Consider the following 72,089-nt stretch of genomic DNA (forward strand, 5'->3'; position numbering starts at 1 on the left):
TATAAATACTCCTTAAACCTCCCTAAAACCCTAAAATCTCTCATTCTTATCCATAAGCCTCCTTACACACTCAAAACACACACAAACACTCCCCAAAATCACGATCGAGATCCAAGATCCGAACCAAGCTTAGATCTTACTAGATATTTGATTATCAAGCTAGAAACTTGTCCATAGCTATACGAGAAGCTAACCCGCAGCTTAAAATACGTCAAGAGGTACGTTTTATGTATAAAGGTTTAGCTTTTAAGAACAGTTTGCCTTAAGACTTGGTACTAAGACAAATATGGTATTTTTATACCATAAAAATGTAACCTTGATGTTAAAAGAGGACTCAATGAACTTGTTGGTGTGTATGGCTCACTTAGAAACCCTAGATCTAGCTAAAATGAGCTTCAAATCAATAAAGGTTTAAACTTTATTGCTAAACAAGCTAGATCTTGGTCAAGGATAGAAATGAACATGTTTAAAAGATGATAGAATACTAAAATATGAGAATGGATGTTAATATGGATAGTGATAGTGATAATAAAGGTGTTAATACCCCTACAACGGGTGTATTCGAATGAAAAACAGGTGTTCGAATAAAAAGTATTCGAATAGAAAGCATTCAATTAGAAAAGAAAGAAAGAAAAGAAAGAAAGGAAAGAAAGAAGGATGATTCTAATGAAGGATCTATTGATGTGTTGTAAAACACACGTATTTTTCGCATCATTTATCATTGTTTTAGTCATTTATATATATAATATTTAGTGTTTCTTAACTTATTTTAGTAGGATCTTACAAAGTTATTTATCTTTCGTAGGTTGCGGGTTTTAAAGAGGAAAAGAACCGAGTTGTTGCAAGACTTAAAAAGCCTTTTTGACCAATGTTTAAATAACCAAGTTAAAAGCCCGACCCAAGCCTATTTGTGGAAAGCCTTACATGTTATTAACATTGTAACATAAGAATGAAAAGAAAAAATAAAAAACCCTAAGACCTCACCATTTTTTCGTGCGACAGAAGTATAAGAGAGGAAAAAAAAGAATAAAAAAACTTCAATTATTGAATTGTGTTTGTTAATTGGTTGAACGGCCAGGAGAGCAAAAGAAAGAAACACAAATAATTTAATTAAAGCTGGGTCAACGTGTGGACCGCAGGAGAATAACAAAAAATATATATAACACAAAACCCACCATCATTCCGATCGGCACCAAGAAGAACAAAATATTATTTTTAAAGAGGAGTGCAGCCAAGAAGTATTGGTCAAAGAGTTTTGGTGCATTGTTTGGTTAGTTATCCGGTTTTAAGTTTTAGACATTGTTTTCTTCATTCAAGAATTGTTAGAGATGAGTTTTGCTACTATTTATTTTGATTCTATTATTATTATTATGAGTAGCTAAACTATTTGTACTACCTAGGTTTTGATGATTATTGACATTGTTTAGTGGTTTATTTGGTTTTAATTAATCACATGACGTATTACTATTGAAAAACTTTATTTAATTTAATCTTTGATGTGTTAAAATATTGTTTTTATATAATTATTGCTTGTGATTCCGCGTATGACTTTGATTGATTGATTTCGTGTCGTTCGGTTAGCGTCGAGAGAATCTATTCGGGCAGGGGAGTTCGGGTCAGGAAATTTCAGAACAAGTAGGGAGAGAGGAGAAGAAAGCCTCACTGGAGGAGATGATGGCTGAGCTACTGAAGCGAGATGAGAGGAACTGAGTGACAAATGAGGCGAAATTTGTGGAACACGATGCTTTGCTGAAGTACCAGCCACATCTCTAGCTAATCTTGAGCGTCACGTCGGAGAGATTGCCAGCCAGTTATCCGAGAGAGCACCAGGTTCACTACCAAGTAATACTGAGAAAAATCCTAGAGGGTTCGCCAAAGCGGTAACTACTAGAAGCGGTACAAGAAGAGAAAGAAAGGCTAATCCTTCGAGTGTTGTCACACCTGCGGTCGATGAAGATGAGCAGGTGGACAAGGAGATCCAGATGGAGCCTCCTCCGGCCGAGGCACATCAGCAAACTATCCCAGCGAGTACGAAGCCTGCCGATAAACCTTCATCATCATCAAATCCACCTCTGAGAGTCTACAAACCCAAACTGACTTATGCTGGGAGACTCCGATCAGATAGAGACGAGGAGCAAAACTCCAAGTTCCTTGAACTTCTCAAACAGCTTCACTTAAACATTACTTTCCTTGAGGCGCTCACTCAGATGCCCAAATATGCCAAATTCCTCAAGGACATTCTTTCCAATAAGGAGAAGCTAGCTGAGGTCTCTTCTATTCCGTTGAGTGCTGGGTGCTCTGCAACGTTGCAGAGCAAGTTGCTTGAAAAGATGGCCGATCCTGGGAGTTTTACAATTCCCTGCATCTTAGGCGACAATACGGTTCGACATGCTTTGGCCGACCTTGGGGCCATCATCAATCTCATGCCGTATTCTGTCTTCAGTAAGTTGGGTCTTGGCGAACCGAGGCCAACCCGAATGAGTATTCAACTTGCTGATCGTTCTATGAAATACCCGTGAGGGGTGGTCGAGAACATGCTTGTTCGTATCGACAAGTTCATCTTCCCGATGGACTTTGTTATTCTAGATATGAATGAGGATGATAGTATCCCTCTCATTTTAGGCCGACCATTCCTTGCCACCGCACAGGCGTTGATTGACGTCCGTGAGGGCAAACTGATTCTGAGAGTTGTGGATGATAACGTCACCTTTGACGTAAGACAGTCACTTAAGCACCCCAAGTCGGCGGACGACTCCCTGCATTTCGTTGACACCATCGTATCGCATGTGTGGGAGTTTTTCACTGACATCTGTGGAGGACCTACCTTGGACCCACAGATCCTCGATAGGGAGATTTCAGAGGTCGAGATGGTTTCCATACCACTCAACCATTGATGGATGACACTGTGTCACCACTCCCTAGATTCAGAGTCAGCTGTTGATATCGTGCGAGACGATCCGAGGGACCGACCTTCTATTGAGAGCCCTCCTCCTTCCTTAGAACTTAAGGACCTACCCAATCATCTGGAGTATGCATTTCTGGAAGAGGAGAAGAAGCTACCCGTCATCATCGCGTCTGCCTTGACGGAGGTCAAGAAGTTAAAGTTGTTGAAGGTGCTGAAAGCGCATAAGGAGGCGATAGCATGGAAGATTATAGGTATCAAAGGGATTAATCCCTCGTTCTGCACTCATAAAATCCTCATGGAGGATAATTTCAAATCTGTCGTTCAGCCTCAACGGAGGTTTAATCCGAAAATACTAGAGGTCGTTAAGAAAGAAATCATTAAACTCCTTGATGCGGGAATCATTTTCCCCATCTCTGATAGCACTTGGGTGAGTCCGGTCCAAGTGGTTCTGAAGAAGGATGGCATGACTGTTGTCACCAATGAAAGGAACGAGCTAATTCCCACTACGACCATGACTGGTTGGAGAGTCTACATCGACTACCGCAGACTGAACGATGCCACTAGGAGATGTCATTTTCCTCTACCCTTCATTGATCAGATGCTTGAGCGTTTGGCAGGCTAGAAGTACTACTGCTTTCTGGATGGTCTCTTCGGGTATTTCCAAATCCCGATCTCTCCCGATGATCAGGAGAAAACCACATTCACCTGCCCCTATGGCACGTTTGCCTCTAAACGCATGCCCTTTTGACTTTGTAACGCTCCAGCTACTTTCCAACGATGTATGGTGGCAATCTTTCACGACATGATCGAGGATTCCATGGAGGTCTTCATGGGCGATTTTTCTGTCTTCGGGAGTTCTTTCGATCATTGTCTCTCCAACCTTGATAAGATGATGGCTTATTGCGTCGACACCAACCGAGTCCTCAACTGGGAGAAGTGTCACTTCATGGTACGTGAGGGCATCGTTCTAGGACATAGGATCTCTAGTGCAAGGATCGAGGTCGATCGAGCTAAAATTGAATCCATTTCTAATCTTCCCCCGCCCACTTCTGTAAGATCCATCTGTAGTTTCTTAGGTCATGCAGGTTTCTATCGCCGGTTCATTAAAGATTTCTCGAAAATTGCGAGATCGATGACCAAGCTAATAGAGAAAGATGCTCCATTTGTCTTCTCTGAATAGTGTATCGAGGCGTTTGATCTTCTAAAAGACAAACTCGTTAACACCCCGATCATGATTGCTCCTGACTAGTCTATGCCATTCGAATTGATGTGCGACACGAGCGACTATGCCGTTGGAGCAGTGCTTGGACAGCGGAAGGAGAAGCACTTTCACCCGATCTACTATGCTAGCCGGACCTTGAACAGTGCTCAGGAGAATTACACCACCACCGAGACAGAGCTGTTAGCTGTAGTGTTTGCATTTGATAAGTTTAGGTCATATCTTTTTCTGTCCAAAACAGTCGTCTACACTGATCATGCTTCCATTCGTTATATTTTCATCAAGAAGGGCGCTAAGCCTCATCTTATCCGATGGATCAAGCTGCTTCAAGAGTTTGATATAGAAATCTGTGATAAAAAGGGGGTCGAGAATGTGGCGGCCGATCACTTGTCACGTCTTGAGATAGCCGAAATTGGAGATGTTGGGGTCATTATCAATGACCATTTCCCGATAGAGAATCTTATGTTTGTCAAAGCCCAGGATGACGGCTACCCGTGGTTTGCCGATATCGAAAACTTCCTCGTCGATGGTTCCCTCCCTATGAGGATGTCCCACTAGCAAAAGAAGAAATTCTTTGCTGACGTAAAGTTCTACATCTAGGACGATCATTTTCTTTTTCGTATAGGTGCTGATCAGCTGGTGAGGAGATGCGTGGATGTTGAAGAGGGGTGGCAGATTCTGAGCCACTGTCATGAGGGACCGACAGGAGGTCACCATGGCGCTATTCTTACTGCTAAAAAGGTCTTCGATTCAGGATTCTATTGGCCTTCGATTTTCAAATATGCTCATGCGTTCGTTAAAAGTTGTGACCAATGCCAGTGTGTTGGTAACATCTCATCCTAAAATGAGATGCCCCAAAATGCTATTCAGGTTTGTGAGGTTTTTGACATTTGGGGTATTGATTTTATGGGCCCGTTCCCATCTTCTAGAGGGAACAAGTACATACTCGTGGCAGTTGATTATGTCTCCAAGTGGGTCGAGGCCAAAGCCTTGCCCACTAACGACGCCCGAGTTGTAGTGAGATTTTTGAAAAGTCTTTTCTCTCGGTTTGGTGTACCAAAAGCCTTGATCAGCGATCGAGGTACTCACTTCTGCAAAGCGCAGGTGGAGAAGGCGTTGCAACGCTATGGGGTCACCCATCGGCTTGCGACTGCCTATCACCCACAGACCAGTGGACAGGTAGAGGTGGATAATAAGGGCATTAAACACATTCTTGAGAAGACGGTTGGGCTAAACCGAAAGGATTGGTCCGACAAATTAGATGATGCTTTGTGGGCTTTCCGTACAGTGTACAAAACTCAGACTGGTTCCACACCATTTCGGATGATTTATGGGAAAGCCTGCCATCTGCTTGTCGAGTTGGAGCACCGTGCTTCTTGGGCGCTTCAAACAGTTAACCTCGATCTTTCATCCGCGGGCGAGAATCGTTTCCATCAGTTGCATGAGTTGGAGGAACTGCGGGATCATGCATATGCGCACTCATATAGTTATAAGCTGAAGAGCAAAGAGCTGCATGATAGGAAGTTGAGAGGTGATAAACAGTTCAAGTGTGGGGATCGGGTTTTGCTATTTAATTCCCAATTACGATTATTTCCGGGAAAGCTGAATTCCCGATGGTCAGGCCCGTTCACCATTACTGAGGTAATCCGGTATGGCACAATTGAGATTGAAGACGAAAGTGGGAAGTTTAAGGTGAACGGTCAGAGGTTGAAACACTACATAGGCGAGCCAGTAGCTGATCAGACAGTCGAGGTGTTCTACCTTGACTCACTCATCGAGGCGTAGACGTGTTGGATGAATCACTCGGGAAATGGCCCAATTTGTAGAGTGTGTATTATGATTTTCATTATTATTTGTTTTATATATTTTATTATTATAAAAAAAATTTAAAAAATTAAAAAAATCAAAAACACAAAAATATGTCTATTTCTTATGTTTTTGCTTTCTGTTTTGTACGCCGCTACATGCGAGCGAGTTTTAATTATTGCAGGTATTATTATGCGCATGGTAGTTCTGATGGCGTTTTGGAACTGGTTCTCCCGAGGTTGCGGTCACGAATGAAATGCTATACGGTCGTTAGATTCATACACAGCTGATGAAGATTCTGCATATAAACCAGGGGAGTAACCCGTTCTCTGTTTAACTTTTGAATATTTTAAGTTTTATTTTTAATTTTATTTTATTTATTTTCCTTGTTCTCATCGAGGACGATTTCGTTCTAAGTGTAGGGATGAGAATTTATTTTACTTAGTTGTAGAAAAAAAATATTTTAAAAACAAAATAAAAAAATAAAAGTTAAAAAAAGAAAAAAAAAAGTTAAAAAAAAAACAGGTTCCTTGAAAATTGTTTTTGTTCTTCATTAAGCAGGAAATGATATTATTACCGTTGTGTTTACGAACTCTCGGAACTTTTAAAATATATAATATAATAATAAAAGAAGAGATGGTTTGCATATCTGATTTGGGATGTGTCGGTAGGCCCAACTAGCCTTAATAGTCCTCTTTAGCAGATTATATATATATATATATATATATATATATATATATATAATTTGAAAAATGGTGAAACTGAATTTCGATACTTAGCGAGGATTACCATAATCTCAAAACTTTGAGATAGTAAGACTTAGATGCACTCAAACCAGCACACCACCACATGTCCATCTTTTTACGAGCTTATAAATAGTTATATACTTTAGGGTGATATAAAAAAAAGAAAAAAAAAGAGAAAAAAAAAGTATGTATGTTTTGAAAGTGTATTATGAAAAGTTATTCTAATAAGCAAATGATTGTGAGAAAGTTATGTATTGTAAAATGCCAAAGAAGCATTCTCAAAGTTAGTAAAAGAGGCCAAAGATGCACATACTAGACGGGACTTAGAGTTTACGTGTTACCAAGGGGATAGTGACTCTAAGGATACACTATTGGGGCTCGAAGGTTCTTAGTCAATAAATATCAAATTAGGAATTTATAGGACAAAGTCCAATAATATTTAGGAATAGCTCGTACAACCTCCACATGACCATTCATCCATCAAATTCCACTGAGTGCATCTAATTAGTACCATCAACGAGTCCTTGGCTTATGGTGATTTGTCGAACCAGTTTGCTTCGACTTTGGTTTTTCTAGCTCTCTTTGTCTGAGATGGGGTAGGTGTAGCCTTGATTTTTGGACATAAAAAACTTATTGCAATTGGGGGCTTGATTGGTTAGAGGCTGGTGTTAAGTGGACAACAATATCGGCAATCGCGGTCAATATGTCGAGCTGTTTCTTGTGCTTAAATAATGATAAATAATCTGGGAGTTTGTTGTTTTTCACTTGGTTATGATCCTGTGTAGATTTCTTTTCCAGGGACGAAAAAGTCTTAAGTGTGGGGATGTTTAATGTGTTGTAAAACACACGTATTTTCCGCACCATTTATCATTGTTTTAGTCATTTATATATATAATATTTAATGTTTCTTAACTTGTTTTAGTACGATCTTACAAAGTTATTTATCTTTCGTAGGTTGCGGGTTTTAAAGAGGAAAAGAACCGAGTTGTTGCAAGACTTAAAAGGCCTTTTTGACTAATGTTTAAATAACCAAGTTAAAAGCCTGACCCAAGCCTATTTGTGGAAAGCCTTACATGTTATTAACATTATAACATAAGAATGAAAAGAAAAAATAAAAAACCCTAAAACCTCACCATTCTTTTCGTGCGACAGAAGTATAAGAGAGGAAAAAAAAGAATAAAAAAACTTCAATTATTGAATTGTGTTTGTTAATTTGTTTAACGGCCAGGAGAGCAAAAGAAAGAAACACAAATATTTTAATTAAAGCTGGGTCAACATGTGGACAGCAGGAGAATAACAAAAAATATATATAACACAAAACCCACCATCATTCCAATCGGCACCAAGAAGAACAGAATATTATTTTTAAAGTGGAGGGCAGCCAAGAAGTATTGGTCAAAGAGTTTTGGTGCACTGTTTGGTTAGTTATTTATCCGGTTTTAAGCTTTAGACATTGTTTTCTTTATTTAAGAATTGTTAGAGATGAGTTTTGCTACTATTTATTTTGATTCTATTATTATTATTATTATTATTATTATTATTATTATGAGTAGCTAAACTATTTGTACTACCTAAGTTTTGATGATTATTGACATTGTTTAGTGGTTTATTTGGTTTTAATTAATCACATGACGTATTACTATTGAAAAACTTTATTTAATTTAATCTTTGATGTGTTAAAATATTGTTTTTATATAATTATTGCTTGTGATTCTGCGTATGACTTTGATTGATTGATTGCGTGTCGTTCGGTTAGGTTCTACGTTTAGGTCTTAGACTTGGTGTTTTTGATCTGTTTGTGGTTAGCGCGACCATAGGAATCTTGAGTGCGATTAATTATTAAAATTCAATAGATTCACCTTCCTTGCGACCGAGAGGTAATAGGGAGTCGGTTTGTCACGCATCTTTATTCGGTTAGGATATAATTGCGCGAGAGCGAGTTTTGGTCTTATCCGGTTTAGTTTTGCATGCAAATAAGTATCTTAGATCGGGTTAGATTTTGTTACACCTTTATCCCTATAATTGCTAGTACCGATTTTTAGCGGGTTTTGTTTCGTTGAGTCCGAGAGGAGATACGTCATTAGGGTACCTTAGTAATCTTTTTCCCGGTGCATTTATTCAATCTTCTTAGATTTGTGAGGGTTAGTTGGTGAGACCGAGAGGTTATCTAGCGAACTTTAATGAGCCTTAGTTGATTATTTTAAGATCCCGGTGTCGTGTGATTAGTTAATTTCGTTAACCGTTGAACTGTCAATAGGATTCTTGCCTAGGTAGTCGTTTCTACATATTCGTTAAGAGTTCCGTTAGTGCCATTATGTTTTCTTGTTAGTTTCATTAAGTTAAGTAAGTTAGTTTTAATTAATTAAAATAAAAATCATAAAATCAATTAGAAATATTATTAGGGTAGGACTTGGATTAGAGTTTACTATTTGAGCCGTTCTCACGTGTCTTCGAGTTCGATATCCGGACTTTCCTTATCTTTGCTATACGCGACCGGTACACTTGCCGTTTGTGTGAACTATGATAGATTATTTTGTTTTTAAAGCTTAGTTGCGATTCGTGTTTTATTTATATATATATATATATATATATATTTTCGCACATCATCCATTCGAATAGAAATTTGATTCGAATAAGAGATTGATTCAAATGGAAGATCCATTAGAATAGAAGTTGATTCGAATAGAAGGATGATTAGAATAGAGGACCCATTCGAATAGAAATTTGTTTCGAATAGGAGATTGATTCGAATGGAGGATCCATTTGAATAGAATTTGACTTGAATAGAAGGATTATTCGAATGGAGGATCCATTAGAATAGAAATTTGATTCGAATAGAAGGATGATTCGAATGGAGGATTCATTCTAATAGAAATTTGATTCGAATAGGAGATTGATTCGAATGGAGGATCTATTCGAATAGAAGTTGATTCGAATTTCAAATAGAAGGATGATTCGAATGAAGGATCCATTCGAATAGAAATTTGATTCGAATATGAGATTGATTCGAATGGAGGACCCATTTGAATAGAAGTTGATTCGAATAGAAGGATGATTCGAATAGAGGATCCATTCGAATATAAATTTGATTCGAATAGAAGGTTGATTCGAATGGAAGATCCATTCGAATAGAAGGTTTGATTCGAATGGAGGGCCCATTCGAATAGAAGCTGAGCCATTCGATTCGATTAGAATTTTCTGATAAACCTTTTAGTAAAGGACAGTTAATAGAAATAAAAATTTTCCAAACTGACCTGGCAGCTCGACCCCAGCCAGGGGCTTTGCCTCTTAGACCCTGCTATGGGATGCTGCCCCTAGACCCCGCTACCAAGGGCGCTGCCCCGGACCCCCATAGCTAGGGGTTACAATAGTATGTAAAGAAGAGTATGTATGGAATGTGTATGTATAGAAAAGTATGTAAGATTGTATAGACAGAAGGGACCATACCCTAATAATAATATCTGAGATAAAAGGGACAAGACCCTAATGATATATGATACAGAAGGGACCATACCCTAATAATATCTGAGACAGAAGGAACCAGTCCCTTATAAATCTGAGACATAATAGATGGTATGAAAGTATGAAAGTGTGATGATGTGAGAGAATGTGTGTAAAAATGTATGTATGAATGTAAGAAAGAAAGGTAACAGGTAAAGTATTGGAATATGATCTTCGGATATGTATATATATGTAAGTATGTGAATGTATTGTATGTTGCCTGATTAACTTGAACTCACTCAACGTAAATTTTCTGATAAACCTTTTAGTAAAGGACAGTTAATAGAAATAAAAATTTTCCAAGCTGACCTGGCAGCTCGACCCCAGCCAGGGGCTTTGCCTCTTAGACCCTGCTATGGGATGCTGCCCCTAGACCCCGCTACCAGGGGCGCTTCCCCCGGACCCCCGTAGCTAGGGGTTACAATAACCTAGATGTATGATGTAGTTAGAAATGGTTAATTGATACTTGTAATTATTATACAGTTAGCTGTGCACAGCTAAGGAGGGGTATTATTATAAACTCAGAAAGAAACAGGATCCAGGTGAGTTTCTTGCCCCATTCCTTGTTATGTTTTTGAGGCTGTGTGCATACTCAAAGTGAATGTTAATACACTTACCATAAGTGGTAAGTGTATGCCATAATGATAGATGCGATAGTTATATTTATTGATGTATGAATGATTGCTTGTCGGCACGTGAACGATCTTCGGATATTGCACGTATTGTCAAGTAAGGTAATGTGCAGTATGTATGGAATGAGTATGTAAAGAAAAGTATGTATGGAATGTGTATGTATAGAAAAGTATGTAAGATTGTATAGACAGAAGGGACCATACCTTAATAATAATATCTGAGATAAAAGGGACCAGACCCTAATAATATATGATACAGAAGGGACCATACCCTAATAATATCTGAGACAGAAGGAACCAGGCCCTTATAAATCTGAGACATAATAGATGGTATGAAAGTATGAAAGTGTGATGATGTGAGAGAATGTGTGTAAAAATGTATGTATGAATGTAAGAAAGAAAGGTAACAGGTAAAGCATTGGAATATGATCTTCGGATATGTATATATATGTAAGTATGTAAATGTATTGTATGTTGTCTGATTAACTTGAACTCACTCAACGTAGATGACTTTTAGTATGCACCCAGGTGAATAGGTTGAGGCAACTTGCTTGATATGGACATATGGCATTGGAACGTAGATACTAGCATCTTAAGAAAAATGTTATGGTGTTTATTTAACTATGTTTTATTTTGAAAGACAAATTTGAAAGATGATAAGGCAAGATTTTAAATATTAGAACTGTGTTTATGAGTAAATCCAACGTCCAAAGTAAGGAACTGGAATGGGGCCTTACAGTTTAACCATTAAATCAAAAGTGAACTCAAAAGTATAACTGCTTAAATGTTCATACATCCAAATACTAAATAAAAACAAATGACTAGCTAATCTAAGACCGATAGCATCCTCGTGTTGGTAATTCTTATCCCGAGTTATCGGATTAGTGAACGGGTCTGCTAGGTTTTGATTTGTGTCTACTTTGCTTATTATGATGTCTCCTCGTTCCAGTATTTCCCGTATAAGGTGGAACTTCCTTATAATGTGGTTGGATCTATGATGAGATCTGGGCTCTTTGGCCTAAGCAATAGCACTTGTGTTATCACATAACACATTGACTGGTTTATGAATACTCAGAACCACATCGAGGTTAGTGATGGATTTTTTTAATCCAAGCAGCCTCCTTAGCAGTATCTGAGCAGCTATATATTCAAATTCGGTGGTGGAATCCTCTACCACACTCTTCTTGGAGCTTTTCCAATAAATAGATCCTTCATTGGGAGTGAATACAAATCCTGATTGTGAGCGAGAATCATCTCGGTCAGTTTGAAAGCTAGCATCAGTGAAACACCTTACAGTGAGCTTTTCTTCCACTCCCCCAAACACTATAACATGTCCTTGGTCCTTTTCGGGTACCTTAGTGTAACAACTCGGGTTTTTCTTCGTTTAAATTAAAATATCGATATCCGACCCGTTATTGTTTCGGGTATTTTCTAATTAACAATACGTGTCATTTACGATTTAATAATATTTTATTATTATTATCTATTATATTTAATTAATTACCTAAAAGAACTTTTTATTATATTCAATTTACACCCTAAACATAAGTTTTAACCCATTTTGCATCCACATAAGAAGTTAAGGGTCTAGTTTGCAAAACCTGATTATAATTATATTATTATAAAAAACCCAAACCCATTTTCAGGTCCAAACCCGTATTCGTTACCCGTTTACAGGGGTGTTCATCGGATTTGATAACTGGTTATTCGGTTCGGATTGTTCGGATATGAAAATTTTAGAATCTTATCCGAAATCCATCCGATCCGAATTGATACGGATCGGATTCAGATCAGATTCGGATAATCCGAACTATCTAAAATGACCCGAATAACTTGTTTATCAAACATACAAATAAAATTCTAAATAAATAAACATACAAACTGAAAAACTATGACAACTATGAGTATGAAATCAGTAATCTATTTTATAATTATGTCTATGACGGAACTACGGCAGTGGCGAGTGGTGGATAGCGGACGGTGGTTGACAACTTGACTGAACTATGGTAGTGGCGGGTGGTGGGTGGCAGACGGTGGATAGCTGATGAGCTACGGGCTACGGCGGTGGTTGTCGGATGAGCTATGGCAGATTGACAGATGGTGACATGGTGCAAAGCAGCTGTAATGAGAATATAATAATCCTTTTTTTAGTTTGTTTCCCAACAATTATCTTAGAGCAGTTGGTTTGGAGTTTGTGTGTTTTAGTGACTCGGCTACCAGCGCGGGTTCGAATCCCGGCAGCCCGAGTTTTTAGTTTTATTTTTCTTTTTAAAGTTTCTAACTTGTTATGGTTTATAAAAATCAATATTTATTAATATTAAGTATTAAATAAACATTATTTTAATAAAACTGATATCTTGGAGTTACGTTTCTTGTCAAAATTCCGTTAAAAGCTTTTGTTACGTATATATATACTTATTTATATATATGTATATGTATTTATATTTATACTTATAAGTATTATAAGTATATTTTAATAATAGTGGACCTTATTCTTTTTATTTAAAACCCGACACTTTAAGTCACGTTTTCTCGTCTTTGAACATCTTTACAGATTTGATTATATATATATGTGTGTGTGTGTGTGTGTCATTCTTTAAAAATTGTGAAAATTGTATTTAAAACATATTAATTATATTTATAAATTATGATTTTCGTTAATAGTCCAAGATATATATATTGTATGACTTAACGTTTGTCTTAAATTAATTAATATATTACAAGTTATATTTATATATGTACACATTTATAATTGCGTTATATTTAGATAAATATTATTTAAATAATCATATAGTTATTAAACTCGTATTTATTTATTTAAACTAATGATTTCACAATAGCAATAACTGTAGAGTTCAATCCATCAATTTATAATCATTCTAATCCCAAACATAATTCAATTCCCATCTAAATCTTAATTCATTAAATTATGTTATAATCATTATAATTAATTTAATATTATATTATTTAACTAGGAATCCTTGACGGTAAATCCTGAAGGGGTTCATCTTTCTCCAATCATCCCCATTTGATTTCGTTCATCCGATCAGGTGAGTATCTCACTCCCCCTTTTAACTCATTTTTAACCGTTTTGGGGACATATGTGTTCTATTTATTTTATTACTATATATTACTCAACTTGCAACTGTTGTCACTTGTGTTTAACAATTTATACCTTACTTGTTTATGTGCTTACTTGCTTTATATGCTTCCGCATTCGGAGAGGTCCAACATAATCTCAGTCTAGTATGATCATACGACCGTCGTAGTGGCCAGCGTCCGACGCATTGACAATGGTTTCACCGACACCTCATTTTTGGTAACTAATGCCCATTCGCATGGCAGCGGTTTAGCCCTTTCTTTATGGTTTGATTGATTTGTTTATATGCTATGGTTAAATTGCTTATCTCACTTGACACAGTTTGCTATCTTATTTATTATTATATAAAATCATGAAAATATGGTGTTTTACTCACTCAACCTTGTGTTGACAAAACTATTTTATTTTCAACGCATATGCAGGTCATCGTATGATGTAGTTGAAGTTAGAAGATCGTTTAAGGACTTATGCTAGAAGAAATTCAATGAGACAATTTATTTTATGATTTTAATTTGTGTTTGTTTTGAGATATTGTAATGAATAATTGTTTTATTTGAAATTATTAAATCGATATTGAAACTTGAAATGTTGCATTATAGTAACCCTGTGAGTTGTGACAATCAGTTACGCCCCGACATTTACGCCGTAGGTTGGGGTGTGACACTTAGAATGTTCTTTACTACAGCCCCATGGGCAATAACAGGAATTAGCTGATAACGACTGGCCATGCTCAAAGCATACAAGACGTTAGGTCTAGTGCATAACATAGCGTACATGAAAGAACCAATCGTTGAAGTATATGGAATTTCTTGCACGTGCTTAGTTTCAATGTCCTTACAGGAGATTGCGATTTGTTCAACACGGTTCCTTTAGATTTGGGAACACCTCCTTTCATGGAGTTATCCATTGAGAAGTGTGCCATGACTTTGTCTATGTATGTATTTTGACTTAGCCCTAGAAGCCGCTTAGACCTATCTCGGTAGATCTTGATTCCTAGAATATAAGCAGCTTCGCCAAGATCTTTCATTGCTAAACTAGATCCCAACCAGTGCTTAACTTCCTTAAGCATAGGAATGTTGTTTCCAATGATCAGTATATCATCCACATACAGGATGAGGAATGATATAGTGCTCCCACTAGCCTTTATGTAAACACCAGGTTCATCTTTATTTTTGATAAAACCAAACTCTTTGATTTTCTCATCAAAATGAAGATTCCAGCTGCGAGATGCTTGTTTGAGTCCATAAATGGACTTATTCAGTTTGCACACCCTATTAGGACATTTGGGATTGACAAAACCTTCATGTTGAACCATATAGACATCTTCAGAAAGGTGTCCATTAAGAAAAACGGTTTTAACATCCATCTACCATATCCCGTAGTCATAATATGCGATTATGACAAGTAATATCCTTATTGACTTAATCAAAGCAACGTGCGAGAACGTTTTATCATAGTCAATACCCTGAGTTTGAGTGAAATATTCCGTGACTAGCCGTGCTTTATAGGTTTGTACATTTCCATGCATGTCATTTTTTCTTTTGGAAATCCACTTGCTCCATACTGCCCGACCTTCGGGGGTAGCTCAACTAAGTTCCAGACTTGATTATCATACATAGATTGCATCTCAGCGTTCATGACTTCTTGCCATTTCTCAGATTCCGGATCTAAGACAACAGATTTGTAGTTAGTAGGTTCGTTATTTGACTCAACTACTAATAGGACTTCGGGACCATCTAGATGCCATGGGTATATAGAATTTGGTACATGAGTCCTACTACTTTTGTGAACGCTCGTGTTTATGTATGATGTATCAACAACAACATCTTGTTGATTACACGCTCCAACTTTCTCAGTGGTTGCTTGTGGTTCTTGAATTTCTTAAAGATCGACAACATTATTTCCAGTTCCTCGAACGAGAATTTCTTTCTCGAGAAAGTGTCCCTTCATTTTGATAGAAATTAAATTTGTATCAGGGTGGAAGAAATAATATATGCTTTGGTTATAGTCCCCTACGAAAACAACTTTTATGCCATGAGGATCGAGTTTGTCATCAGAATCACCCGTGAAATATGCATCACATCCCCATACTCTAAGTAAAGACAAATTGGGTTTACGCCCATGCCAGATCTTATATGGGGTTTTTCTTACCTTTTTAGTTGGAGCCATATTAACAATGCGGGCCGGCATTCATAAGGGCAGAGTTCCAAAAGAAGTGAGGCAAGTTAGTTCTACACATCATCGATCGGACCGTGTTTAGCAAGGTTTGATTTCTCCTCTCTCTCTCTCTCTCTCTCTCTCTTTCTCACGCCATTATGTTGGGATGTACCGGGTGGAGTGAGTTGTGAAACAATTCCACGCTCTTAAAGATGATTGATGAACTCTGAGCTTAGATACCCTCCACCTCGATCTGATTTAAGCATTTTAATTGTTTTTATGAGTTGGTTTTCCATTTAGTTTTGAAACTCTTTGAACTTTTCAAAAATTCATACTTGTGTATCATAAGATACACATAAGCATATCGACTATAACCGTCAATAAAAGAAACGAAGCATCTTTTATGGTTTCTAGACATGGTTCTGAAAGGGCCGCACATATCAGTATGTATAAGTCCTAACAAATCCTTTGCTCGCTCACTTTTATGAGTGAAGGAGTCCTTGGCAAGTTTGTCTGTTAAACAAGACATACATTCGGCAAAAGTGTCTAGTCATGTGGATGTAAGAATCCCTTCATATTGGAGTCATTTAACGTGTGCCTTTCTTATGTGACCAGGTCGGCATTGCCATAGAAACGTATCATTGATGCCAGATCTTATACATTTAGAAAGATTATATACATTATTCTTAATTTGAACATCAATCTCATAAATACAATTCGAGGTTTAGCCTCAAAATAAAAGACATCATTCAAGTAAGCGAAATAGCAATACCATTAAAAGCGTACTTAAATCCTTGTTCAAAAAGTAAAGAACTGAAATAATGTTTCTGGTCGAACCAGGTGCAACATATAGTTATTCAAAGTAACTACAAGGCCATATGGACAAGCAAAACGATATGTGCCAGTTACAAGAATTAGGACTCTCTTCCCATCACCAACGATGAGTTCCATGCTGCCTTGTTTCAGCTTCTTCCAGTTATCAGACTAATGCAAGACATTAACGATGTGGTAACCACATCCGGTATCAAATACCCATGTGTTGCTAGAAATAGTGAAAAGTTCAATAACATATATGGATACCTTTAGAGGAGCTTTCACCATTGGTCCTCTGTTTCTTCAGCTCAACAAGATAGTCAGACAGTTACGTTTCCAATGTCCCATTTTGTTGCACTTGTATCACTGGCGCTCCTCAGGAGGTGGCGGTGGTACCTTTTCAAAACCTTTGTTAGTGTTGGTGGCATGTTTGGCAGCAAAGGTAACCTTATTTTTTCCTTTACCGTTATAACCCTGGTTCTTGGGATTAGGCTTCTTGACACCAACAGATCGAACCATCAGAATTTGATTAGATATAGTCGGAATATTCATCTCAACCGTTTTGAGTATACCATGAAGCTCCGACACTGTCTTTACCCATGAATTCATTACAAACTGGTTGTGAGAGTTGGGTAGAGAGTTGAAGATGAAATCCGCTGCCATTTCATCCGATAGGGGATCAAGTTTCTTCAACTGGTCGATATACCTTTTCATTTTGACGACATGCACACTAATAGAGGATCCTTGTTCCATTTTGCACTTAATTAGCTGCTTCATGGTGTCAAAGCGCTCTTAGCGAGCTTGTTTCTGGAGTATGCCTTTGAGTTGCTCAAGCATATCATAGGCACCAAAATCTTCCAAGCCTTTAGCAAGCTCGGAGGACATGGTGGCTTGCATAATGCAAGCGAATTCAGTAGAGTCGTCCTTATGCCTTTCAAGAATCTTTCTTGCAGTATCATTATTATTTTTAGGCTCGGTTGGAACTGGTCCATCGAGAACATAGTGCTCCCTTGCCATTATAAGAACAAGTCTCAAATTGCGGTGTCATTCAAGGAAGTTTGCCATTCAGCTTTTCTTTCTCAAGAATAGTCTTGAGGGTGAATGTGGAGTTATTATCAGTTGACACATGTTAAATAAGAAAAAGTAATCTAATTAGTATTTTCGATGTTATAATCCTATTATCAACGACCCAATAACATTAATAAAATATGAACTTGAGAATCTGGCTTTTAGTTACTAATGTGTAACATACTAGGCAAATCCCACATAGACCGTGGACAAGAGAGATCATTGGTTCATAAGTGTAACACCCTGGCTAAAGCAGAATACGCCCGGGTGCGACGTACAGATTGCCCAAAACACATGTGACACTATTAAGTGGCAATAATATCATTAATTCATTGATGATTCAAATAACAAGTACTTTTGCAAATAAGAAAAATTACAAAGAAATAAACAAGTCAAACACTTTATTATTGATAATCTTATTTCTAGTGTCTTCTCTTGTTTCATCCTCTAATAAGCGTACCTGTAACATATGTATAAAATAATGTTAACTAAATTAAAAGTTGGTGAGTTCCCACAGTTTTTATATAATACATAAAACCATACAATTCCATGAAACTCGTGAAAGCAAATAAGGTCCTTTCCAATTGGGATTGTGCACCAATGTAATCGGTTAATGAGGCCCTTTTCCACTCATAACAACAATGTCTTGAGTACAAAGGGGGGCGTATGATCATACTATATTGAAGTAATCCATGAGCAAGTAATATTGAGCAAGTAACAAGTAAGCACACAAGTCCATGTATGAATTGTAGTTTGTAAGCAAAATCATAAACAGTTGGGTTTTTGTAGGATACATATGCTACCCCCAAAACAATAAAAGAGTAAAAATGGGGTGTGAGAAACTCACCTTTGAAATTGATAGGACAACTCGGGAACGAAACGGAAAGCGCGTTATATAAAACCGAAGGATCGAATCTCGCGAGCTAAAACAATAAACACTATAATTACTAACTAAATAATAGAAAATAAGAGGTTGGTTTTTAAAGTTCATGTATGATTATTTGTATATATAGTTTTACCCTTTTAAAGTATACTAATATTTAAGGTTTAACGGATTCTAACGGTATATCATTATAATATTATTTATGAGTTTTATATAATAATGTTACGGGATTTTAGTGTTATCGGTATGATTTAGTATAACATTTGACGGTTTAGTTTTTATAAGGTTAAAATGATTTTATATTATATATATACATATTTATATATATTTTACAAGTTTTAATAAAAAGGTTAAAACAATCTAAACAATTGTTGTTTAACTTAAAAATGATTTTTATTTATTTTATAATGATCTATATATATATATATAAGATTTATTAAAACTAATAGAATAATTTGTAAAAAAAATATAAACTGGATCTGCAGTGACCCGGGTTCGAACCCGGGTCTCCACGACCACAACCCTCATACACAACCACTGGACCAGTTTAGTTTTGTTGTAAAACGATGGAAATCATGACTTGAAAACACCTTCCCATGTTCATCTTCTTCTTCACAAAGAACCCTAGATTCAATTCTTCAAATCCGATCCATGGTTGTTAAATTAAGGTTAGGGGTTTTGTTATACGCTTGAAACTAATATGTTTTCATATAACAATTACCTTAAAGGTCTCGGAATGACGACGAACTAGACTCGGCCGGAATCGGATATGGGTGAACGGATTTGAGGTTATAAACAGTTTGTTTGTGTATTGTAATGATTGAGGAACCTTGGGACGAGGATTAGGGTCCTTTTTATAGTGCTAATTGGATTAGTTCGTGTTTAATTCGAGTTATTGCAATTTAATAAATAATTCTGACGGGTTGAATTGATTGGTGTTAATTAGGTTGTAAATGATGAAATAAATCGCGTGTTATTGTTTAGAGTTAGTGGAGACGTCGTTTGGTGGGATTAACGGATTAAAACGAGAGTTAAATGGGTATGTTAGAGGTCGCCGGAAATTCCACCACCGCCGCTAGCGGCGGCTTGCTGGAAAAACGAGGGTCAAGGGGGAAGACGGGCTGGGTGGGTTTTTTTTATATTATTATTATTATTATAAATTAAATTTACACTTATAGTCCTTAAACTATTAAAACATTATATTTTGTTTTTAAACTTTAATTTATCTTTTGAACCTTCAACTTTAAAACTATATATAACTTAGATAAAAACTTTATATACTTTAATATCTTTGGTTGTTTACGTTTTATACTCGATAGATTTAAACTTTGATTATTTGATAGACTTTTATAGCTCGAAGATTCGTTATTTGAACTAAACGGATAGATAATGAACGAGTAATAACTATAAATCATCGTAATTAACATTAAATGTAAACGTCAAACACGAATTTATTGAAACGACACAACGGGTCGATTTAACGAAAACAAATACAAATACAAATACAGATAAAAATTGACAAATGTCATAATAAGTAAATGTCCCGCCTCTTAAATCACCAACACGTTTTGGGCTTAACGGTAGTGGATGAGAGGAGAGCACCACAGTTAAGCGTGCTTAGCTAGAAGTAGTAGCAGGATGGGTGACCTCCTGGAAAATCTCACATGGGCAACAAAAAACAATTCCGTGAGCTCTTCGTGGGCAAAGCGGACAATATCGGTGGTGCGAGGGGTCGGATGTTACAGGTGGTACCAGAGCCACTCTTGTGCCGTTCGGGATGGTGGGGCAAACCTCATCAGAGACGGTGAGTCCCAGGGGGTGTCGTGAGGTTCACCTTAGGCAAATCCCACATCTTGGATGGGATGGTGGGGCAATCCTCATCGAGGACGATGAGTCCAAAGAAGGGATGTTTGTAACATCCTAGGCAAATCCCACATTGGCCGTGGACAGGGGAGATCTTTGGTTCATAAGTATGTAATGCCTCTGAAATCACCAACGCGTTTTGGGTTTAACGTTAGTGGACGAGAGGAGATCTCCACAGTTAAGTGTGCTTAGCTGGAAGTAGTAGGAGGATGGGTGACCTCCTGGGAAGTCTTCACTTGGGCAACCAAAAACAAATCCGTGAGCTCTTCGTTGGCAAAGCGGACAATATTGGTGGTGCGAGGGGCCGGATGTTACATAATGGCAGCTGCAGCACACAACATTAATAAGTGATTAGGCAGACTAACAACGATTTCCGATTGTAAATAAAGCACAACTCTCGGTTATGAGGCCTATTAAGACAACATTTGCCTAAGTAGATACGTTTAACCTCATTTATGCCCACTTTATTCTTTAGACAGCTGTAGCATGTAACAGAAGAGTAAGGTAATAGTTGCCCTAGTACAGTCACTTGTGAAAGGGGCGGATGTGTCAATGAAACCCTTTCACCTTGAAGGTATAGGCTAGAAATAAAGTGTGGTGCTATAGCTCCAAACACTTGAAGTTTCGCAATATGCCTCAAGTGTGACTTATAGTAGGATGTCATAGACTATTGATTTAAAATTTGGATTAAATTTAGAATTTACCGAATAAAGTAAAATGCCAGTTATACAGTATTAATCGGGACAAATTGATGAACAATTTCATCTCTCATGACATTTAGTTCTAGATAACCTATTAAAACTAAGTTTGTCGCGATATGAATAACCAATTTTAAGTTAATAACTATTAAGTTATAAGTTTTGGAAAATCAAATTTAGTTTTATTTTGCAAAAAAAGTAATTGGTTAATAAGTCTATTTTAAAATATTTGGTATTAGGTTGGTGGTGATATAACTAATTATAAAAAAAACCACAATAGCAAATAAGTATGTAAATCTTAAAGGGCCAAGATTAATGATTAATCTTGCTAGAGCCTATTAGCAAGATCAATCGGGTCAAGGGGATTCACAACATAACAACCACAAGGATGGAATCTTTGTGCATCCCGTCATCAAACGTTCATTCCCAACATAAAACAACCACAAGGATCAATCCATGTCCTCGTCCTCAGTTTTTCATTCGGGTCTTCTTCATTACAATATTCTACTAATACATATAATGAATAACTAAAACCTACCTATTACAATTTTGAACCATCACAAATTCAAATGGCCAAAAACCATAAAAATTAAAACCAAAAGTAATACAACTTTAGAACCATCCATATGGCCAAAACCAAAAACAATCAACGAAATATACAAGGTCGGGCTAGATTTGCATATTCAACAAAAATAAAAATGAGGCAATCCTTTTGGTCAAAAAAAAATAAACAAAATTTTGACAAAATCAGTGTTGCCCTAAAATTTTACCTAGATCAAAAACTTCAACAATCTTGAAGATTTTGATGTAGAACCGGTCAAAATACTGGATTCGACTCGTATGTTGTAACCAAGGCTCTGATATCACTGTTGGGTTCCAGATGTGGTCAGTTAACGGTTTAACAATTAAACCCCGTTTTAATAATAGTTTCATAATTATTTAATCACATTAAATATTATCAAGAAAGCAACGAATAAATAAACGAGTAATCATCACTTTATGGAACCATACAGGATCCGTTACAAACAATCAATTACAAAACAAAACCAAACAAATTAAATGTAAATCTAAACTACAATATTAAATTTTATCTCGGTTAATAAATAACTGGTTGAGACATCGAGGGATAACGAACTTCGCTATGTGATCAAACGAGACCTGATGGTGGCGATGCACGATGGCAGCGGCGACGGTGGTGCGGAGTGGTGCAGCAGCGGCGACGGCTCTCCGATGGATTTGCTGGCCGGTGGCGGGAGTGAGATACGAGGGAGAGAGTTGGTGGTTAGGGTTTTGCTTAATCTCTTATTCTGAAACCCTAACTAACTATTTAATAATATACTATTTAGTTTAACCAGGCCCCCAAATCCATAAAAGCCCGTCTCATCCTTTTTAGTCCAATCCATGTTCATTTATCAAATAAAAGAACATTATAAACTCGTTAATAATAGTCATTACCAGTTAACTAGTTTAAACGGTTTTTTGCTCGTAACCCAAGGCGTAACGACCGTGTTGACTTAACCGAACCAGTCCACAAATTACAACATTATGTATTTAATTTAATAAGATATAAGCATTTTAAGATTTAATCCATTGTGTTCTTTAGTCTTTTACGGCTTGAGAGCCCATGAAATATTAAATGAAATCTATGAATGTGTCCCGGTTTGATATAATATATCTTAATAATAACAATATATACTATGATTACTCGTATCATTCGCATACTCTACATATAGCTCTTGGTAACCAAGTTTACAATGGAAGAATCAATGACAATACTTATCAAGCATATGCCATTCAAGTGTCATGTCTTATATGGTTATAGATTATCATGCAGATTTTATAAGTTTTTCAATATATAAACTTGGCTAACCCGATTTAACCTTTTGAAAATTTTGTGATAGATTAACGGCGGGTAAAAAGTTCAACGATTAGCAATCTGAATGAGATCTATTGCTAAAACTCATTACTCTGCAACAAACAAACTTATAACGAAATTAAACGAATAACCTTTATATAAATATATCAAATTTGTTCTATTTTGTGACGATGTAAAGCCCATTAGTTTGCAAAAATGAGATTCGTCTTAAAATGGACTGTTTTGTGAAGAAAAAAGTACTAAAATGGTTCATTTTTGATTTGATGAATATTGAATAAAAAAGCAACAAGTTTTTGTATTATATAAATACGGTTTTGTTGTTGTTATGGACACAATTTACCCCTTTTTTTGGTTTATAGATGCTTTGTCACCTTAAACAATAAAATAGAGCAAAGAAAGCAACATGAAAGACAATATAAAACACAATGAGCCTTCATTGGGTTTCCTATAAAACTAAGAGCAAACCAAGATTCTTTACTTTTATACACATTGAAACAATCACACAAGTGGCAAAAACTATTGTTTGGTTTTATTCACTTTGTCAATACGATACGCCCCTTATTGAGATGGATTAACCACAATCATTTACCAAACATGTTACACATCATACCAGATACGACTTATTTGTTAACAAAATCAACTTGTTACTTGTCAACTCTATCTCACATGACGAATTGGCCGCCTAGTCACGACCCTAACACTGCTGCCATCACTGAAGCAGGAAGACAAGACAATGGTTCATGATTCATGACCCATAGAACGTCTTTATGTAGCGCAAAATGAATAATGCCATAGACGTCGGTGTTACAAAACACCTATTAAAGCTTAGCATTCACATGGAAACGTTTCTAGTAACTTAAACATATTATTCACAAATCGAACGTTCATACGTGAATTTGACTTGAAATGATAGAATTGCAAATTAATCTGAAGGCACACACGAGATAAATTATGTAATAACTAAAACTAAATACAATTAGGTAACCATTAGTCTTAATTTAGTTTTTGTTTAACAAGCTAAACTAGGGTATAGCCCGTGTTACACACGGGTGGAAAAACATATCAACAAATCATATAAATATAGACAACATATTCAACCAACACAAATATGTTCCGAGCAAGATGATACTTTTCGGCTGCCAAAGTAATAAACTAATTATTAATATTAATACAATAGGTTATAAGAGATAAATAGGAAACTTTAAAAAATATAATCAGCAAATTACCAAGATTATTGTGAAAATCTCGCAAATATTATAGAAATATGTTGCTTTCAAAAACTCCTCATCAAGAGATGACAACATCTTCAATGGAATTGGTCTACGAATGTTCAAATCATTGTCATTTAGCAATTCAAACATACTACAGTGACAAATATTGCTATTAAATAAAAGTAACATATTCAAAAATATTAATAAAATTATATAGGAAGAAAAAACATACAGTAATTGTTAACATCACTACTTTATTTAAAATCAATATCATTATATAATTCTTTTTTCAATTGTAACATTAATCTTGATAATGATGTGTAATTAAAAATTATTCAAATATTAATTAAATGATAATTGCATCATTTGAAATTAAAAGTACAACTCTAACACAATTAATATGTTATAAACAAAATGGATTCATATCTAGCTATACTATGAGTTAGACAACAAAGCCTTGTTACTTATTATAATCTACATATATAATATGCAAGTAAAACATATAAGTAACTTTTATAAATTTATCTAACAGAACAACGTAATTGGTATATATTCATTCATTCCTACGTTTATATAGACATTATTGGTTATAAACTTGGTATTAAATCTTTTCTGTTTGATTAATTTTTTGCTATCACATGGAGCTAATGTTCTTATATATTTATCAAATAATTATATTTGTAAAACAAAGAAAGTGTCATAGTCAAAGACGTCATAACTAATAAATTAATTAGTGGTCAACATATATCGCAAACACTTAAATTCAAACGATTTACATATATAAAAAAGTATAAATTGTTTTGAAGTTGGCAAAATATAATATCATTAATTATGATTATATCATTTTGGTCAAATTATAGTTAGTTATCACAATATTTGAAATCATTCTTAAAATACATAAATCTTTGTAACAATATTATTAGTGTAATTAAAATAAATTTGAGCTTAAATAATTAAATTTGACTTTCATAATCACTCGGGTCTTTTAGAAAGCGTTAATAATATAACTGACTTCTATAATTAATTAATTTAATTTGACTTTCACAATTAAGTAAATGAAAATCAAATTATAAATTAATTAATTACCTTAAATATCTTTAAACGAAAATCAACATTTATAAATTGAATTAAAGGTAATTAATTTGCAATGATTTACGTAAATCATGGAAATACATTAAATATATAAAATATAATGTAAATGTTTATTTGAATTAAATTATTATATTGCAAATCTTGTAATTAAAATCATGGAAACTTTATAACTTATTTATTGGGTTTTCCATATATAACGTAATTGGCTATATATAGAAAATATAATGTTTCTTACAATATAATAACAGAATAATGTTTTAAGTCAAAGATATTGAAATATAAAAATGGTAAGGTATAAATGTTATTATTTCAGTCAAAATAAGATGTAACAACTAATTAGAAAAAGTAATAAATTAATAATAACAAAATTACTAAAATTATAATAATTATTTTAAATTATAGAGATTATCATTAATAAATAGATAAATAAAAGATACAAATAAATTTTTCTTTAATACATCGGTTTTGATTAAAATATATTGGACAAAACCAACAACTATATATGATTGATTATATAAAAATCAAATAAATTACATGAATTGTGAAAAATACATAAATACATGAATAATAACAAAAATATACATCAATATTAAACAAAAAATAAGATATCTTATCAACAAATCTTCAACCCATGAAATTAACTATATCAAGTTGGGAACATAACCTGAAATGAGAAAAAATTAATATTAATATTCGTTTTACAAATAATAAATTTTAACCGTGGTAATGTTACATGTTATGAAATGTTTGACCAGTAATTCATAAAATTCAACTTTAATTTAAATTTGAAAATTTATAAATTTTAAATTACATCGTTTTAGAAATAATAAATTTTAATGATGGTAATTTTAGACTTTATGAATGTTTGTTTAATCAGCCATTTAAAAAGTTCAACTTAAACTTAAATTCAAATTTAATGTTTGACCAGACAATTTAAAAATGTTTGACCAATTTAAACGTTTGACCAACAATTAAATAAAAAAATCAACTTTAATTTAAATTTGGAAATTTAAACTTTTTAAATCAAATCATTTTAAAATATAATAAATTGTAATGATGGTAAGTTTAGACGTTATGGAATATTGACCAACTGTTTACAAATTTCAACTTTAACTTAAATTTGGAATTTAAAATTTAAAATTCAAAATTGTAATCATTTTAGAAATAAAAAAAATTAGTCGTGGTAATGTTACATGTTATGGAATGTTAAACCACTGATTTACAAAATGTTCTAAGTGATAACCGGAATATTTGAATCGCGTTACCGGAAAAACGAAATAGGGAAAATCTCCATTGTATATTCGATTTTGATATAGAACCTAAAGAGATTATAAGAAAATCATATAATAATTAATATAAATACAAACAAAAACGGAAAACAAAAACAATTGTAAATGAAATAAGGAATAATATGATAATCGAACATTAGAGTAGCAAATAAAACTTTACCAGAAAACCGTAATAACATCAAAATATCAATTCAATCTTGGATTTTGATATACGACCTAAATAGATTATTACAAAATCAAATAACAATTAAAATAAATATAAAACCTTATCGGAAAACTTTACAGGAAAAATATATAACCATGCCGGAAAATCATATAACATGTTGGCCATTAGAGTATAATATATAACCTTACCGGAAAACGATTAATCTCGATCTACATTACCAGAATATTGAAGATGTTGGAGTTAGTAAGCCGAGAGAGAGATATTAAAATGATTAAGCTAAGATAATCTTAAGGTTTAAATATAGTGTAGATGATTTGGCAATAATAGGAAAGGTGATGTGGTAGCATAATAGACAATATGGGAATGAAAACTTGGTGAGTTGGATGCATATGTGGATAGGCTAAATTTTCTATGATTTCCTGATTCATCTCATTTATGATGATGATTTAATTGAGTTTGCTACAATTTGTGATAATAGCTATTGACTTCATTTCACTTTCACCCCTGAAATCTGTGTAGTAATGATGGTTGCCTTCATCTTCGCTGTCAAACGTCACTTTGATCAGGTTCTTTTGTCTCAAGTTTGTTTTGTTTGATTAAAAATTATGCAGTTTTAGTACAGGGATCAGTGAAGAAATAGGTGCAATAATTATCTCCGAAACAAATCAGATTAATAATCTGTTATACATCGGATTTAAGTAACGAAAACAAAGAGGTGGAGGTAAGTCATGGTTCATTATTTCGTGATTCGAATCTTACCCAAAGTCCAAATTACGAATTAGATCTTAAACAGGGAGGGGTTCTCTTGGTTCAACACCATGAAGAAGAAGCTCGATATGTGTTTCTGCTGTAAGTTCTTTCTCCTCTAATTTTGTTCAATATTGGTTATATGTGCGATTTCAAGTAGCTTATGTGAACGGAAGATCTGTTCTTGGATTTGATATTTCTTTCGACATGTTTTTAATTTTTGGTGATAACTGTTAGCGGATATTATTGTTTTATTGTATACTATAATTGGCTCGTGAATTCATTATTTAAGCTCGGGCTAGGCTCGGCTCGTCCGTTTATTATTTATTAATTAAACTATATTTTTTGAGAAAAACCTTAACCGGGCCTAAGCTTGGCTCGAGCTAGTGTAGTACCTTAAATGAGTCAAAACTCTACACTAGCTTGGTTGTGCAATGTAAGATAATTACATAAAATTCCCATACAAAGCTTGAGCTCGGGTCTAACAACTAAGCGAGCTTTATTCAAAAAAAAGTCTTGAGTTTTTTATTTGGTTTTAGGGGTTCATTATATTGCATTTTTGTTGATTCTTTTAGTTAATTAGAGATAAACATTTAGAAGGTTTAAAGACCCTTGAACTACTGATGGATTAAACTGGTGTGATGAGGGGCACAAAAAATAAAATTTTACGTTTGCTTCTACTGCGAATCAATTGCTAAATATTTCAAGAGGTCTAATTAGTTTTATTCTTTTATTATACGCTTTTCTAATTGGTAACTTTTCATGAACATGTCTGTTACAAGTTTTATGCAGCTTTCATGGGTTCAACCGAGTTGCTTTCCATCCAACACCATGATCATCTTCTTAATTTGTGAGGAAGAGGCATGTCTTCAATGTATTTATGGTCTTGCAAGAGGTTAATTTTACAATATGTTTAATGCTTTACTTCTTCAATTTTTGTATGCTTCTCGTAGTCAAAAGATTATTTGATAGTAGTAACATCTGCCAAGTTGGATTTACATATTTCTGTGGTAATTCATGTTATGATTGGTGATATGTATTTTTTTAATTATTTTTTTCTGTAGTTATTGCCGTTTGTGCTGGCTTGAACTGGATCATATCAGATATGACCGGTAACTTTTAAATTAAAAGTTTTCATGTGTCTACTGGTACCTCAACAAATAGTGTTTGCGTTTATTTATATTTTGTTTTTAAATGAGAATGACCTATAGCCTGGCTGCACAGTTTTTTGTGTCAATTGAGGTGTGCCATGACATTTGCTATCGGAACTAGGAGTTGACTTTTACTTTTGACTCATGTACTTAGTTAGGAGTTTATTTTTACATTTGCCACTTTTTTGTTCTATATCAATCAATCAATCATACCCAGTAAAATCCCACCAACAGCAAAGCTATAGGTAGGGTCTGGGGAGGGTGGGATGTAGGCACACCGTACCTCTATCCAAAAGAATAAAGAGGTGGCTTCCAGAGAGACCATCGGCTCTAAGTACATGTGTATGAAGCAAAATAAAGGAAATCAAAGTTTAACAGTTATATAAAAACTACTACTAATTATAATAATATTAATAATAAGGTCACGGTTTAACAGCTATATAAAAGCTAATAATAATAATAATAATAATAATAATAATAATAATAATAATAATATATGTAAGGCAAATACCATTATGGTATGTGACCTAAATAAGTTAAGTCTAAGCCCTAAGGTATTCAATTCTCTCTAAAAATCCTTAACTTTAATTCTACTTCTCCACGAATTCCTATCCTCAACCATGTCCTCGGAGAGGTTTAGTTCTATCAAATCATGCCTAATCCACTTTTTTGTTCTATATAATACTTAATTTTTAAGATATGTGTTTAGGTTTTTTTTTTGTCTTTCTGCTTCTTTTTTCTAAAATAGATTACAACTTTTTAGCATATTGAAGAGTTGTAGTTAACAATAGTAATATTTAGCGGCTCAGATGTTTTTGAATGATTATTTTAAGAATGATTGGCATTATCCTCAACTTACAATGTGAGTTTTCTTTCTTTTCTTTTTATTTTTTTTGCTAATTATAACTCTTTTTTTATGTTTTTTTGAATTTGGGGATGAAGGTTCCCAGCCGGATCTACACGGAATATTTCGTTCTACGTAGGTGCGGAATCCCTACGTAAGACGATACGAGCGTAGAAGACGACACACGTTAAACACAAGCAAACACACGTTACAATACTCAAAAGACACGTTGTATTGCAACTAATAACACGTGATATCTCAATTACCACTTACACGTACTGAATCGTTAATTCAAAATAAGCCGTAAACCTAATATATAAAGTTATCGACAACTTCGCCTAACAGACTAGGTGAAGTTGTTGATAACTTCGCTTGTCCACAAGTTCGCTTATAACAGGCGAACTTGTGAGACAACTTCGCTTAAACACCAATACAAACCAAACTAACATTATTACAGACACTCGATACTGAACTACTGACATCATGTACCAACAGACTCCCCCTTGGCAGTAGCTTCATATCTCATCTTCAATCACGTGTCTGGTAATCTCAAAAATATCGTATCTCCCGTCTTCAAGCATGAACACCTTCTCGTACACAAACTGAAACTACTCTTTGGTATTTCTTGGCTTCTTCTTTCCAAGCAGGAATGTAAAATATCTTTTTCTCGTTCAGCACCTGCAAGTCTACTTGAGACAAATTCACTAAGTGCATAGGATCATACACTCTCATCAACTCTTGTTCATCTTCATCCTCCATCACTGCTTCAGCTGTTTCACTATCAACGTACTACCATTTCAGATCCTTGTGCACATCCTTGGGCATTTGTTTCATCGGCACTTCTTTTAGACAGCAGATCGGCTTATACTTCATTATCATCCAAGGCTTGCCATCAGCTCTCATGCCTCTGTCTTTATCTTCAACTAGCTTTCCTTTCTGCGGTTTCAACAATTTGAACTTTTTCTCTTTGATACTTTCTTTCCAGACTATCTTTCCAATAATCCTAGCCATGTTGTCATCACTCCTGTTAATCAACCCCAACTTAGCTAAGTCCTTCACTTCACACTCAGGCAAAGTATTCAACGACCTCAACAGTCTCTTGAAATACTGAACTCCATCATAGCGTTTAATCACAAAGAGCCTCAACTGCTCATCATATAACCAACAAATAATCCCCTTTTTCGATTCAGCATACCCTTTGATGTTGTAACTTTTCTTGAACATAGTAGGGACCGCCGGTTTCTTAGTCTTTACGAACCACTGAGCGTAGCCTTCTTTCCATCTTGGCTGCTCTTCCCATTCAGTCTCATCACATCCCGTATCTTGACCCAGATCTGACTTTTCAACTGCCGGAATTTCATGCTCAATATTGTCCTCCACAATCTCTCCCTCTTCGACTTCATTGTCAATCACAATCTCAGCCCCTATCTTCTCGATCTCTTCCATCGGTAACACATCATCATCACCTATAACATCGTCATCCAATACCTCCTCAGCATCCACAACCACCACGTCATCACCCCCCCGATCCACCAGCTGCACTCGTTGACTCCCCCTGAGATGTGGAAGCCCCAAGAGCTTGTTCAGTTCTTGGCAACTCACCACCTGCATCTTTCGGTGCATTGGGATCATCGTCTCGATCATTTCTCTACTTCGTCCGCAGCTCGTCACCTTTACAGCCCGTCTCCCCCTGAGATGCCAAGAACTGCTTCAAGGCATCAAAAATTTTACCGTGCTCAATCAGGAGGGACGACTGAATTTGATTCTCTGCAACAAGGCGCTGAATAGCGTGAGTCTGGATCAGATTTACTCTGGACTGTTCTGCCACGACCCTTTCAAGAGCGGCTATTCTTTCCGAGTCGGATAAGGTTGCATCAAAATTGAACCTCATATGTGAAATGTCTTGAGCGTATGAAGGAGGGATTCCCAAGGTGACCGGCACATCAGAAACAGGTGGAAACGTAACCGCAGGTGGTATCGTAACAGACAACCCTGCAGTGGCCACAAGTGTCGATTCAACAAATCTTGCAACTACCTCCGATGGAGTAAGGGTTGGAGGTGGCAAGGACACAATCTCTGGAGCCGAGAGCTGGAATGTAGTGGGTGGGATGCCGAAGGAAGATGAGGTAGTCAACACGGGAACACCCGAGGTGATCGGCCCTGTAACTGTCAATGATGTAGGGACCATAGTCATACCAGACAGTGCGGGTGGAGAGAAACGAACCACCCTTGAGCTCTCACCAGCTCCCGAACCTGCACCCGCCATTTCCCTTCTCGCTCTACGAACCAACCGATGTAGATCTTCCTCAAAATCTGAATCACTGTCGTCGGTGTCTCTCTTTCTCTTCCCATGAATTCTTTCTTGAGTAATCAAAATTTGTCTAGCTTCAGCAACATCATCATCTGAGGAATCAGAATCAGCCTCAGTCGTAGCTGCCATCGACACATCCACACTAGAAACCCGTGCAACCGAGATCTGTACCTCTTCCTCTGGATCAACACGTTCCATATCAAAAAATCCTTGACCGCCAAACGCAGCTTCAAGGTCTACATGTTCCTCCGGTGCCACAACAGGAGCAGCAGGTAAAGCTTGCTGTACCACAGGTGGTGGTTGAGGTGCTTTAGCCTGTTGTGGTGCAGGATCCCGAAACTCGTCCCCACGAGCTGCAACATACCCCGGGTTGATCAAGTACCCAAATAGCGGAGTATGTCGAGGACGGAGCTCTGGCTTACTTCTGGCACTTGACGATCTACATTGGGCGAAGATCCTCTTGCTGACACTCTCCACATATCAAATCGGACGGCGCTGAGGTAACGTGGGAGCCACGTGATTCAAGATCATTTGAAGGAATCTTGGATACATCAAGAATCTCTCACGCGCCACCGCTCGTCTTTGACGATCTATCTCATAGAACACCATCTGACTGAAGCTATAACGCTTGTTGTAAGTCAGTGCTGTCATTGCCGACTGCATCGTCGCACCCATTCCATCTGTACCGGCCTTTCTAACTGACATGCACACGATCATCACGTGCATGAGAAAGCGCCATTGATCTAACAAGAACACCTTTCGTCTTTGAGTATCCCCCAATGGACCAGAATAGCCCATTCTTAGAAAAGCACCATCTCTGAATGGAGCCACGAAGTCTGTAGGATCATCTCTCGTTTCATCCCCAAACTGCAAAGCCACCCTTATCTGCTCAGACGAGAACTGCACTTCCTGATTGTTAACCGTTGCACGCATAACTGGGGGCTCGACTCGACAATCATATTCAACTGTCTCCCAGAAATCTTCTATGTTTGGTAAGGAGATGGGCAGTGTTGTAGTAATAGCGTGGAAGATACGCGAGCGGATAAGAAACGTGATAATCTCGCGAAAATCATCAACACCGCTCGCATCCGGGTCCAAAGTAATGTACATATTATGCCCCGGGAAAAACTGACGATTATTATCTCCTCCATCGTCACCACCAGCACTACCGGCTCCTGCTACAGCTGCCATATCTGCAACACAAACGGTCTAAGTTAGAGAAACATCAAGGCAGATCGTAACTTCGCTTATTACCATGAGCGAAGTTAAGATAAACATTATTGTGCAAGCGAAGTTAGACATAGGGCGAAGTTGAGCACAACTTCGCCTATAAAATAACTTCTCCTGACAACAGGTTAACACTTAAGTAATATTTAAAGCACCAGGCGAAGTTAAGCCTAAGGCGAAGTTAATGATAACTTCGCCTAATCATAAGTTCTCCCCTTGAACAACTTCGCCCCTGATTAATTAAATTTTAAAGTAACATGCGAAGTTAAGCCTTAGGCGAAGTTGAGAGCAACTTCGCCTAAACCATAACTTCGCCTGAACTGAAACGGCAATGATTTAGACTGCCAAACGAGATGAATTTTGGAGAATTTGGTGAATGTGGACTCCAAACAACATGTTTTTATGGAGATCTAGATGATCAACTTCATTACGACCACGTTAAAACTAGTTTGAAAAGTGGGTGTTGAAGGTTCGTACGAACGGGGTCCCAAAACGGACCAAAACGACCTCCAAATAACCTGATCGACACGAATTATACATTAACCCGACCTACACACCTTTAATGAGGATTGAATTTGAGAAAAATAACCAAGTTTGATTCACGGGTTAACTTCGCCGAGGGTGATAAGGATAAGTTCGCTGGTTTATGAAAGTAATAAAGTGTTTGACCAGAAAAATCCTTTATATAGGGTCAAAGTTATACAGGCGAAGTTAGGGTTAACTTCGCCTATCCCATAACTTCGCCTGTTTAAACAACTTCGCCTATACCAAACTTTACAAAACAAACCCTTATAATTTGAATATTTTTCAATTAACTTTTAAACTTCCTTTAAAGAGTTAAAATGATACGATCAAAGACCAAGTAACCAGGTATAAAATCATAAAACGACATAAGTAGAATAAAATTTAGAAATAAAGTACACGTGATCAAATTTCAGTCTCGACAGGGAGTACCAAGTTTTAGAAAAGATCCGAACAGGAATCATACTAATTAAGTGACTGTCACACAGATCCATGTTCAGCTGTATTATGACATAAAGAGACAGGTTGTAAGCAAGTAAACAAACTTAGTATGGTTTTCATCGCTTCTGTGATACGGGTTAGGTTCAATTAAGCTCAAAATATAAATGGGCAACACATCAGAGAATATGATGTCTCCTATCTATTCTCAAAGCGTTTTTGGCTTTCCCCAAGTCACCCCGAGTTGACCTCGACCCGTAGTGTCTGATTAAATAGTAAGTACTCTTCGATCTTTAGACTCTTCTTCCCGTTCTCTTTCTTGCCTCTTGATGATAAGTATAACACTATAAGCTTACACCTTTTTTTTTTAATAATAATGATTTACATAGCTTCAAACCGTAGACGACTGCAAGTCCCGAATCTGGATCACTGCAGTTACTTGACACACTATCTTCACGGGAATCAGAACACTCACGGGCTCGTGTATAACTGGGTAATCGCTTTTCTGCCTATCATTCGGAAAGATATATATGGAGACATACACAACTCTTAATGAGTTTCCACTTAAAATCGAGGAATTTTAGTTAGTATCACTACTACTTTTACGCACCATAGAAAGCTACCATAACATACAATGACTGTTCTAAAGTCTTTTAGGCCTAATAACTTCACTAGTTAAGCACACAGAAATAGTTTGTGTATCACTTTCCAAGGTTGGATCAATTTTCATATAAACATTGTATAGACACTTCTTACGAAGTAGTAGACTTGAAAAATTATTTTATCTCCCTAAAAAAAATTTTACATTCTATCACCCCGTTCAAGTCAAAGTCATCAGGTAAACGGCTATCCTGAAGATCCAATGGATCAGCTGGACCGACCACATACGAGTATACGTCCTTTTAACTGAGTATGAACGACTAATTTTCAGCGAAAGAATAGAAACACATCATAACCGCCCCAGTCACGTCCAGTCATCTGGTTAATGGCTATCCTCACAAACTACTGGTAGAAGTGAGGACCAAACATATCCGAAGAAATGTCCTTCAAACTGAAGTAACCGACATAATTCTAAGCGGTAGTGACTTTTTTTTTTTAAGTAAAAACTAAAAAATACGGTTACTCGGGATTGATCATCCCATTAAGCTCAACAAGGTTTTGAAAACGAGTTCTGTCAAACGCTTTAGTAAACAAGTCAGCGAAATTATCTAACGAATCAACCTTTTCGAGCACTATTAATTTCTTCTCAGCACAATCCCGTATAAAATGATGACGAATGTCAATGTGTTTAGTTTTGCTATGCTTTACGGGATTGTTAGTTACTGAGATAGCAGCAGTGTTATCTATACAGATAGGAGTATGAGTGAAATTCAGACCGTAATCGCGCAATTGCTGTTGTATCCAAAGAACCTGGGAGCAGCAGTTCGATGCTGCCATTTACTCTGCTTCACAGGTAGAGATAGCAACTAAGGTCTGCTTCTTGCACTGCCATGACACTAATCTGCCTCCAAGAAACTGGCATCCCCCTGTTGTCGACTTCCGATTCTGATTGCACCTTCCATAGTCAGAATCCGTGTAAGCGACCAACTCCAAGTCTCCCCCTTTCGTGTACCACAACCCCAGCTTAGGCTTGCCCTTGAGATACCGCAATATCCTCTTCACACCCTTCATGTGAGATTCCTTAGGGTTTGCTGAAAACGAGCACAAAGACAAACTGCAAACATAATATCAGGTCTAGACGCAGTTAAATAGATTAAAGAACCTATGATTGCCCGATATTGGGTTGGGTCCACGTCTGCATCACTGTCTGAATCACCACCCAGTTTGTGGTTGACGCAAACTGGAGTATCAAATGGAGTGCTGTCCTCCATCTTGAAACGTTTGAGAACATCTTGGACATATTTAGTCTGATGGATGAACATCCCATCCTTCTTCTTATCAACCTGCAATCCTAGAAAGAAAGTTAGTTCACCCATTGCACTCATTTCAAACCTCTTCTTCATGACTTCTTCAAATTCTTGACACATGGCAACTTTTGATGCAGCAAAGATGATGTCATCCACGTAGACTTGAACCAGAAGAAATTCTCCCCCTTTTCTCTTAACAAACAGTGTGCTGTCGATCTTTCCCCTTTCAAACCCATTCTCAAGCAAGTAATCAGATAACATTGCATACCAGGCACGAGGGGCCTGATGTAATCCATATAGAGCTTTACTTAGCTTGTACACATGATCGGGAAATTCTGGGTCAGGAAAACCTGGAGGCTGCTCAACGTACACAACCTCATCGACTTTACCGTTAAGAAACGCCCTCTTCACGTCTAACTAGAACACCTTCATCTCGTTGTGTGCGGCAAATGCCAAAAACAGTCGAATCGCTTCCAATCTTGCCACAGGTGCAAACACTTCATTGTAGTCGATCCCTTCTTGCTGATTAAAACCTTTTACAACCAGCCTTGCCTTGTTCCTGATAATTATTCCTTTTTCATCTTTCTTGCATTTGAAAACCCATTTGGTGCCAATCGCATGCACATTCTTCGGTTTTGCAACCAATTTCCATACCTCCATCTTCTCGAACTGGGCTAACTCTTCTTGCATGGCTTCTACCCACGAGCTGTCCTTTAGAGCCATTTGATAGTTCTTTTGTTCAATCTGGCTGATGAAGCAGGTGTACAAGCATTCGTTAATGATGCCTGTTTTTTTAGTGCTTGTGTAAACACAAGTGTGCTCATTCAAGCTTCTTCTTGTTTGTACACCGTCGGATAGATCACCTATCAAGTTTTCCAAAGGGTGATTTTTGTGAACTCCAATAGTTGGAACCGAACTGACTTGCAGATTATCTTCCAGGTTCGAAGATAGTTCATCAATGGGCGATTGTTGTTGAGAGTGGAAAGGATTGAAAAAATCGTCTTCTGTAGAGACAGCAGGGGTATCAACAGCACTTGACGAGGAAGGTTGACCTTCGTCATACTGCGGTCGTTGAACAAAATTTTCTTCCTCATCATAAAGAATCTGCGTAGCAATTTTCTCATCAACTTCTACACAATCCATGTAAGGCATATTAAAAGATTTAAAAAGCTTATCATAGTCGAAAGCCTCAGCGGGTCCCGTGCTTGGTTTTGGTGGTTTGTAACTTGTGATGTCAGTGTTACACACCACCTCAACCTTGCTGGTCGATAAATTAAAGACTCGTCTGTTGGGTGTCCCAACAACATATCCAACTAAAATACCTTCGTCGGCTTTCTCACCAAATTTTGAGTTCGTCTTTAATATCGAACACGGGGATCCGAATGGTTCAAGACCATTCAAGTTAGGCTTTCTACCATGCATAAGTTCATAACATGTTTTATTCAATCTTTTAACAGTTAAAACTCGATTAAGGATATAACAGGCTGTAGCGACAGCTTCAGCCCAGAACACCACAGGAAGTTTAGCATCGGCCAGCATGGTTCTGGCTCCTTCAATTAGCGTCCTGTTCTTCCTTTCAGCCACTTCATTTTGTTGCGGAGTGTACGGAGCGCTGTACTGGTGGTCTATCCCTTTCTGTAAGCAAAACATCTCCATCTGGTAGTTCTTGAACTCTGTCCCATTGTCACTCCTGATGAATTTAACCTTTCTCCCCACGATATTCTCAACCTTGGTAATTAAGTTAATTACCAACTGTACCGTTTCATCTTTTGTCTTCAGGAAATATACCCAAGAATATTGAGAGAAATCATCAGTTATCACCAAGCAGTATGATGTTCCACCTAGGCTTTTTACATTCACGGGACCGAAGAGATCCATGTGAAGTAGGTCTAGGGTACTGACTATTGAATTGATCTTCTTGTTGTGATGTGGTTTCTTGTGTTGCTTTCCCTTTTGCACGATAAACATTGGTCTTCAAAATTGAAATTTTTTAAGGGAACACCTAGCACCAGCCCATTCTTGACAATGTAGTTCATTTTTCGAAGATGTATATGCCCCATTCTTCGATGCCATAACTCGGACTCCGATTCAGTTGCTTTTGACAGAAGACAAGATTCTTCTGTTGCTATCTCAGTCGACCTCATGTCCATTACATATGTATTCTTTTCCCTTGGAGCCTTCATCACTATCCATGCCTCTGGTATCTTAAAACCAGGATACAGTACAATCGCTTCATTTTTGGTAAAGTGCACAGTGTAATCTTTGTCACAGATCTGAGACACACTCAACAAATTATGCTTCAACTCCTCAACGAAATTCACCTTTTCTAACTTCATTTTACCATTAGTCACCGTCCCTATTCCAGTAATTCTACCACCACTCTCTCCAGCAAAACTTACTCTACCTCCCTGAACAGGTTTCCAATCGTGTAACAAATTCTTGTTACCAGTCATGTGCCGGGAACAACCGCTATCCACAACACATAGATTGTTTGCAGCCCTGTTCAACTGTTCCTGCACGATTGAAGCAAATGATTAAAATCTGGGGACCCTAGACCTATTGGTCTTGGGTCGATTAAATCTGTTAAAAGGCATCCCGTACTTTGGCTGTCCAAAGTTAGTATGAGAATGATTTCTGTAAGTCCTAAAAGGATACCTTCTTGTAGATTGACTATGAGGCCATCCACACCTTCGTGAATTAAATGAGTTATAACCAGTAGTTTGATTGTTAACAGGGAAAAACTGAGATTGACATCTCTGATTTCTTGGTTTATTCCAATGTCTGAACATTGGTGAGTTAGCATTCTTACCATTATAACGATTACAGTTAGGCTTATTCTCAGTTTTAGGAGGCCTCATATCTCTGAATCTTTGAGTTAGAGGGCAATTAGCAATCAGGTGTCCTATTTGATTACATCTGAAACAACTCATGTGTTCAACTTTCATCTCAACAGTTGTTTCTGATGTTGAGGTAGCATTACTACCCGTTTGTCTAACATATGGTGGGACATACGGGTTTAGAGGAGACTTCTTTTCAGTAGGCTTATACTCCTCCCCACGTCTTAGTAACACTACCTCTTCTTTTGTCTCACTAGATTCGGATGTCTTGTCCGAATTTGATGAGACAGAACTTGGAACAGAAATCTTAACACTCGAAACAGGCTTAGTCGTATCTTTTTCACTCAATTCAGGTTTTTTAATTGAAACTTTGACAGGAACTGTCTGACTAATCTCAACATCAACAGATTTCTGATTACTAGGATCATATGTATAGTTATGATTATAAGGTGGTGGAAGTTCAGAATATCCAATTCCTCCCCTTTTAACTGGGGAACGTTGATCACTTACGAGGTGATCAAGCATTGCAGAGGAATTTCTAAACTGCTCAAGTTTTCTGTTAAGTTCCACCACTTTCACCTGGTAGTCAGCTATCTGTTTATCCCTTTCAGCAATTAGTTTGGTTTTCTCTTCTAACACTTCAAGCTAAGATCAATTACTTGTATTTTTTCAGCAAGACTTGCTTTAAGACTTTTGATATCTTTTTCACTAGCCTTAATCTTTACTGAGTAACTATTTTCTCTAGTTTTAGTGTAATGATGATCTTCTTTTAACTTTTTAAATTGAGTGTCCAAACTAACAAACTGATCAGTTATTGTTTTCAATTGTTCAGACAGATTTTCACATTGCATACAAGGGAGTTCAGAACTTACCTCAGAGAGCTGATCATTCACCTCTGCCATATATGCTTGATCTTCCCTTGTCTCTCTGTCGCTTCCTTTAGTTTCGATGTTAACCAGGTTGGCCTGTTCGAACACTTCGTCAACTTGCAGATTCCAATTGTATCCCCCGTTCTGTCTGGATACCATCGACCTATTCTCATTACTTCCCCATTCGGTTGTGTTGGCCTGTTCTGACTCCGTTCTACTCGTTCATTTGTGCATTCTTTAGCAAAGTGTCCATTCTGTTGACAGTTATAACACCGAACCTTTGACTTATCAAACCCTGGTCTTTCGCCAACAAACTTTCTACCAGTTTTCTTCATAAACCTTTTGACTCTTCTTACTATCATCGCCATCTGCCACTGCAGATCCATCTCCTCCAGATCATCAGCATCGATCTGATCATATCTTCGTCTAAAGTTGCAGGGTCAACGATTTTACCTTTAATGTAATTTTCGTAAGAAGCAATGAAAGATGCATAGAGAGCAAACTGTTGTTTAGCAGATTTAACACTCATGGGCATCTGAGAGTAGTTGTTGTTCGGAACACTTGAGGAAAAACTACCCTCTGTTGCTTGAGGTTTAGAAGCATTTGTTCCACCAGCTACGAAACACACATCACCATCCATGTTGAGAGTTACATGACCTTCATGAGTTGAGTTAGCGCTCGAGTCTCCCTTTGAGTAGTAAGCAGATGATTCTGACTTTGAACTTGAACTTGAATTAACTTTCGCACCATACATTCCCGGATCCTGAACCTGATCAGTTGGTGTCTCTTTTCGAACCATGTTAAGTTCAAAAGTTCGTAGTTTATTGACTGCTGTTTCCAAGTCGATGTTTGCAAACTCTTTATCTTCTCTCATCAAGACAGTGTACATTTCCCATTTCGGTGGGAGAGCATCAAGAAGTTTTTCTACGATCTCTTCTTCTTTATAGTCAATTGAATAATTTCTGAGTTTGGTCATCAAGTGGTAATACCTTGTGATGATATCATCCAGTGACTCATTCTTCAGATACTTGAACACCGAGAATTGGGTTTTGAGAAGCTTAATCTTGGATGCACGTATCCCCACATTACCTTTATATCGGTTTTCAAGCGCTTCCCATAGCTCTCTGGCGGTTTTGTATTTCCTGAAGGTGTGAAGAATCTCTTGTGGAAGAGCCATTGTTATCGCAGCATGAGCTTTGCTTTCTGCCTCATACATCTTCTTTTCTTCCTCTTCCATCTTATTGTATTTCTTTATTTGTTCATGACCCTCAAACAAAGCCGTTGGTGGAATGTATCCATCTTGAATGCACACCCACATCTTAGCATCTTGATATTTTACATATTGTTCAAACCGATCTTTCCAGGCAAGAAAATCGATACCCTTAAGCATTTTCGGTGCCTTAGTAGCTGAACCTACTTCCACCTCCATTTTCACCAGTTCCGTAATATTTATAGAAGTCATCTTTAAAAGAAATACGGACCGAAAACACAAAGAAACCAAAAAAAAAAAAATTTAATTTTTCTGAACAATACCAGTAGGCGAAGTTAATGATAACTTCGCTTAAGTCTTAACTTCGCTTGATTTCTCAACTTCGCTTTCTTCCTAACTTCGCCTGTTGTTAACTTCGCTTGATGACAACTTCGCTTAAGTTAAGCGAACTTGTGAGGTAGGCGAAGTTAATGATAACTTCGCTTAATCTTATATCTTCGCCTAAACCCTACAAACAGTGGCGGCAACTTCGCCTGATGAACACAACGTTTTTTGCAGGTTTGATTTTGACGTTTTGCGAGGAATGCGAGGGTGTAATGGGTTGTTTTTGATGTAGGGAGGTGAGTAGGACACAAAAACTCGGTATTTCAACGTTAACTCGTCCCGCGAATAGTCGAACGGAACGATTTCTACACCCGTGTGATAATCCCGAACCACACAATCACGAGCAAAAGCTCTGATACCAATTGAAGGTTCCCAGCCGGATCTACACGGAATATCTCGTTCTACGTAGGTGCGGAATCCCTACGTAAGACGATACGAGCGTAGAAGACGACACACGTTAAACACAAGCAAACACACGTTACAATACTCAAAAGACACGTTGTATTGCAACTAATAACACGTGATATCTCAATTACCAATTACACGTACTGAATCGTTAATTCAAAATAAGCCGTAAACCTAATATATAAAGTTATCGACAACTTCGCCTAACAGACTAGGCGAAGTTGTTGATAACTTCGCTTGTCCACAAGTTCGCTTATAACAGGCGAACTTGTGAGACAACTTCGCTTAAACACCAATACAAACCAAACTAACATTAATACAGACACTCGATACTGAACTACTGACATCATGTACCAACAGGGGATAAAACATATATACTCACTATGTTTTGTTTTATTTATATTTCTGAGTAAAGAGGTTAGTTTTTATAAACGTATGAAAAGTGTTAAGAAGTTGGATTGTATTCCTTCTATTAAGACTTATAATTTATCTTTTGGCTGTTTCTTTGAGTAGAAGAAGTAATACTTATCTCTTAGGGATATATCATCTGATGGATGTAGTTTATGATTGCTGATTAACTTTGTAAAATTCTGATTACTTTATACATGGTTTGTTTGCACAAGGGAGGATGTCTAACGCTAGGAAGATTTGTGATCAGATGAAGGAAATTGGTTTCTTATGAGGTGTAAGTCATATAACTCCCTTGTGTTCATTTGAACTAAAAGTGAAGCTAGGCGTGGCAACTCCCTACATATGTTGTGGGAGATGATTGAAAATCTAAGATCCGGTGATTATAATGCCACTGGACAGTGGTTGCTGAAGGTTGTAAGCATTAATAGGCGTGGCAATGCAACGAGTTTGCTTAAGAATTTGCAAGAGCAAAACATTAGTGAAGACATGGTTACAAGAAGTGTCAATATGAAGTTCGAGTCAAGTATGACAATTTGTTTGATTGAAATGTGATGAAAACTAACTTTCTGTTTTTCTTGATTTGGTTGTTGTAAAGCATGAATAAGTTGTATTAGGCAGGGGTTGGAAATGGTAACATTATGTGAAACCAACAATTATTCTTTGAGATAATTTATGTAGTTATTTTCTTGTCATCTATGTTTAAGTATCATCATTAAAGAGGTTGTGCACTTGTTTTTTTTTTGTAGGATCAAGTTATCAGATTGGCCTTGCGTAACTGAGTGGAGCTAAGGTGACTTAAGTCAACCGATTATGTTTGATTGCGTAACAAAAGGGGTCGGAAATCTTTTCTGTTCAAGATTTCTATTTTTTGGATTCTTTTTAATGGTTTCCTGGATTAGTATAACTTTTTGATCAAAACTTTTGGAAAAATGCAGCTGCTCACATAGAAGATTAACCCCTTGATGACCCAATGAGATATACAATTGATTCCAAAATGTGCTTGTAAAGCTTGGTTAAAACTGGTACTAAGCAAAGCCTACTTAGGGCCCTAAAATTATTTTTGATCTATGTTACTGTTTAATTATGTATAATGTATTTTATTCTCTATAAAAATAGCGCTAGAATTGGTTCCCTATTTGATCACTTATATCAATGTCATTTTACCTTTATTCATGAAATATGAAATACGGTGTTTTGGTTTTGTGTAGTTTTATTGGGAAATGCCGAACATGCATAAATGATCATGTTTGCTTGTTACAAAGAAGGTGCAACCAACCCAACATCATTGTACTTCGGTGTCGGATGTCAAATCTTTGATGTAACAAATTTGTCTCTGAATTAAAATTTTGACTCATGTGTAACTATAAACCAACACATGCATGTTTTTTAAAAAGAATTATAATGAAAGATTATAATTTTTGTTGGATTAATAAGTAGTTTATAAAATACCAAGATAAGATAAAAAAAACACCAAATTATTTTTATCCGTTACACTAAATGCATCAAACAAAACAGTCTTTATAAACATATATGTGGAATTGGTACTTTGGAGTCCGACAACATGGCATATGAACGACTGCTATGCGTCTCGCTACTAGAAACTTTGGAGCTCGACAATCATGGCATAAAACGACTGCTCGTAAATGATTCTCATGGCCTTTATATCCCAATCAAAGAGTCTTGGGTTATACAATATCCCTTCAAATAACCACAAAGTTTTTCATAATATATGTAACGCGGATTCCATTGACTACATCTACTCAAGAAAAATGGCCACTTGGAGACAAATACCCTTCTTCAACACCAAACCCAAATATGCAAGAGCGACTCCAATTTTGGTTGAATGGAATTCAATTTCAATGTAGTTTGTACTTCACCATTCAAGAAACTTGGTCTCTAATTACGCATGTTGTTATCTAAACTTTCCACCAGTTCCATCAAACTTCATTTTTTAGGACAAACTTAGGAAACATTCACAACTCCCTACATATGTTGCTAATCCTTGGAAGGCAGAACATATCACACAGCCTACGGTTCCTACAGGGATATCAATGAGTCCCCATGTTCTCAATGCCTGCAATGCCACCAATATCGTTTGGGTCGTGGATACCAATTACCCCAATACATTACAAACGGATCATTGTTTGCTATGAGTGGCGCAACAAAGCTATATGAAATTGCCAAGGTCAGCAAACCCTTAGATCGTCTACATGAATTTGTTTAGCATCGCCAAGGCATCGTGTTAAGCGAGACAGTTGTCTTGCCTTCCCAATAACTCATTTTACTTACTATGATTGCCCTCTTCTTTTCCTCTACATTTTATGATTGCTAAAATTACCAAAATAGACAAGTTTGACTAAAAATTTACCAAAATAGACATGTCTATTTAGCCCACATCTCTCAAATCATTGGTTTTTTTAATCAATAAACAACTGCCACGTCACCAAAGCCGGCTAAGGCGGCTAAGCCTTAGCCTCCACTTTATGGGCACAGAATTTTATAAAAAGTAAACGGGTCCCACCTTTAACCAATACAAATTCGACACGTGTCAAAGGCGGCTAAACTTAGCCTACATCTATGGTTATTTAGCCGGCATCTTTGACTCTTAGCCGTCTTCGGGATACGTGTCTATTTAGTTAGCCGGCTCTAAAGATTCCTTCTTAGCCGGCTCCAACTCGGCTTGTAGGCTAAGGCTTCACTTAGCCGCCTTCAATCTTTTCATTTAGCCGGCTTCACTTATCCGTCTTCTTAGCCGGTGCAAATTTAGCCGCCAAAATTGAATATTTTACCAACTTACCAACTCTATTAAATATTTAGCCGGCTTCACTTAGCCGTCTTCTTAGCCGGTGTAAATTTAGCCCCAAAAATTAAATATTTTACCTACTCACTTAATTATTTAGCCGGCTTCGCTTAGCCGCCAATTTTTTTTTCTCTTAGCCGGCACGTTTTAGCCATCAGCAATAAATACTTAACTACCCAAATTTAATTTTTCACCAACCATTTTTATAAAACTAACAACCACCTACATCTTATAAAACCATCTTCACCCTCTCATAAGATACTCATTTTTTAAAAAAAATATGTTTGTTAACGTCGTCGTTTACTCAGATCAGATTGTAGGCTTTACTTATCCGAGTTTTTTTATGAATGAATTAACTTGGTTTATTTTTATTAAAAATATTTTTATGTATGTAGATACTAACAAAATACTAACAAAAAAGTAATACACGGAAATGTTCATTAATAATAAAAATTAAGAAACATAATAATAACAAAGCATACTAAATAAAGATTACAATCTACTCGATTGTAGGCCGACAACGCAAAATGTAAATTTTTTCTGCCATAAACCTCCGATATTTAAGCATTTTCTTCTTAAAATCTCCTTCAAAATTAAGCTTTTTTTCAAAACATAAATGTTCCATTAACATACAAGCAAATACCCCCGAATTTTCCGCCTGACCAGTGTGGTTGGGCTGCATATATTTGTCAGAACTATCAAACCCAAAGAGTTTTTCTTCCCGTCCAGACCTCCTCCGGTAATGAAGGTTAACTAACAAAGCCCCAAAATAAACCTTCAGTTTGACTAACATTGGGTGAATTTTGTGACGATACATTACAGTACTAAAATCTCGAAACCAATACTGCTTTACTTCCATTGACCGCATATTAACTCTAACGAGTAACCATTCTTGTTGTTCTACAAACAACGGAATGTAAACATAATCGACTTCCGCCTGACCAATGTTAGTTTTATAAAAATGGTTGGTGAAAAATTAAATTTGGGTAGTTAAGTATTTATTGCTGATGGCTAAAACGTGCCGGCTAAGAGAAAAAAAAAATTGGCGGCTAAGAGAAGCCGGCTAAATAATTAAGTGAGTAGGTAAAATATTTAATTTTGGGGGCTAAATTTACACCGGCTAAGAAGACGGCTAAGTGAAGCCGGCTAAATATTTAATAGAGTTGGTAAGTTGGTAAAATATTCAATTTTGGCGGCTAAATTTGCACCGGCTAAGAAGACGGATAAGTGAAGCCGGCTAAATATTTAATAAGGTTGGTAAAATATTCAATTTTGACGGCTAAAATTAGACGGCTAAATGAAAAGATTGAAGGCGGCTAAGTGAAGCCTTAGCCTACAAGCCGAGTTGGAGCCGGCTAAGAAGGAATCTTTGGAGCCGGCTAACTAAATAGACACGTATCCCGAAGCCGGCTAAGAGTCAAAGATGCCGGCTAAATAACCATAGATGTAGGCTAAGTTTAGCCGCCTTTGACACGTGTCAAATTTTTATTGGTTAAAGGTGGGACCCGTTTACTTTTATAAAATTCCGTGCCCATAAAGTGGAGGCTAAGGCTTAGCCGGCTTCGGTGACGTGGCAGTTGTTTATTGGTTAAAAAACCAATGATTTGAGAGATGTAGGCTAAATAGACATGTCTATTTTGGTAAATTTTTAGTCAAACTTGTCTATTTTGGTAATTTTCCCATTAACATTGTACTTTTAGATTTTTCTTTCTTTATGTGTGCCCTTGTGTTTATTCATTGTACTACGATTATTGCCTTTATAAAGGGTTTGCATATATGTAAATGTTTTACCACGTTACGATCGAGCATGTTTTTTATGTATGCGTGCATGTGTGCTTCATTGTTCGTATAAAAATTTATAAACAACAACCACGACAAAACAGACACACCCGTGGTAAAACCATACATAATACTCCACAATTGACTTAGACACAACACAAAGACTAAAAACAACTACAAGCAAACAAAACATGTGACCGGAGGGTTCCTCTATATGTCATTACATGATTCTTTAAAAAAAATGGGACATATTGTTGGTTGCATATGCGGTTTATGGGCCGAGTATGCATAGTGTACTGGTCTACAATTCTGCAACAACACCAATGTCTTGCCACCCTTATTTCCCCCAATTTTTTTTATCTCCGGACTAAATTTCAACTCTAACAGCACACCAATTAACAAACATTCAATCCTTTATGTTGATTAAAAAATCACAAAACCCACAAACCTACTTTTTAACAAATATTTCACACAACACGATGTATCCAATATATATGCAAACGTCAACATTTTAGAGCGCACCCCCGCACAAAAACAACATCCAACAAACCATATGTACATGCGGAAGCGCGCTCGCACTAATAACCTATTACACACCCAACCAAACAATACAAACTAATACGATGGGATAATTTGCGTAAACCCGCAGCAACGCGCGAGCACTTCCGCTTGTTGAAATATAATGTCTTTAAATAAAATTTATTCACCTGAAGAAAGTACACAGCCACCACTTTTACTTTTGTTACATAATGAATCCTCTCTTTTTTATTTGTTAAATGCCAAATTACCCTTTTCTTTCAAGTTGAGTTCACTCCCCAAGAATCAAATCTTTAGTCCCATGAAACAGTAAAAAGGGAGACAAAGCAAATTCCCAAAAATCCATCCAAAAGATGAATTACGAGAATCCGCAACTCGTTTCGAATATATATATTTACTTGAATTTTTATAACAAAATAAAACATTACTTATTTGTTTATTACATTAGCACACTATATATAATTGAAAAATATAATTAAACTCATACTAATCACTTTTTTAACTTTAAAATACCGCGTATAAGATTGACGGGTGTCACACTTCCGAGCTTTTACATAAACCTCTATCGATATTAAACTGGTACCTTTCGGTTTTTATATTCACTCTTGTTAATCGCGTACAAACAAATTAAGGTGATGAATAAAATAGATCCAAAAATGGAGCATCAAAACTTCCTATTTGAGCACCTCTTTGTTGCTTGTAGTTCCCAACTATCCAATGCCTCATGTCTCAAGTTTTCTCATATTCCATACCCTCTTTCACCAAGAAGAAACCTTTGATTCTTCCTCCATTATACATATAAACACACATTCAAGCTATCAAAGATGCCTCCTCTATATCTACATATTTGCTTTTCTTTGAAACCCATAAACAAAAAAAACAAAAAACAAAAAACCACCTCATACACACACTATTTTTCCTCCTTACCTTCTGTTCCCGAAAATATACTCATTTCCGGGAAGATATGGGTCCTCGACTCGTTCAACATTCGTTGTTTTTTGTATTATGTCTTCTTCTCAATCCAGGTAACGTTTATTTGTACTCTTTGTATGTGTAACGCTTTTAACGTTTTACAAATATAAGAAGTTGATTACGTTTCACCCCCCGTTTAAAATGTTTTTTCAATGTTTCAATGCAACTTTAAACGAATTGCATTCTTAACCTTTATCAACCACAGGACCTATCTATGTCATTATATATAGTTTTTCGAGGGTACTTATGTATGTCATTTTAACCAGTGAATGAACATTCGTTTATTTGTTCTTTGATACTTCTATCGTAACGTTCTATAGATATACGAAGTTGATAAAGTTTTATCGCTTGTATAACATGTTTTTCGGTGTTTCAACTTTAAAGTCTGAACAAAGTTACATTTTTGACCTCTATCGACAATAACATCTAGCTATTAGTATTGGTGTTATTGTAACTAGCAAAGGATATTTTTGTCACTTTTACTTGTGAATAAACATTTGTTCAACTATATATTATATGCTAAAGCAAAGAATATTAGTGAATAATGATTTTGTTTATTCTTATTTTCAGAATCAAGCTTTGCTAATAACCCCCATATGCAAGCAACCTTACCTAAAAAAATGCTTCACCTTCAACAAGACCAAATATTCTCATCCCCTTCAACTTTCACAACCCAACTAGATGACATTCCCATTGTTCAACCCACAACTCCTACCGGAACACCCAACACGTTCCCGCCAACCACAACGACCCCATCGGAGGAGACCCCACAACCCTACCACCGCCATCCGGTTTCCAACCAAACAACCCCGCTCCAATAACCCCATTCCCGACGGGCCCATCAGGCCCAACGGGCCAGACAGGCCCAAATCCAACCGGGCCTTCTGGCCCGTCTTCGGGTGGATCAGGATCATGGTGTGTTGCAAGCTCATCGGCTTCCGAAACTTCTCTACAAGTGGCTCTTGATTACGCGTGTGGATATGGAGGAGCCGATTGCTCGGCTATCCAACCGGGTGCCAGCTGTTACAACCCGAACACGGTTCGGGACCATGCTTCATATGCTTTTAATGCATATTATCAAAAGAACCCTGCTCCAACTAGTTGCTCTTTTGGAGGAGTTGCACAACTTACCAACACAGATCCAAGTAAGGACTACTGTTTGTTAATCATGGTACATTGTATCAATAAGTACTTACATATATAACCTTTGATTCTAATGTTTGTATCAAAATTGTTTTAGGTTCAGGAAGCAAAACACCGAGTTTATTATCTGTTATAGTTATTAACCTTTTGCCAAATCGTAACTTCTAATGTAATATATGGTAGAGAAAATTACAATAAACTTTAACTAATATATTATAACTAGGGATGCTAATTCCTGACATAAATGAACCTAACATGAGCGTTGTGGGTTTGGGTTTAGATAAACGGGTGGGTCAGGTCAACTTTGATACGTTCAGCTAATGTGTTGTGTTCGTGTCAACCTGACTGATTAGCCTGTTTAACTCGTTTACTTTTTATTCCTTATTTTTAAAATGTGTTTCAGACAAAAACTAATTAATTGGATATGTGACAAAATTAAAAGTCAAAAGAAAAATCAACACAATACTTTATCTATAACTAAGATTTAATCATTTTATATACGTTTATATATATATTTTTTTCTTAAGCATGTGCTTTTAAAGTGTTGGCATGCAATAAAATAAAATAAAACAAGCTAAAAAATAAATTGGTTAAACGGGTTTTCATATTAACCCGTAAAATTCGTGTAGTGTACATGTTCTTACGCTTGATATACCTTTTGGGTTTGTGTCATCCCGTAAACATGACCAGTTTAACACCCCTAAATTTCTAACCAGTAGACTTATATTTCTAATTGCAGAATGAGCACACCGATCAATCCGTATCCTACCACACCTAATGCACCATTTGGCGGCGGTGGTTCTACCGACCAACCAGGTTACACGTCATTGAGCCCAAGTGGAGAGCCAAGCTCAGCAGGGGCCGTCGCGTGCAACTTACTGCTTCCGTTGGTGTTAATTGGCTTGGTCATGATTATGGACAGAGAAAAGTGAAGGCCAACGATCACCTAATTGAGTTGGGAGTTCACTTGGTCAACTGCTTTGACTTTACAAGGAATTCGCCACGTGTCGAATTGAAGTGGAACCTGTTGTTAGACTAAGATCATTGTCATAATTCATATCTATATATATGGCTTTTAGATGTAGTGGGAGTATACATAGAATTTATAAAAGAAAGTAATTTGTCGGGTTACTTATTGCAGTTATTAATTAGCAGAATAAAATTCATAGACAAACTCGTGTTTTATAGTTTGTTAGATTAGATGTAGATTGAATAATAGCTAAATAGCATTTAATGAACAAATGAAACTTAGCAGTTAAAAAAACTAATAACATTTATCTAAACGAGTTAAATATGCGGATAACGGTTTGATGGCTAAACGGGTTGTAACTGGACTGGCGGATTAAACCTGTAACCTATGAATCTTCTTATATTTTTTAAACTTTTGAATATCGTTTTCAACTGAGGTTGACACATCAACTTGCTTATTGTAACTCAACCAGAACATGAGTTGTTTATTAAAAGGTTTAGGGGTTGCCACATTTAAAACCTACTCTAGCATGTTTATGTATCTGTCTTAAACGGAATTTTGTCAATTTTAGTTAAAGTAGTTTAGTTCTTTTATTAAGGTTTAGATACAAACGGTTTCATAATAAGAAACATATTTAGACTCTCAACAACCAAAGATCTGAATACCTGATTGTCACACACGGCCTTAGGGGTTTAACCGTGTAATCAATAATTGGTACTGGTTCTGTTAATTCATCAGAGTTGCGTTCCTTTAGCGGAAGTCTTTCAATAAAATCTATCTATTCTAATAAAGTAAAATAATTGTCGACACGTGTCGGTTTGTGGTTAACTCTCACAAACTTGACACGGTGGAATCCAAACTTGACAAATTGATAAATATTATGGTTGAGCATAATATTATGGTGGAATCCAAGTTCCCAAGACACGGTGGAATCCAAACTTGACAAATTGATAAATATTATGGTTGAGCATAACAAGGAATCAGAACAACAAAGGAAATCTCTCGAGGCTAAGTGGACCAATCAAATTAATGAAGAGATTATACACACTGAACCAGACTAGGATGAGGATGATTATGAATATTTTCATGAAGAAGATGATTATGAATATTCTCATGAAGAAGATGAGTATGAATATCCTCAGTCGTTTGATGAAGAGCAACAAAATATTCTGCATTCTAAGCTCGATGCCATCATGAACGTGTTAATGGAACAAAAGAAACAGATGATGGAAGAAGAAAAGGAATATGAGCTAAGACATGAAAGAATTTTGGCCTCGCTCAATCCGAATTTTGAGGACAAAACTGAAATCAAACGAGACCAAGAGGAGTTGGCTAGTGGTACTATGTCTGATGGTGATGAAGAGATTGAGGTTGTTGATCTTCCAAAGCAAGAAAGTGAAACTGTGATTCAAGTAGAAAATACAACTCATTCTGAGTATGAAGAGCCCAAGGTAGCCATTGTGAATACTATGCCTTCTCCAGAACTTATTAATCCAAACAAAAAGTGTGGGGATGAAGGCTTGGTAAACAATGAAAAGAATGTAAGCATGCAAGATATTGGGAAAATAATTAAGAAGCGGCCTCACAATAATCATTCAAGTAGCATGCCAATCACTGTAAAGCGGTTATGGACTTGGCATGTAAGCTACCGAGCGCATATTGGAAACTCGGTGGGTAAGTGTGCACTTCGACCACTGTGAGGAATTCAGGTATTGTCGAGCTGTAGACATCAATTCAACGTTAACCGGGAGGCAACCCGGGGTTTGTAAGTATCTTTCCAGTTTGTTTTTATTTGAGTTATTATCTGCTGTATTTTGATTATTGTATATTGTGTTGTATTTGGAACTTTATGGGTGTAGTTCACTATAAACCCTCACGAGACCCCACTCGTCCTCCAGGGCTACCGGGGGGTTTACAGGGCTTGTTGCATACGCTAAATGCAATCGTGATTCCTAAGAAAGTGAGTTAGGTCTTTTAACGTTTTTAACTAACTTAACAATTTTTATTATGAAATGAATTAATTTGGCTCGGTAATTGTTTTAATAAAATTAACAAATATTTATTTTCATAACTCTTAAAAGACCTATGTCTTACACTTGTGAGAAGCTTGCTTCTACACATCTCGAGATTTTGCAGGTTCGATTGTCACTTTGATAATTGGATGAGACAAGAGTACACGAGTGTTTTTGAGAGTTCACGAGCCGACTGGTCCTTTTCCAGTCACGTTGATATCAGGTGATTTCAGTTTCATAATTTAATTTTGTTTTATTATTTTACACGTTAAAAGTGTAATTGTATAATTGTATAATTCCAGTCACATGAGCCCCGAATTTTTAAAATTGCTTAATAATCAAAAAACTTAATTTCAACCCCGTCCCTTAAATGTTTATTAATCATTATATCTATTTTAACATTGAGGACAATGTAAACCTCAAGTGTGGGGATGGGGGAAATTTGAAAATTTTTAGCCCGATAGTACCTCGAAGAGTGTTCAGAAACCAAAGTTGTTAATTGTTAATTATTGCTATTAATGCCAAGTCATAGGTTTCTGGTCATGGTTGGTTTCTCAGCGTCTCATTAGTCTTACTCACAAATGTTTTTATTACGAGAAGTTGAAAATGGGGTCGTTTAGGCGGGGATAACGAGTCATGGGGACAGGTACACATGTTTATGTCGTCAACCCTATTCCTCCGGTACGTGTGTGAGTTGACCCAAATATATATAATACACATATAATATATAGTACACACACGTCATTTGAGTGCTTTCACTGATGTTCATGGATTATGGGATCGTAGTTGGCAAAATGCAAAAGTGATAGAGGCAATTAGGTTAAGCCTCGTATGGATGAGCGAGAGTGTGGGTACTGGGGGGTTGGGCCTCATACATTATACATATGAGCATGGGTAATGCGAGGGGTGGGGGGTTGGGTTCCTTAGAAAACATTTCTTGGACTTATTTTTTTTCGTTTGTTTAACCCCGACATTATGTTACGAGACGATCCGGCTTACTAGGTTTATTTGTAATTGTAATTGTTTTTGTTTTTGTATTTGTTCCATTGTTAAGCATCACGTTATTATGCTTAAAAAAATTGAGAAAAAGACAAAAAGATGTCTGTTTATATTCAGTTATATATTCTGTAGTTCGTTGATGTTCGTTTATTAAAAAAAATGTGAAATCAGTATGTTGATAGTTTGTTTATTTAGATGTATATAATCAGTCAGTTAGTGGTACATTAGTTTCGTTTTTATTTTTTAGATGTTTTGTAATAGGCCGGGTCGGATCGTTTGAGCTACTTAAATATTTCCCTTCCATACCCTTACACCTGGCCCCGTTACAACCCTTTTAAAGGTCTCTTGATTTGCATTTGTGCCAAAGTAGTTTGATGGATTAATATGTACTTATGAGTGATATTGAGAGCTGAGTGATACTGGCACATCTTTTGCTAGTCCATATATTAAACCGAGAGGAGAGATGTTATATTACGAGTGGTATGAGCATGTGTGCCTTAACCGGAAACAAAGTACACCTGTCTGGGCGGCTCTATTGTTTTTATCATAGCATTTAACCGTATTTGTGAGATGTCAATCTAAAAACAGTGTCAGTCTGGAAAACTGGGTAAGACCTTAAACCTTACTAGTATTAATGTTGATAATCTACATACCTATTATGGAGGTCGATGTTTGCTTTAGAGTTTTGCTTGAGGGCAAGCAAAAGATAAGTGTGGGGATGTGATGGTCGGTTATTTTGTATATGCTTTAGTTCGTTTATTATTTAGTTTTAGCTGTTTATTCTAGAACTATCGATGCTTCATACGTGTGTTATTGGATTTCAGGTCACAGGCGTTAAAGTACTCAATATGGATCTGTTGTGACACGGAATGAAGACCCGGGATGTCCAGCACGTAAAGCGAGGAAAAGAATGAAGTTTGCTGTTCCAGAGTCCCATCGCGGTACGCGATGGGTTTGATGAAGTCCCCATCGCGTACCGCGATGGGTGATAAATTAATTATTGACTTTGGTCAATCGCGGTACACGATGGGCCATAGAAGACCCCGTCGCGTACCGCGACGGGACTGCAGACAGGATTTTGAGTTTATAACTTGTTTTTCATCAACATGAAACCCGAACTTCGTTTTTGACGACCAAGAGGCGATTCCAGCAGTTCATATAGGCGATTTCCACCATCCTAGCTCGTGTGAAGATCATACATATGATCCATATCATCTATATTGAAGCTTCGATTATGTCTAGGCTCGGCTAATCGCCTAGAATCGCACCCGGGATGTATAGTTTGTAACTCTTTACAGTTTTTCTCTTGTGGTTAAGAATACTTATGTTTTGATTATTGTTGATTGATATATGATTATTGATGTTTAGTATTTCTGTGTGTTCGGTCGGTTTAGGTTTACGTTGGTCTGAACGATCTGTTACCAGTTGCTAGATAATTAGTCATATAACTGTTTGGTTAGATTGAATACAATAAAACGTACAATTACCCTTAACTAAGTCACACTGGCAAGGACCGTTTGATAACCAGTTCCGTGTGTTAAGTAATTGTTGACGTCTAAGGTTTTGTCTGGTTGATCAGTTTTCAGTTAATCGTTGATAATCAATTTGTTAGGTTACATGAGATACTGTTTGGTTGCTTACTTGAATTCCCGGGTGTGATTTGCTTTGTTAACTGTTTACAACTCGCTTGTTCGTTTGTTGCTTAGTTCTCTTAATTTAAACTATTGCTTGTGTGATCAGCACTAAAACCAATACTTCATAATATTGAATCTGTTACACGAATAGCATTGACCACTTTCTCCTTGTGATACGATACCCTACTTGCTCTAACTATTTAGAATAATTAGGTTTTTGATTGACTCAAACGACGGTCATCACCCACCATCACTAATAATAACTCGCGAAATGCCAAATCGAGCAAAGATATTGGATTGAACGAATTTGCAAACTACCGAATGGTCATTGGTTCTTGTTGCTACCGCTTCTACCCACTTGGACACATAATCAACCGCAACCAAGATATATAAAAATCCATTCGAGTTTGGAAACGCGCCCATAAAGTCAATTCCCCATACATCGAAAATCTCTAACACCAAAATCGGTTGCAATGGCATTTCATCCCGTTCCGAGATACTACCCAACTTTTGGCAATTCAAACAATGTCGGGCATACTCACTTGCATCTTTAAAAATGGTGGGCCAATAAAACCCACATTGGAGCACCCCGGTAACCCGTCTTTTGACCGCTAAAATGACCTCCGCACGCCGATGCATGTGCATGAGTCAAAACCTCCCACACCTCGGAATCGGGAATGCATCTCCTTATCACTTGATCCGACCCAATCTTAAACAAATCCGGTTCATCCCAAATATATTGTTTCACTTGGGCCATGAACTGTTGTCTTCTTTTCTTTACCCAATGACTTGGAATAGACCCCGTTGCTAAATAGTTCACAAAGTGGGCATACCACGGTGCGGTTGACACGGCTAACAATTGTTCATCGGGAAACCGTTCGTTTATCTCTATCGAATCGTCAATACATTCAAGTGGAATCCGAGACAAGTGATCCGCCACTACATTCTCACAACCTTTCTTGTCTCAAATTTCAAAATCGAATTCTTGCAACAATAACACCCATCGAATCAAACGCGGTTTCGCGTCTTTCTTTTCCATCAAATACCTGACCGCACTATGATCCGAGTACACCACAACTTTACTTCCCAAAATATACAACCGAAATTTATCCAAGGCGTACACCACCGCAAGTAACTCTTTTTCGGTAGTGGTGTAATTTAATTGCGCCTCAGATAAAGTTTTGCTTGCATAGTATATTACCACCGGCTTTTTCTCTACTCGTTTACCCAATACCGCTCCAACCGTGCTATCACTAGCATCACACATAATTTCAAACGGGATTGACCAATCTGGTGATTGCAAATTGGGTGCTTGTACCAACTTCTCCTTCAAACTGTCAAAAGCTTGCAAACATTCGCCAGTAAACTCAAAGGGGACATCCTTCAATAAGAGATTACATAAAGGTTTTGAAATTCCACTAAAACCTTTAATGAATCTCCTATAAAATCCGGCATGTCCCAAAAACGATCTCACCCCTCTAACATTTTTCGGGGGTTGTAAAGATGAAATTACTTTTATTTTAGCTTGGTCAACTTCCATTCCCCTACTTGAAACCACATGACCCAACACAATGCCCTCTTGCACCATGAAGTGACTTTTTTCCCAACTCAACACCACGTTTGTCTCAACACATCGTTTTAAAACTTTTTCTAAATCAACGAGACACGAGTCGAAAGTTGAGCCAAAAATAGAAAAATCGTCCATAAAAATTCAAGTGATTCCCTGACCATATCAGAAAAGATGCTCATCATGCATCTTTGAAAGGTAGCCGGGGCATTACACAGTCCAAATGGCATTAGCCTAAAGGCAAAAGTACCATATGGACACGTGAAGGTGGTCTTATGTTGGTTATCGGGATGAATTGCAATTTGATTGTAACCCGAATATCCATCCAAAAAACAATAATAGTTTTGACCCGAAAGTTTTTCAACTATTTGGTCAATGAATGGTAGTGGAAAATGGTCTTTTGAGGTTGCATTATTTAATTTTCTATAATCGATGCACACTCGCCACCCGGTTACCGGTCGGGTGGCGATTTGTTCACCATTATCACCTTTTATTACCTGGATGCCGGCTTTCTTGGGCACTACCTGTGTCGGGCTCACCCATGCACTGTCTGAAATGGGATAAATGATCCTCGCATCCAACCATTTGATAACCTCCTTTTTCACCACTTCTCGCAAATTCGGGTTCAACCGTCTTTGAGTCTCCCTTGTGGGTTTAGCCTCCTCATTAGTAATTATTTTATGCATAACGATCGAAGGAATAATACCCTTTAAATCCGTCAGCGTCCATCCAATAGCAGCCTTATGTGCTCCCAACACTTTTACCAACGCCCTCTCTTGTTCTTCCTCCAAGTTAGAAGCAATGATAACCGGAAGGGTTTCATTCTCCCCTAAAAATGCATACTTCAGATGACTTGGAAGTTCCTTCAATTCAATCTTTGGTGGACACTCCAAAGACGGCTTTGTGTCCGAATTAATCTCCGTTGGCAAATTCTCAAATTGATGTGTCCATGGTGGCCTTCCCTCTTGCATAGCTAATACATCTTGTTTTTGTTCTTCCATCCTCAACGCACACACGTGTACCTGTTCAGAATCATCACAAATACAAGCTTCTACATAATCTTCATCATATTCATGAGGAATACAATGGTCCACCAAATCTGCCATAAAACATTCTTCACCACTCAAAGAATTAGAAATGTTAGTAAAAACATTAAGGCGCATTTTATGATTACCAAACGCCATGTCAACGGTACCAAATCTGCAATCAATGATTGCATGAGCAGTGTTCAAAAATGGTCGACCTAAGATAACATTTTGTTGTTGACTTAGGTCACCCGAAGAATAGTCTAACACCAAAAAGTCCACAGGATAGTAAAAATCCTCCACTTTCATAATAACATCCCGCACGATTCCACGGGGAAGTTTATGAGACAAATCCGCCAATAAAACCGTGGTATCCACACGTTTTAAAGGACCAAAGTCATATTGGTCATATAAACCACCGAGAGAATGCTTACTCCGGCTCCAAGATCGAGTAACGCCCTAGACATTTGAAAATCGCCTACTTGAATATTAATTAAGGGCGTTCCCGGATCTTGAAGCTTAGGAGGAAGATCTCCTTTTAAAACCGCACTTACCCGCTCAGTTAAATCCACTCGTTTAGGGACTTTTTGTTGCCTCTTTTGAGTGCATATATCTTATAAAAACTTAGCATACGCGGGCACTTGTTTTATTGCCTCAAGTAAAGGTAAATTTACCTTTACTTGCTTAAAAACTTCCCACATCTCTTCTTTTTGAGGACCCTTTCTAGAAATGATGTTTTTCTTACCCGGGTCGAGTAAAGCCGAGGGAAATGAGACTGCAATTGGTTCCACTTCCTTATTTTTATCATTAAAATTCGAAGTTTGACCCGGATTTTGTATCGGTTTTTCAAAAGTGACATGTTTAGTGGGTTTATTTATTACAATTTCATCATCACTTTCATTACCCGTAATATCCTCAACTTCCCCATCAACCACACTCGGTGATAAATCCTTTTTATATTCTTTACCACTTCTTAAAACACTAACGTGGTTAATAGGAACATTACGATAAGAGTTATGAGAAGGATTTACCTTTGTGTTGTTTGGAAATTGACCTTTATTCTTCTTCAAGTCCGACACTTCAGTTGCGAATTGACCAATTAGTGTGGTCAACGATTGGATGGCCTTATCTCTAACTTCATCCTTTTGCATTCTAACCTCATCAAGTTGATTTCTTCATTGCATATCTTGTTGCATCAACTTCAACATGTCCATAACCTCATTTCCACTCGATGAACTTTAACCCGTTGACCCGCTTTGACCGCCACCCCCTTGACCTTGAAACCCTTGATTGTTCCCGCCATGAAAATTACCTTGGTTATTATATTGTTGGCAAGGAACATAATTGCCTTGATTTCCTTGGAAGTTCGGGTTGGACTGAGTAGCCGGATTCCCATAACGAAAATTCGGATGATTTCTCAACCCGGGGTGGTAGGTGTTGGAGTTCATGTTTTAATTTCTACATCCTCCCCCTTGAAGTGCATTCACCTCTTCCAATGGTGCTTGACCTACCTTACACACCTCCGGCGCATGACCCAACTCGTTACAATTTGTATAAACATTGATTACTTGATTAGTGGATTGTACATTTCCTTCTTCCACGGCTTGCACTTGCGGTCTACCAACCGCCGGTCTTGCTCTTCGTCCAGTTTGGGCCTTCCTCTTTGAAGTAACCGCCATTTGTTCCAAATATGCCCAATCATCTTGATCATAATTGGTACCAAATGTACCATTCGTGATCGGCCTCAAATCCCGTTCATCCTCCATACTCAAACCTTCATGAAACGCATTCAACAATTCCCATAAAGCAATACCGTGATGAGGATAATTTTTAATCATCATGTTAAACCTCTCAAATGCTTCATGAAACATTTCCCCCGATTTTTGTTGAAAGGTTCTCAAACTTCTTCTCGCATCATTGGTCTTTTGGGCCGTATAGAATTCTTCCAAAAATCTTTGTTGCATTTCGGCCCAAGTATAAATAGATGCGGAAGGCAAAGTGTAAAACCATCTCTTTGCCTTATCTTCCAACGAAAACTGAAATAAAACCAACTTTACTTCATCCGATGTAAAACCTTGACCCCCAATTGTGTTGCAAATTGAGTCATATGCCTCCAAGTGGAAGTAAGGTTCCTCCGTTGCTAGACCCTTATATTTCGGAAGACTTTGAAGTGAATTTGTTCTCACCTTGAATGTCCTCCCTTGTGATTGTGAGGGATAACCACCAGATACGGATAATTAGTAATTATGGGTCAGAAATGGGCTTCAATTTCCCTAACCATCTCTCTTGCGTGCCTTCTTGGTACCCCCATTGGTACTCTTGGTTGACCCATTGGTCTATAAGCGGGCCTTGGCTGCACAAATTGTTGTTGAAACTATGGTTGGGGCATTTGTGGTTGGAATTGTTGTTCTTGAGGTTGCCCTTGTGGTTGTTGAACAATCGGTGGCGGTAGAACTTGTTGCTTAACAACAACCGGTGGTTGTTGTTGAGCTTGTTGTATAACTGGCGGTTGTTGAACGGGTTGTTGGACAACCGGCGGTGGTTGTTCTTAAAGTGTGAATTCTGGTTGAGAGAAGTACGCTTCCTTGGACACGTGATTAATGAACAAGGTATACACGTAGATTCCTCAAAAATTGAAGTAATCAAAAACCGGGAGACACCAAAGTCACCTACTGAAGTGCGTCAATTTTTAGGTCTTGCTGGGTATTACCGGATATTCATCGAGAATTTCTCTAAAATAGCTCAACCTTTGATGCTATTAACCTGACGTGAGGTCGAAGACTCACTAAAAAATAAACCGATTACAACTATCAGATAGCGATAAGCGGGTATCGAACACAGGGAGTTTGTGGAAAATGCGTTATTAAGTAGCTTTGTAATTAATCTATATTAAACTAAATGCGGAAAATAAACTCAAGTATTTTGTTGGTTGATTTGATTAACAGTAAAGAACTAAAGCAAATAAACAAGTTTTGATCAATATGAGAAAATACGCCTTCCCTCGGTTTCAGGTTTCCATGATTGTTACAGTTAATGTTTAACTGAGATGAACAATAGACAAAGTTCGTGTTTATGTAAACGATTGCAATAATTGAAGATCAAGTACTTGGATTATATAACGCAAGGTGATCACTCAAAAACCAATTAGTTTATCCAACCCTAAATCCCTCCCGATTAATCTCGATTACATACAAAACCAAGAATTGACGGTTTAGAACACAAAATCGATAAACTAACAAACTATCAACCAATAAATAAACACCATAATATTGAAATCAATAAGATCAAATATTATCTCAGAAATTGTCTAAACATTCAACCAAACAAACATAAGAAACCTTACAATCCGAGGAAAAACACAAAGGAATTTAGCCACACATGTTTCGATTTGTCATCCCTTCAATTATAAATATCATATGATTCAAAAACGAGTCTTTAATGATTACCACACTCAAAATAATGTTCTTGCACTCCAAAATCGCCTCTTGGTTGCTCTAGGGTTAGAAGATCTTATAATAATGTGAAAAGCCGTCCAAAATACAAGAAAATAAGGCAGATACAAAATGCAGCGACACCTCTACCGTAAGCTATGGTACGGTGCCCACCGTAGCTTATGGTAGCTTTAAAATTTTTGACGGTGGCAGCTAACAGCCCTAAGGCGGGCATTTTACTCCAGCACCCACCGTAGCTTACGGTGGCTACCGTAAGCTACGGTGGCTTCAACTTTGTTTCATCTTGTTTTCTCCATAACTTCTTCGTTCCAACTCCGTTTTCTTCACCGTTTTCGCCCACGTTCTTGTAATCCCATCTTCTATCTTCTCATACCTGCCATTATACGAGTAAACGTAGTTATCTAATTCAACAAAATAAACAGATTAAACGCATGAATATTAACGAACTTAAACCACTTAAGGGTTGTCCCATGGAACACCCGTCATAACCCAGAAGAAAAGGAAGTATAATTGGACAGAAGATCAAGAAGAAGCTTTTCAGATTTTAAAACAAAAGTTGTGTAGCGCGCCTATCTTGTCCTTACCAGAAGGAACCGATGGATTTGTAGTATATTGTGATGCGCCTCGTTTAGGTCTTGGTTGTGTGCTTATGCAACGAGACAAGGTGATAGCATACGCATCAAGACCGCTCAAGGTACATGAAAAGAATTACACGACCCATGATTTGGAATTGGGAGCCGTTGTGTTTGCCCTCAAGATTTGGAGGCATTATTTATATGGAACGAAATGTATAATATTTATTGATCATAAGAGTCTCCAGCATATCTTTGATCAGAAAGAACTAAATATGAGGCAACGTCGATGGGTAGAATTACTCAATGATTACGACTGTGATATAAGTTACCACCCAGGTAAAGCGAATGTTGTGGCTGATGCATTGAGTCGAAAGGAAAGAGAAAAGCCTCTACGTGTTCATGCATTAGGATTAACGATTCAAACGAGTCTCACTACTCAAATTCGTGATGCACAACATGAAGCTTTGAAACCGCGAAACATAAGGTTTGAGAAATTGCGAGGACATGAATGTGAATTGGTCACAAAGTTTGATGGAACGTTATATCTAATTGATCGAGTTTGGGTACCATTCTATGGAAATCTGCGTAAACTTGTACTAGATGAAGCGCATAAGTCTGGATACTTGATCCACCCAGGATCAACCAAGATGTACAAAGATCTCCAAGAACATTATTGGTGGCCTAACTTGAAAAGAGACATAGCCGTTTATGTCAGCAAGTGTCTAACATGTTCTAAAGTAAAGGCTGAACATAGAATACCACCTGGAGTAATGCAACAACCAGAGATTCCTTAGTGGAAACGGGATAATATTATGATGGACTTCATAACCAAATTGCTAGTTATACCGCGAAGTCATGATGCTATTTGGGTAATCGTGGATAGATTAACCAAATCCGCTCATTTTATACCCATTAGAGAAAAAGACAGAATGGAGAAGTTAACTCAGCTTTATCTGAAAGAGATTGTAGCCAAACATGGTATACCTGTCTCAATCATTTCAGACAGAGATGGTCGTTTTGTTTCTCGTTTTTGTAAATCTCTTCACGAATCCCTAGGAACTCGCTTAGACATGAGTACCGCCTATCATCCCCAGACAGAAGGTCAAAGCGAGAGAACTATCCAAACTTTGGAAGACATGCTGAGAGCCTGTATTATTGATTTTGGAAATAGTTGGGATACTTATCTGCCCTTAGCAGAATTCTCTTATAATAACAGCTATCACTACTCAAATTCGTGATTCACAGCGTGAAGCTTTGAAACCGCGAAACATAAGGTTTGAGAAATTGCGAGGACTTGAATGTGAATTCGTCACAAAGTCTGATGGAATGTTATATCTAATTAATCGAGTTTGGGTACCATTCTATGGAAATCTGCGTAAACTTGTACTAGACGAAGCGCATAAGTCTGGTATCAAAGCTGCTCCATTTGACGCTTTTTACGGAAGAAAATGTCGATCCCTCTTTGTTGGGCAGAAGTCGGAGAAAAGCAACTTACAGGACCTGAAATTGTCCAAGAGACCACCGACAGGGTCTTTCAGATCAAGGACAGGTTAAAAGTGCAGCCGACAGACAGAAAAGTTATGCGGATAATCGTAGGAGACCGTTGGAATTCCAAGTAGGAGACCAAGTGTTACTAAAGGTATCGCCTTGGAAAGGCATAGTCAGATTCGGTAAAAGAGGCAAGCCAAGCCCACGATATGTTGGAACTTTCAGAATCACCGAACGAGTAGGGCCAGGTGCTTACCGACTCGACCTACCTTCAGAACTCAGCGGAATACACGACGTGTTTCACGTATCCAACCTGAAGAAATGTCTATCAGACGAATCGCTGATTGTTCCTATTGAAGACATTAGGGTTGACGATAAGCTTCGATTTGTAGAAGAACATGTTGAAGTTATGGATTGGAAAATTCAGAAGCTAAGACGTAAAAGGATTAAGCTAGTCAAAGTCTGCTGGAATTCAAGACTTGGTCCAGAGTTCACTTGGGAACGTCAGGATCAAATGAAATTGAAGTACCCTCACCTCTTCCATGTAGAAACCGAGACCAGTACTACATCCTAAATTTCGGGAGGAAATTTCTAAAAGGATGGGTGAATGAGACAACTGTGACACCCGGCTAAAAATTAGCCTAAACCGCGACTACTCTAATCTCGATTAGCAATAAAAATTTCGTCATGATGAGAAAAATCTTCTTTATTAGTAATCTAGACGTTCTAAAGTCAACAAAAAGTGCAAAAATAGCCACGTAATGAGCCTGACGTGGAATAACCTCGGGTAACGAGTCAAAAAGTAAATAAATCCTTAACGAGGCTAAATGATCTTGAAAAATTAAAATACTTATTAAAGTAGTCGAGACAATGTATAAACTTAATTTTAGAATGCTCGAATCACAAAAAATTTCAAAATAAGTGACCAAGTGTCGGTGGACGACCCAGTGAGGACCCAACGTCAACTATTTCCAAAAATTAGTTTCTTAGGATTGTATTATCTAGAATCCAATTTCGTTCAAAGTCTGACAAAAATTATTAGAAACGGGATTCGTTTGATTAGCTAAAATTCGTTAGACGTTAAAACGGAAACTTAAGATTATTGTTTAAACACCTACTCACTAAACCCAAACCCATGTGCCACCCATTGATTTAGCCCATTGTTTTATTATAAACCATGTCTTCAACCCATGGTTTTACTTGAAAAACCATGTGCTCATCTTCCTATATATATACATTCCCACACACACATCCCAAACACACCATCACATACTCACATTCAAAACACACACACACACACACACACACATATTAATCAAGATCAAGAAACATGGAAGAGAAAGAAGATTAAGCTATTAGGAAGCTAGGAGGCACATCACTCTCACTCATCAATATATTTATATTTCATACTCTCGAAGAACAAGTAAGTTTTAAAGTTACGATTGATTGTTTTTTTTAGATATTGATGCATAAGGTTTGTTGTTCTTGATGTTGTTTGAAGCTTGAAAGATGAAAATATGGATAATATGTTTATATATATGGACCGTAGGTATGTATGTATGTGTAAGAAGGAAGATTAAGCTCATTTACACATGCATACATACATCATAAAGATCCTACATTGATTGTTAAGTTTGATATTAGGTGTTTTTAATCTCTTGAATATTTGAGATGAACTTGATGTTAGGGTTTGTTGTTGGAATGAAATGTAAATTGATTATTGTTTATTAGCTTGGTAGTAATGACTTAAATTAATGGAAAAATTGTTGTTAGAGATGAACAAAACAAGGATATGTTCATAATTGTAAATTTGGGGATTTTTGGGTTTTGGATTTATTATGGATTTTGGATGGATTGATGAATCAAAAGTAATGTGGAATAACTTAATTGAAAGTGTCACACCCTCAAATTCACTAACGGAGTTTTACCGTCAGAGGGTGTGACTAACAGGATCTGAATCATTAGTTATAATCAAACCATAAATAAAGTTTTCAAACCACGAAAACAATTTGAGTGTAAATAAGTGCGGAAGCGTAAAACCTTTAACCAAAAGTTGCGTCACGCAGGACGACTTAAAAACCCAAATAATAATAGTTTAAAACAAGTTTGCATAAACAATAGCGTTCAAAGTAATGCATGATCCTATACGGCGCTCCCGCCTCGGCTACCTGAGAATAACATACTAAAAGTGTCAACACGGGGTTGGTGAGTTCACAAGTTTATATCAATAAAGCGTTTACGTTTGCGTTTTGCGTTTAGCGTTTAGCGTTTGCGTTACCAGATAGTGTTAAATCAATTATATATCTATAGGTAGCTAGCCTATAAAGCAAGTATTACTAAGTGTTCGACACCGAAGCTGACTGTTTATCATGTGCCTTGCCACCAGGTCTATCCCGACCATGGTAATGTGTTAGCCAAAATTACACCCACTCGACCTCCAGGCGAGCTTAGCGTTGGGTGGGGTTTGTCAAACCCAGTAGTACTACTCAACAGTGACTCGCTATTATCCAATACTAAACGGTTCGAAGTGTGAAGGACTTCAGTTGTTTCGTTTGCCACTTAGCCTTTACAAGTGATATATAATCTAATAACAAAATCTAAAGCGTTTCGGAGTATGTATTCTCCCCCAAGTGAAAAGCGTTTTAAAAGAGTTAAAAGGGGAACGTGAAAATCACTGTTTGCGAAGAATTCCAAAAACAAGTCACCCAAGTGATGCGCGTCACAGAAAACCCTCACTAGCGTTCTAAAACAACAAGGAGATTTTCTACGTGTTGGAACTATTATCGAGTCTCTAGACTCGGCACATAATATCTATGCACAAGATACGTTTCGTGTTTCGTTTGTGAATTGTGTGTGTCTCAACAAACACATTTGTGATACGTTACATGTGTGAACAACTATTTACGTGTCAAGTATTAATAGTGTACATTTCTAGCAATTATTCCCCGCAAGGGCAATTTGGTCAAAACATAACAATTATCTAGCAATTAGCACGTTTCATGTATTTTCACAAAGTTCAGCAGCTAGTTTCATCAAGACAGAATTCTACTTGAAAGATTACTCTATTCAACAGATCATAACATCTCAATTAATTCACCAAAAATCGTCACAAAAGCATACATGAGTTAGGTTTCCAGAACATATTTTATTGTATTTTTATTCCACATAGATTTCTCACAATGATCAATACATTACAGCAACTCACAGCAGTCAAAATCATGCGCAACAGAATGTTATTTGTTATTCCCGTTAAATGAAAAATCCAACTAATGCAAGACCAATTGGGTTAGGTTCTTAACTCAACATATTAACTTTCAGAAGTGGAACCAACCCATTTTGTCTTGTAGTTCATGAGATATGATATTTACAAAACAACCTAACAGCAGGTCTCACAATTCAGATTTGCACTTCAGTTTTGTAAAATAATAAAAGTTAACCTTTACTTGTCCAAAAATTACAAACTTGGACTTTATTGAAACTAGACTCATCATAGTACCCTTTAGTGTTAACAACCTCGACCAATTTCCACATTAACATTTAGTTACAGTTGTCTAAACATAGTTTACAATCTGTCCAGTACCAGTTTTGACCTTTAATCACATTTAAATCGTTTGACCAACCAAAACACCTCCAAATTAGGCGTGGTTGGACTTTCTGAAAACTAGACTCAGAGCACTACCTTGTAGACTCATAAATAGCTCAGTTTGCTTTTATATTTAACAAGTTACACATCGTTCAAGTTTAACAATCACTGCTGTCAAAACTCAGCAAACACAAACAATCGTCTACCATGCATCCTAAGCATACGACATATCTCAAAACATGTAATAAACATAATTAATCATAAAAATCAGTAGTAACCCTCTAGGGTTTACAACAATCAATGATTTAACATTCTTTCACCGTTCAAAATCACATATGATCATCAATATCAATAACTAACGCATACTCAATCATCCTCTAATCAAAATAAAGCATATAAACACTTAATACATAATTTACAAAGTTAGGGTTTCATGTTTATACCTTAAAAACGTAGAAACAACCAAGAGAAACGTGAGAGATGCTTAGAAACGAGTGTGGGATGCTCCGATTATGAAAAACAAGATCAAACGGGTGTGATATGGGTGTGGGTGGTGGCTGCCGATCGCAAGAGAGGGAGAGAGAGGGGCTGCCGTCGGGTTGTATGGAGAGAGAGGGGAGGGGTTAGGGTTTTATTAATATTATTAATAATAACATGTTACATCTAGGCCCCTCAACTTCTAATAATTTCTTTTCTAGCATAAAGTAACTTGTTTGCATCTCGAGTTAGTGTTCTAAATGATATTATCAAGTAACACATAAGCCTAACATATAATTATCACATAATTATTGTTTGGATGTTTTTCGTTTATTCACCAATGGTTTGCGTTAACTCGTTTGCGTTTCGGTACAATCCCGAAAGACTACTCATGTAGTAATTGTCAAGCGTCATTTAAAACCCTAGTTTAAATGTAATGAGATGTGCGTTTTAGATCAAGTGATCTTAAGTTTGAATTGACGGAGTTTAGATTAACGGAGTTAACCTGAAATTGACGAGTGTCACAGAAGGTAAGAGAGGTTATATGCTAGAATTAATAGTTGGAACTTGAAGATTAACAAAGATTGCTAAAGTTGCTAATTAAGGAAACTTTAATTTAAAAAAAAGTTGAAATTTGGATTTTGATATGAATACTTGTGATGAATGTGATGAATATGTGATTAATAACAACATTGAACTAAGATAGGGTGCATGATTAGAAGTATGGATTAGTTAACACATTGGTTAAAATGGACAACAACTTACTAAAAATAGAAACTTTGTTGCTTAACTAATTGAAAGATCAAAACTTGAATAGAGCATTAGGGTGCATGAAACTATATCAAACAATTTGGATAATATAAACTTAGATCCATACTTAATCAAATTTGAAAGATTGAATTAGACAGAATTATCAAAAATTACAAGTTACTATAACAGGAAACGTTGTTAGTTAAACACTTAGAAAATTCATAATATTATTGGTTAATGAACTACTTTGAGTAATACTTGGTCGTTCACTTGAAATTCAAGAGGCTTTCGACGCTTGTCGGCGTAACTCTTTTGGCGATCTCGTGCTGCTGCCATACGGTTGCGGATTTGAACAATCTTTTCAGAGGTTTCGAGTACTAGTTCCGGACCAGTGATTTGGCTATCGCCCACCTCTGCCCAGCAGAGAGGTGATCGACACTTCCGTCAGTACAACGCTTCAAACGGCGCTGCCTTAATGCTTGCGTGGTAGCTGTTATTATACAAAAACTCTACCAAAGGTAAGTGAGGTTCCCAACTTTTTCCGAAATCCAACACGCATGCACGCAACATGTCCTCCAAGGTCTGAATAGTGCTCTCACTTTGTCCGTCCGTCTGAGGATGGTATGCTGTGCTCATATCAAGGCGGGTACCTAGTGCGCTCTGTAGTGACTTCCAAAAGTGCGAAGTGAAACGGGAATCTCGATCAGAAATGATTGAGACAGGCACTCCGTGTTTAGACACTACTTCTTTCATGTAGATGCGAGTCAGTCTTTCCATTTTGTCCGATTCTTTGATTGTTAAGAAGTGTGCAGACTTAGTCAACCGGTCAACGATCACCCAGATGGTATCGCATCCCGTCGGTGTTTTGGGTAATCCCGTGATGAAATCCATTGAAATGTGTTCCCATTTCCACGTTGGAAGTTCCGGTTGTTGTAGCAGACCAGATGGTTTCTGATATTCTATTTTGACTCTTGCACAAGTCAAGCATTTGCTCACGTAGGTGGCAATGTCGGCTTTCATGTTTGGCCACCAGTAAAGTGCCTTTAAGTCATGGTACATTTTATCTGAGCCAGGATGGATAGAATATCTGGACTTGTGTGCTTCGTCCATCACTAGAGTTCTCAACTCTCCGTATCGTGGAACCCAAATCCGGTTTTCGAAATATCGGACCCCGTTCGATTTGGTTTCAAGCTGTTTGTTCATGCCCCGCATGAGTTCTGATAGAAGATTATCATCTTTCAAGGCTTCGAGTTGCGCATCGCGAATCTGATCGGGTAAGTTGGCGTGAATCGTAAGTTGTAATGCTCGCACTCGTCTAGGTTTATCGGTTTTTTTTCTGCTGAGAGCGTCGGCCACTACATTGGCCTTGTCAGGGTGGTACTTGATGGCACAATCATAATCCTTAAGCAGCTCGACCCAACGACGCTGTCGCATGTTCAGCTCCTTCTTATCGTAGATATGTTGGAGACTCTTGTGGTCGATGTAAATGGTAAACTTGGTACCGTACAAGTAATGCCTCCATATCTTAAGAGCAAACACCACAGCTCCGAGTTCCAAGTCATGGGTCGTGTAGTTCTTCTCGTGAATCCGTAGTTGTTGAGAGACATAGGCTATAACCTTCTCGAGTTGCATCAGCACGCAACCGAGACCTTGTATCGATGTGTCACAATGTACCTCAAAATTTTCCGTTCCCTCGGGAAGGGCTAGAATAGGGGCGCTACAGAGTTTGGTTTTCAATAGTTGAAAAGCGGATTCTTGCGCGTCACCCCAATTGTACTTAGTACCTTTGTGAGTCAAAGCGGTGAGGGGTTGAGCAATCTTTGAAAATCCCTCGATAAAACGCCGGTAGTAGCCGGCCAGTCCTAGGAATTGCCGTACCTCAGTTGGAGTCTTAGGTGCTTCCCAGTTTTTGATAGCCTCTACTTTACCGGGATCGACATGGATACCATTCTCATTGAGCACATGTCCTAAGAAGTGAACCTCGCGAAGCCAAAATTCGCATTTCGAAAGTTTAGCGTACAGTTGTTCCTTCTTCAGTAATTCCAGAATTAACCTCAAGTGTTCTTCGTGGTCGGTCTTGTTCTTGGAGTAGACGAGGATATCATCAATAAAAACAATCACAAACTTGTCAAGGTACGCCTTGCATACTCGATTCATGAGATCCATAAATACGGCTGGTGCGTTGGTTAAGCCAAAAGGCATAACTGAAAACTCGAAGTGACAGTACCGAGTTCTGAAATCCGTCTTTGAAATATCTTCTTCGCGCACTCTTAATTGATGGTAACCACAGATCTATCTTCGAGTAGTAACTCGATCCTTGAAGTTGGTCAAATAGATCATCAATTCGGGGTAAGGGATAACGGTTCTTGATCGTCACCTTGTTCAACTCTCGGTAGTCGATGCACATGCGGAAAGTCCCGTCCTTCTTTCGGACAAATAAGACAGGGGCTCCCCATGGTGATGAGTTAGGCCGGATAAAACCTTTATCCAACAAATCTTGCAATTGAGTAGACAACTCCTGAAGCCCTGCCGGTGCGAACCGATATGGGGCTCGTGCTATGGGTGCTGCACCGGGGGTCAATTCGATTTGGAATTCGACTTGCCGAATAGGTGGGAGTCCAGGCAAATCCTCCGGGAAAACTTCCGGAAAATCTCGCACAATCGGTATGTCTTCGATTTGCTTCTCCTCAGCGGGTTTCTCGACAATATGGGCTAAAACTTCCGGATGACCCTTTCGTAGATATTTCTGCGCCTTCATGAGGGTGATGACACTGGTGGTCATGCCGCTTTTCTCGCCCTGGATTGAAATGATCTCGCCGGAAGGGGTAGTGATGTGGATGATCTTGTCGTGACATATAATCTCCGCTCGGTTCTCGGATAACCAGTCCATGCCGACAACGACATCGAAACTACCAAGTGTGAAAGGTATGAGGTCGATATCAAAAGTATGACCTGACAGTTTCAACTTACATCCCGCAAGTACATGAGTTGTTTCTATAGACTTACCGTCAGCTAATTCAACAGGAAACTTAGCATCTAACGGGGTTGGAATTAAGTCTAAGAGTTTACTAAAGGCTTTCGACACAAAACTCCTATCAGCTCCAGTGTCAAACAAAACAGAACCAAAACAGTCGTTCATAGGAAACTTACCGGTCACCACATACGGATCGTTGCGGGCTTGACCCGACCCAATGACGAAAGCTCTTCCTTTACCGTTGCTTCCGCCACCGCTGCTGCCTCCGTTGTTCTCATTCTGCTTTAGCTTGGGGCAATCCTTCCTGAAATGACCCTCTTGACCACACTCGAAACACCCTTTAGTCGCCATAGGTGGTTTAGGAGCACCCATTGCCGCTAGGTCTCCCCTACATTCCTTGGCCTGATGGCCCATTTTTCCGCATCTCAGACACTTGACACGGTCACACGGGCCAGCATGGTGATAGTTGCACCTGTTGCATTTCGGGTGTTTCCCAGCATAGCCGCTCGAACCCTGCCCGCCACCGTTGTTGTTGTTGAGACCCTGATTGTTGAAGCTCCGAGTGAGTTCGGGCTTACGATAGTGTTGTTGCTGTGGGGGGTTCGATGATGAGGACCTGGTGTTGTCAAATTTCCTCTTTCCATTACTCGGGTTGTTGTTGCTGTTGTTGTCAGTGCTCGGGTTATCACGGGTTTTAGAGGTTGAACCTCTAGGTGGTAACTCACCTTGGGTCACTGCCTGATCCGTCAGTTTGTGAGCTAACCGGATCGCTTGTTGAATTGTATCCGGTTTAGAAGACGTCACCATACCCTGAATTTGCGGTACTAACCCATCGATGTACATCTCGATTCTCTTACTCGGCGGGTCTACCATCCATGGACACATTACTGCTAGCTCGTGAGAACGAGTGGTGTAAGCTTCAATCTCGGAACCCACCATTTTCAATGACCAAAACTCATATTCTAACTTCGCGATTTCCTCTCTAGGACAATATTCTTCCCGCATCATATTCTTGAACGCTTCCCAGTTCATAGCATTCGCCAATTCCAATCCAAGAATTTGCA

The 72,089-nt window shown here is 37.4% G+C and overlaps 1 long non-coding RNA gene across 1 annotated transcript; it reads left to right on the forward strand.

Moving 5' to 3' along the window:
• The first annotated feature begins 28,224 nt into the window (after window positions 1–28,224).
• On the forward strand, window positions 28,225–42,566 carry LOC143621652 (uncharacterized). Its single transcript, XR_013151574.1, has 3 exons — window positions 28,225–28,667; window positions 28,837–28,884; window positions 42,501–42,566. It is a non-coding gene; the product is annotated as an uncharacterized LOC143621652 (long non-coding RNA).
• The last annotated feature ends 29,523 nt before the right edge of the window (window positions 42,567–72,089 follow it).

Source organism: Bidens hawaiensis, unplaced genomic scaffold (assembly GCF_021521415.1).
Source record: "Bidens hawaiensis isolate Kalapana, Puna unplaced genomic scaffold, B.hawaiensis_p1.1 tig00000326_1, whole genome shotgun sequence".
Taxonomy (NCBI): Eukaryota; Viridiplantae; Streptophyta; class Magnoliopsida; order Asterales; family Asteraceae; genus Bidens; species Bidens hawaiensis.